At 44.4% G+C, this 72089-nt stretch overlaps 2 protein-coding genes across 3 annotated transcripts; one reads left to right on the top strand and one right to left on the bottom strand.

Annotated features, from left to right (window-relative positions):
• The first annotated feature begins 22246 nt into the window (after positions 1-22246).
• LOC101018374 (group IIE secretory phospholipase A2) lies at positions 22247-26153 on the top strand. The gene is made up of 4 exons (XM_003891245.3): positions 22247-22498; positions 23339-23477; positions 23680-23786; positions 25637-26153. The coding sequence occupies exons 1-4, from the start codon at positions 22459-22461 to the stop codon at positions 25777-25779; spliced, it is 429 nt and encodes a 142-aa protein (XP_003891294.1). The 5' UTR covers positions 22247-22458; the 3' UTR covers positions 25780-26153.
• An 11862-nt stretch (positions 26154-38015) lies between these two features.
• LOC116272922 (OTU domain-containing protein 3) lies at positions 38016-63870 on the bottom strand. 2 transcript variants are annotated; one of them, XM_031661829.1, is made up of 8 exons: positions 63511-63870; positions 55415-55563; positions 51482-51594; positions 48304-48426; positions 41733-41840; positions 41032-41128; positions 39414-39598; positions 38016-38464 (listed from the first exon to the last, which is right to left on the bottom strand). In XM_031661829.1, the coding sequence occupies exons 1-8, from the start codon at positions 63726-63728 to the stop codon at positions 38288-38290; spliced, it is 1170 nt and encodes a 389-aa protein (XP_031517689.1). In that variant the 5' UTR covers positions 63729-63870; the 3' UTR covers positions 38016-38287. The 2 variants fall into 2 exon arrangements, with proteins under 2 accessions (XP_031517689.1, XP_031517688.1); XM_031661828.1 differs by having other exon boundaries at positions 41709-41840; positions 63511-63869.
• Positions 63871-72089: the final 8219 nt, after the last annotated feature.

Here is a 72089-nt window from a genome sequence, read left to right as displayed (position 1 = left end):
GTCAGGAGATCGAGACCATCCTGGCTAACACGGTGAAGCTCCGTTTCTACTAAAAATACAAAAATAAAAAAAAAAAAATTAGCTGGGTGTGGTGGCGGGAACCTGTAGTCCCAGCTACTCAGGAGGCTGAGGTTGGAGAATCGCTTGAACCCGGGAAGCAGAGCTTGCAGTGAGCTGAGATTGGGCCGCTGCACTCCAGCCTGGGAGACAGGGTGAGAGTCCATCTCAAAAAAAAAAAAAAAAAAAAAAGACTCTGGGGCCTACAGCAAATATCTCCAGAATTGCCCAAATCCAGTTGAGGTTCTTCTGAATTTTTCTCTGAGAGTAGTTTCAGCTCCACAGTTTTATTAAATTGGTTTGGATTTGTTTTTTCTCCTGAACCTCAAAACAGTGAGCCTTTCTCCTCAACCCACTTCCAAGGTAATAGGCATTTCTGGATTTACTATAAATGGTTCTAGAAATGCCCTTGTTTCTAGAAACACAGTAGTGGGAGGGACATGCTCTGATTATTTCAGCAGCATCCATTTGCCTCTTAACACCTTCCTTCCAGAACCTGTATTTTTATTTGGGGAGCTGCTCCTTTGCAATTGTGCAGTTGGGTGAACTATTTCCCCACCCTCAGATCCAACGGTGGACCCCAAAGGATAAGTCCCAATCAGCTTCCATCTTATCTCCTATGCAACAAAGATCGAGCTAGGTTTAATCAGAACAAAGCTGAAGACTGTTTTTCAATGACTGCAGAAAGTTGTGCTTCCTCAGTTCTCTCCATGAGGAAGTAGGAGGTCAGTCACGGTGGCACATGCAGTCATCTTCCAGCCGTGACAGAACCAACTTAAGAACAAAGATGACACTAGGACAGAGCAAGATAGAAAGAACTGCAAGAGAAACAGAGCCAGAACCATGATCCAGCCACACCTGAAAGCTTCCAGACTTCTGGAATCCTCACTGACTTGAGTCAATAAGCCATTTTATTGTTTAACTTAGGAAAATTGGTTCTTTTGTCACTTGCAATGAAAAGCACCAATATATAAATATATAGTCATATAAAAAGTCATCTAATAAATATACATCTTCTTTTATTCATTCAGCACGCATTTGTTGATCACTTATTCTGTGCGAAGCACCGAGGATATAATGATGAATCTCTTACTCTCATGGAACTTAGCAACTGCAAATGAAGAGAGAATCAAAGAGTCATCAAATTTTTTTAAATGCTAAATAAACTATGATGAGTGCTATGACAGAAAAGTACAAATGCCTTAAAAACATGGAATAGATTTCTGTGACAGACAACAAAGATTCTGGTTCTTCTTCCTTGGTCATTGGGAGATTATTACCGGAATGAACACAACTGCTTAGACAGTGACTACATTTCCCAGTGTCCTTTGCTTCTGAGTGAGGTCATGTGATTTATTCTCACCAGTAGAATGTGAACAGAAGTGATGGCTATGGCTTCTAGGCTAAATGGTTAAGAAATGGGTGTTTTTCACATGTGTTCGTTGCAGCACTATTCACAGTAGCAAAGACATGGAATCAACTAATGCCTATCAATGGTAGACTGGATAAAGAAAATGTGGTACATATACACTATGAAATACTGCATAGCCATAAAAAAGAATGAGATCATGTCTTTTGCAGGAACATGGATGGAGCTGGAGGCCATTATCCTTAGCAAACTAACACGGGAACAGAAAACCAAATACCACATGTTCTCACTTATAAGTGAGAGCTAAATGATGAGAACACATGGACACACAGAGGGGAACAACAGACATTGGGGCCTCCCAAAGGGTGGAGAGTGGGAGAAGGGAGAGGATCAGGAAAAATAACTAATGGGTACTAGGCTTAATACCTGGGTGATGAAATAATCTGTACAACAAACTCCCAGGACATGAGTTTACCTATATAAAAAACCTGCACTTATGCCCCTGAACTTAAAAGTTAAAATAAATAAATAAGAAATGGGTGTTTTGTTCCACACCTTCTCTCTTCCCTGTCTGCTGGCTGATGTCAGTACTCAGGATGACTCTGAAAGCCACATGTCAAAGACAGAAAAGCCTTCATCAACCTGGATCCCTGAAAGGCGGCATGGGCAGAGTGCCCCACCCCGTGACCCCATTTCAACTCTCGCCAACCTGCATTCTCCTGTTACATGAAAGACAAATAAACTTGTGTTAAGTCACCGAAACTTGGGGAGTTGTTTGTCGCAGCCACTAGCATTATCTTAACTAATATGGCTTCTTTGGTGAACTGACGTCAGTGCCGAGACAGGAAGGAGTTACCTGGTTAAAGAGCAGAGTGTGAGCCACAACATTCCAGGGAACTGTTCCTGGCCAGAAAGGAACAGGGTGCAGATAAGGAATTTTTTTTTTTTTTTTTTTTTTTTTTTTTTGAGATAGAGTCCAGCTCTAGCTCTGTTGCCCAGGCTGGAGTGCAGTGGCGCCATCTTGGCTCACTGCAACCTCCGCCTCCCCAGTTCAAGCGATTCTCCTGCCTCAGCCTCCCGAGTAGTTGGTGTGACAGTCACCCAGCACCACCCCCTGCTAATTTTTTAAAATTAGCCCTGTATTTAGCCGTGTATAAAATACACGCCCTGTATTTTTAGTAGAGACAGGGTTTCGCCATGTTGGTCAGGCTGGTCTCGAACTCCTGACCTCAAGTGATCCGCCTGCCTCAGCCTCCCAAAGTGCTGGGATTACAGGCATGAGCCACCAGCAGATAAGGATTTAAAAGAAGGCTGGTGTGTACAACTATCATGTTTCATAGGCTGTGCTGGGCAACCCACTGAGCCAGTCCCCAACATCTATACTGCCATGTGGCTCTTTCTTCTCTACTTGTCTTTTGCCTGGGCAGTTATTCACTGTGAGGGGTTACTTAATGGTTTTCAGTTATGCCTCATGTATGTCCAATCTGCCAGGCCCTGGGTGTGCAAGGTTCTCAGAGGGGCTGAGTAACTTATTCAAGGTCACAGAACTTATAAGTGGCAGAACTGGGACTTTAACTCAGGTCTGTTTGTCCAAAGTCGATGCATGTTATCATGGTATGTTAATAGGCAGCCTGCTATCAGCTGTAAATGTGGAGATTCGTGAATGTCTTGAGATACATCTACTGTGAATGTACCCCCTCCCCCTGCATGGATTTGCCATAATTGGAAGCAAAGCAAATCAACATCTTTACTGAGTACCTACTAATTGCAGGGGCTTGTGCTCAATGTGAGGGAGAAGCAAAGAAACAGAACGGCAAGAGACCCAAATTTTACCTCAAATTTGGCCACTAACTCCCTGAGTGACTTTCAGCAAATCCCTACTCCTCTCTAGGTCTCAGTTTCCCCTTATATACTATGAGAGGTTTGGATGACATAATCTCTAAGGCCTCTTCAGGCCTGATACACCCAAGGCCTGTAAGTAGAAGCCAGTTCCAGCTTTGACCATTCATGTCTCACTGCCCTGCTCCTCTGACACCACCTAATAACCCCCTGTACTTCACTGCTTGTTGCTTTGACCCCTCATGCTTTGATTCCTATGGAATAACTGGAAGATAGATTGTGACTTTTGCTTAGCGATGGCTCCTATTTACTGTGATGGCCTCTCTGACATACATCCTGTCCTTCACCCATTGTTTCAGCAGGAAACGGGACTGGCCCCAGGCTTAGTCCCAGGAAGTGGGCTCTGATGAGTGTAAGCCATCAGGGGTCACTGGTCATGGTAATCCAAATCTAAGCCAACTACCACTTCCACTTTCCCAAGCACAAGAATTGAGTCCGTCAGCAAAGGACCTAAGGTGAGCCCATTAGAGCTCTTGCTGATGGTGGAGGAAGAGGTCTCTCTCTTGAATGAGAACAAGGGAAGCAGGTAGCCCCGGGAAGCCACTGGCTGGTGCTCATATCGCTACTGTTGGCAAAATAAAACTCAGAATAAAGGGGACAAATCCAATATGTGGCGGAAAGCAGAAGTAAGTGGAAAATCACAGAGAAACCGAACCTGAGTCCCGATCAAACCTAACCTGAAGGCTGATCTACCTATGGACTCTTCAGTTACTTGTGCCAAAATTCCCTGTAATGGTTAAGCCATTTTTTTCTGTTCCTTACAACCAGTGGAATGCAAGCTCTGAGAAAGCAAGTGAACTGTCTATCTTCCTTGCCGTGTGCCTAGAATAGCACCTCACATAGTAAGTGCCCAATAATATTTACGGAAAGAATGAATAAGCTGAAACATCATGGGCTCTAAGAACTTATTATGTCTAAAAGCAGGGACATGAATCTATAAAATCTCTATGAAATATTGTTCCTGCCCTCAAGATGCTCCCAGGCTAATCATCAATGTGTGTGTGTAAGTCAGGGATTGGCAAACTATGGCCCATGAGCCAAATCCAGCCTGTTTTTATTGTAAATAAAGTTTTATTGGTACATGGTCATGTCCTTTTGATTGTCTATTGCCTATGGCTGCTCTTGAGCTACAAGGACAGAGTTGAGTAGTGCAACAGACCGTATGGCCCACAAAGGCTTAGAATATATATTCTCTGGCCATTTACAGAAGAAGTTTGCCAATGCCTGGTATAAGTCATTTTGAAGCTATCCCAAAGAATGGTGCTTTTCCCATCAGTCTGTGATAAATTGTTTAACGGCCAAAAAAGCCTCCCATCCCAGCAGGTAAGCTTCTTTGTAATGTGACTTTATTACTCCCCATCTTCAGAGGTGGCATCTATTTCTCCGGCCCCTTGCATCTGGACTGGCATTGTAACTTGCTTTGATCAAATGGATATGGCAAAAGCACTACTGCAGGTGGGTCCCCGGGCCTGGGCTTCCAGAGATTAAGCAGCTTCTGCCTTTGCCCTCTTAGAAGCCCATCAAGCCACATGAAGGAGTGGCACACCCCTCATCCTAGTGGAGGAAGGGCATTGAGGTGCCCCAGCTGACAGCCAGCACCAGCTACCAAACATGGGAGTGGGGTCATCTTGGACCTTCCAGCCAAGATGGCCATCCAGCGGATGACAGCCGTCTGAGCAAGCCCAGGGGACGCCAACAAAGGAACCATACAACTGACCCCAAGAACTGTGAGAAATACAACTGACTCCAAGAATTGCTGTTGTTGGCTGGGTGTGGTGGCTCACGCCTGTAATCCCAGCACTTAGGGAGGCTGAGGCAGGCAGATCATTTGAGGTCAGGAGTTTGAGACCAGCCTGGCCAACATGGTGAAACCCCGTCTCTACTAAAAATACAAAAAAAAAAAAAAAAAAATTAGCCCGGACATGGTGGCTCACACCTGTAATCACAGCTACTTGGGAGGGTGAGGCAGGAGAATCACTTGAACCTGGGAGGCAGAGGTTGCAGTGAGCCGAGACCATGCCACTGCACTCCAGTCTGGGTGACAGAGTGAGACTCTGTCTCAAAAAAAAAAAAAAAAAAAAAAAAATGCTCTTGCTTTAAAAAGCCACTGTGTTTGGGGGTGGCTTGTCACTAGCAACAGATTACTGGAACCCAGCCTCTTTCCCATCTGTCATCCCCCACTAAAGATCCCACCAGAGCCAAGGCTATGGCACGATTTAGAACTGCATGGGCGCCTGCAGTTTCTCTCCGATGAGGAAACAGAGGCCCTGGGGGTGCCTCCCAAGACTAGGGACAGAGCCAGAAGCCTCATCTCTTGCTACCCCATATGAGATTCTTTCCTGTGTCTCAGACTCCTTAGATTCTGAAGGAGTGGTCCCCTCACTGGCGCTCCATTGTTCCCTGGACAAAGACCAACCAGGCCCAGCTGTGCCACTTAACAAAGATGTTGGTGACCTTCTAAAAGATGACAACAACCCCACGCCATGGACTCCCATTCTTTACTTTCCATCACAGACAGGGGAGCCCAGCTGTGTGATGACAGCTGTGCAAAGTTTCTTCCTACTAGAGGGACAAGCCTCCCAGGCCTTTGGGTGCCCACAGAGGCTCCCTGCTGCGGGGAGCAATACCAGGACGAAAATAGCAAAGGGTCTGTCAGAAAAGTGTCCCATTCTCCTGGGGGACTCCCTGGTCCTCGCCACTACCCGCAGGCTCTAGGCCACTTGAAACAGCTCAAACAAAAGCCTTTCTGTCGAGGGAATGGGAGGTCAAGGTCCCAGGGTCAGCTTCCCAGCAAATCATGCCCTTCCAGGCCCACCCACCACCAGCCCCAGGTCCTTAGCTTCCTTTCAGCCTTTCCTGGGTGCCATCTCCCTCGGACCACAGGGCCTTTGCACAGGCTGTTCCTCCATTTAAACTCTCTCTACTTCTTTCTCTACCCAGGGAACTTTTTGAGATCCCTGGTCAATCATTTCTTCCACAGAGAAGCCTTCACTGACTCCCTGCCCAGAAGAGACAGCCCCATAAAACACTCTCAGAGCCCCATGGAACTTTTTTTTTTTTTTTTTTTGAGATGGAGTCTCACTCTGTCACCCAGGCTGGAGTCCAGTGGTGCAATCATGGCTAACTGCAACCTCTGCCTCCTAGGTTTAAGCGATTCTTCTGCCTCAGCCTCCCAAGTAGCTGGGACTACAGGCCCGCACCACCACAGCCAGCTAATTTTTGTATTTTCAGTAGAGATGGGGTTTCACCATATTGGCCAGGCTGGTCTCCAACTCCTGACCTTGTGATCTACCCACCTCAGCCTCCCAAAGTGCTGGAATTACAGGCGTGAGGCACCACACCCGGCCCACCCCGTGGAACTTTCTATCAAGCTACTTATCTCTATTTGTAAGTGTCCATTCAGTATGTAATGAGTAATATCTATCTCCCCAGTGGACTGTAAGCTCCATGAGGGCAGGAACCACACCTAGTTTTGCTCTCTGATGGATGCCAACCACATAGTAGGTCCTCAATATAGTTTATTGACTGAAGAAGCAATTAATTCTTCCAGGAATAAGGTTATCCCATTTTGCTTAGAAATCCTTAAAGGTCTGAGGAAAGCAACACAAGTCTGTGACAAGTGATGAGATGTAGCAGATAAGGGCCCTCAGCACAGTGCTACCATGTAGGGCATTAACAAATGAGACTCATTTGTTCTGCCATTTTTATTGTTAGGATAATGATGATGATGGTGGTGATGTTAGTGGTAATGATTGTGATGGTGATGACAGTGATAATAATGGTGAGTATGATGATGGTAATTTGATGATGATTATGATGATGATAATGGTGATGGTGATAATGATGATAATGGTGATGGTGATGATCATGGTGATGTTGATAATGATGATGATGATGATGGTGATGGTGATAATGATGATGTTGATGGCGATGATGGTGATGTTGATGGTGATAATTATGGTGATGGTGACTATCATGATGGTGATGATAATGATGGTCATGAGGATAGTGATATCAATGGTGATGATGATGATGATGATGGTGATTGTATTAGTCTATTCTCACATTGTTATAAAGGAATACCTAAAACTGAGTAATTTATAAAGAAAAGAGGTTCTGTAGGCTGTACAAGAAGTATAATGGCTTCTGCTTCTCAGGAGGCCTCAGGAAACTTACAATTGTTGGTAAAAGGGCTTGTGGGGTGCCTGTATAAACTGGCCATAAAAATATAGGACAATAAGTTGTGGAAAGCCACAAGAGGCCTCTGAGGAGGAAAACCTCCTAATTTCCGTCATGTTCCCATGCTCAGAGCGAGATTTGCAACTGGCCCCCGGCTCCCATTCTTAACCTGTCTTTTTTCATTCCTTTGTCACCACCACACTTTGCATACCCTATGGGTGGTGTTGAGGCTGGTCCCCAACATTCTGGCGCCCAACGTGGGTCCTGAAAGAATCTGGTGAAGGAACACTCGAGTGTGTGGAATGGAGGAGTGAAGGACAAATGACTCTCAAGGACGAAAAAGTTTTAAGCTCTGCAGGTAAGCGGGGCACTCGGAGAAAGCTAGGGACACAAATGGGACAAACTGAAAGTAAGTACGCCATGTATTTGAGCTTGCTACAGCAGCTCTTGAAGTGTGGTAGGGTAAAAGTTGATACAGAAAATCTTATGGATTTGTTTCATGCTGTGGAACAATTTTGCCCTTGGTTCCTGGAACAGGGAACTTTGGAATTAAAAGACTGGGAAAGTTGGAAAGGACCTTAAAAGAGAACATAGAAAGGAAAAGGAAATCTTTTGCCTGTTTAGTCAGTTTGGTCACTGGTACAGGCAGCACTGGAGCCTTTTCAGACAGATGATGAGGCTGAGTCAGAGGAGATGAGAGAGGAGTTTAATGATCAGGACTCTGAACCACCTCTACGAAGTACTAACAAAAAAGAGAGTCCGGAGGTGATTTCTGCCAATCCCCCCAGTCTCCCTAAACCTACTCAGAAAATTGTTCAGCCCAAGCTCCTTCAGAGGAATGTCTGGAACGGCCACCTCCTCCTCAGCCGAGTGAGTGCAGGGGGAGGGAGCCCAAGACTCGGCTCGCTGCGCCCATTATTGCCCTACCTGCGTTCATTATGGAGAGGGGGCAATTTGGCTCATCCTGCAGTTCACTATGGAGAAAGGGCCATACAGGCTTCCATTCGTCAGGCACGAGAAAGTGGGGACTTGGAGACTTGGCAGTTTCCGGTGACTATGATACCACCTCAGCAGGCTGGGGGGCATGCTCAGGCTCACTGGAAACCTTTTCCTTTTAAAATATTAAAAGATCTAAAACAAGCAATAGGGCAGTATGGACCTAACTCACCTTATGTTCAGACTTTATTACAGACTGTGGCTTATGACAAATGTCTGTGCCCCTATGATTGGGAGACATTAGCTCAGTCTACTTTATCCCCTTCTCAATTTTTACAATTTAAGGTTTGTTGGACAGATGAGGCCACTAATCAGGTGCATAGAAATGCTAGATCTGAGCCTCCTGTTAACATTACCTCTGATCAATTGCTTAGAATAGTACAAGCCTGGGGTATAATAGAACAACAGATAATGATGAATGATGAAGCCATTGCATAAATCAGATCAGTGTGTATGAGGGCCTGGGAGAAGATTCAGGATCCCGGTGTTACATATCCCTCCTTTAATTCAGTCAGACAGGGCCCTAAGGAACCTTATCTGGACTTCATTGCCCACCTGCATGATGCAGCTCAAAAGGTTATCTTGGATGCACATGCCCAAGAGACAACTGTCCAACTATTGGCCTTTGAAAATGCTAATTCTGAGTGCCAGCCAGCCATTAGACCTGTTAAAGGAAAAGCATCAAAAGACAAGGTATTAAGTGAATATATTAAAGCCTATGATGGCATTGGAGGACATGTATATAAAGCTAATCTCCTAGCCCAGGCAATGGCAGGTTTAAAAGTTTAGAAATAACACAAAAGTTCTCAGGGTCCTGTTAAAATTGTGGACAAATGGGACATACTAAAAAACAATGTAAGAAGGGTCAAAACAACAAAAACACGTCATAACTTTTCCTCTGCCCAAAGAGCTGAATTACAGGCAGTGATTACAGTATTAAAAGATTTTAATCAGCCAGTTAATATTCTTTCAGATTCAGCTTATGTTGTGCAAGCTACTTAGCATATTGAAACTGCCTTCCTTAAATATATTATTGATGAACAGCTTTATCAATTGTTCAACTCTTTACAAACAACTGTGCATACTCAGGATTTTCCTTTCTATTTAACTCATACCTGAGCACATACCAATCTTCCAGGACGCTTGACTGAGGCTAAATGAGCAAGCTGACTTGTTGCTTTCCCCCATACTTACTGATACCCAAAGTTTCCACTCATTAACACACCTTAGTGCAGCAGGACTTAAAAACGAATATCAAATTACGTGGAAACAGGTCAAGGACATTGCACAACATTGTCCTCAGTGCCAGGTACTGCAACTACCGCATCAAGAAACTGGTGTAAACCCTTGAGGGTTGACACCTAACATGATCTGACAAATGGATATCACCCATGTTCCTGCATTTGGCAAACTTTCTATGTCCATGTGACCATAGATACATATTCTCATTTTATATGGGCTACTTGCCAAACCAGCAAGACTACGGCACATATAAAAAGACACTTGCTTTCCCGTTTTGCTGTCATAGAAATTCCACAAATATTAAAAACAAACAATGGACCAGGCTACTGTAGTAAATCTTTCCAAACATTTTTAAAACAGTAGAGCACTGAACACAGTACAGGTATCCCCTGTAATTCTCAAGGGCAAGAGATTGCTCAGCAAGCCAATCAAACTTAAAAATTCAATTACATAAACAGAAAATAGAGGGAGATGAGGAATACTCCACCCCTTATATGCAATTACAATTGGCTCTTGTTACCTTACATTTTTTGAACATCTCCTGGAATCAGGTTACTACAGCTACTGAATAACATTTAACAGGACAGAAGGTAAATGTTCATGAGGGAATACCAGTGTGGTGGAAGGACTTTAAAACAAAGACCTAGGAAAAAGGGAGAGTTATAACATGGGGAAGAGGGTTTGCTTTTATTTCCAAACCAAGAGAAAAACAGCTTCCAGTTTAGGTACCTACAAGACATCTTAAACTTTACCATGAGCAAAATTCCAACGAAGAGAAAAGGACTTTGGAACCAAGATCTCCACCTCCCAGCACACCTGATGTCTTGAATGAACATTTCAGCCGGCCAGATGAAGACCAACAAGGAGGGAGGTTCCAAGATGGCTGAACAGGAATAGCTCTAGTCTGCAGCTCCCAGTGTGAGCAATGCAGAAGATGGGTGATTTCTACATTTCCAACTGAGGTACCGGGTTCATCTCACTGGGACTTGTCAGACAGGGGGTGCAGCTCACGGAGCAGGACAGGGCATTGCCTCACCCAGAAAGTGCAAGGGGTCTGGGAATTCCCTTTCCTAGCAAAGAGAAGCCGTGACAGACTGTACCTGGAAAATCAGGATGCTCCCACCGTAATACTGTGCTTTTCCAATGGCCATAGAAAATGGCACACCAGGATATTATATCCCGTGCCTGGCTCAGAGGGTCCCACGCCCACGGAGCCTTGCTCACTGCTAGCACAGCAGTCTGAGATCGAACTGCAAGGTGGCAGAGAGGCTGGGGGAGGGGTGTCCACCATTGCTGAGGCTTGAGTAGGTAAACAAAGCGGCTGGCATCCTCGAACATTGAGTGGAGCCTACCACAGCGCAAGGAAGACTGCCTGCCTCTGTAGACTCCACCTCTGGGGGCAGGATATAGTTGAATAAAAGGCAGCAGAAACTTCTGCAGACTTAAACGTCCCTGTCTGACAGCTTTGAAGAGAATAGTGGTTCTCCCAGCATGGAGTTTAAGATCTAAGAAGGACAGACTGCATCCTCAAGTGGGTCCCTGACCCCTGAGTAGCCTAACTGGGAGACACCTCCCAGTAGGGGCCAACTGACACCTCATACAGCCGGGTGCCCCTCTGAGATGAAGCTTCCAAAGGAATGATCAGGCAGCAACATCTGCCATTCTACAATATTTCCTGTTCTGCAGCCTTTGCTGGTGATACCCAGACAAACAGGGTCTGGAGTGGACCTCTAGCAAACTCCAACAGACCTGCAGGTGAGGGTCCTGACTGTTAGAAGGAAAACTAGCAAACAGAAAGGACATCCACACCAAAACCCCATCTGTACGTCACCATCATCAAAGACAAAATGTAGATAAGACCACAAAGATGGGGAGAAACCAGAGCAGAAAAGTTGAAAATTCTAAAAATCAGAGCGCCTCTTCTCCTCCAAAGGAACACAGCTCCTCACCAGCAATGGAACAAAGCTGGACAGAGAATAACTTTGACAAGTTGAGAGAAGAAGGCTTCAGATGATCAGCAATAACAAACTTCTCTGAGCTAAAGGAGGATGTTCGAACCCATTGCAAAGAAGCTAAAAACCTTGAAAAAAGATTAGATGAATGGCTAACTAGAATAAACAGTCTAGAGAAGTCCTTAAATGACCTGATGGAGCTGAAAACCATGGCACAAGAACTACATGATGCATGCACAAGCTTCAGTAGCCAATTTGATCAAGTGGAAGAAAGGGTATCAGCGATTGAAGATCAAATGAATGAAATTAAGTGAGAAGAGAAGTTTAGAGAAAAAAAGAGTAAAAAGAAATGAACAAAGCCTCCAAGAAATATGGGACTATGTGAAAAGATGAAATCTACGTCTGTTTGGTGTACCTGAAAGTGACGGGGAGAATGGAACCAAGTTGGAAAACACTCCTTAGCATATTATCCAGGAGAACATCCCCAACCTAGCAAGGCAGGCCAACATTCAAATTCAGGAAATACAGAGAACATCACTAAGACACTCCTCAAGAAAAGCAACTCCAAGACACATAATTGTCAGATTCACCAAAGTTGAAACGAAGGAAAAAATGTTAAGGGCAGCCAGAGAGAAAAGTCAGGTTACCCACAAACAGAAGCCCATCAGACTGACAGCGGATATCTCAGCAGAAACTCTACAAGCCAGAAGAGAGTGGTGGCCAATATTCAATGTCCTTAAAGAAAAGAATTTTCAACCCAGAATTTCATATCCAGCGAAACTAAGCTTCATAAGTGAATGAGAAATAAAATCCTTTACAGACAAACAAATGCGGAGAGACTTTGTCACCACCAGGCCTGCCTTACAAGAGCTCCTGAAGGAAGCAATAAACATGGAAAGGAACAACTTGTACCAGTCACTGCAAAAACATGCCAGATTGTAAAGACCACCGATGCTAGGAAGAAACTGCATCAACTAAGAAGCAAAATAACCAGCTAACATCATAATGACAGGATCAAATTCACACATAACAATGTTAACCTTAAATGTAAATGGTCTAAATGCTCCAATTAAAAGACACATACTAGCAAATTGGATAAAGAGTCAAGACCCATCTGTGTGCTGTATTCAGGAGACCCATCTCATGTGCAGAGACACACATAGGCTCAAAATAAAGCAAGATCTACCAAGCAAATGGAAAGCAAAAAAAGCAAGGATTGCAATCCTAGTCTCTGATAAAACAGACTTTAAACCAACAAAGATCAAAAGAGACAAAGAAGGCCATTACATAATGGTAAATGGATCAATTCAACAAGAAGAGTTAACCATCCTAAATATATATGCACCCAATACAGGAGCACGCAGATTCATAAAGCAAGTCCTTAGAGACCCACAAAGAGACTTAGACTCCCACACAATAATAATGGGAGAATTTAACACCCCACTATCAACATTAGACAGATCAATGAGACAGAAAGTTAACAAGGATATCCAGGAATTGAACTCTGCTCTGTACCAAGTGGACCTAATAGACATCTACAGAACTCTCCACCACAAGTCAACAGAATATACATTCTTCTCAGCACCACATCACACTTATTCCAAAACTGACCACATAGTTGGAAGTAAAGCACTCTGCAGCAAATGTAAAAGAACAGAAATTATAACAAACTGTCAGTCAGACCACAGTGCAATCAAACCAGAACTCAGGATTAAGAAACTCACTCAAAACCGCTCAACTACATGGAAACTGAACAACCTGCTCCTGAATGACTACTGGGTACATAAAGAAATGAAGGCAGAAATAAAGATGTTCTTTGAAACCAATGAGAACACAGACACAACATACCAGAATCTCCGGGACACATTTAAAGCAGTGTGTAGAAGGAAATTTATAGCACTAAATGCCCATAAGAGAAAGCAGGAAAGATCTAAAATTGACATCCTAACATCACAATTGAAAGAACTAGAGAAGCAAGAGCAAACACATTGAAAAACTAGCAGAAGGCAAGAAATAACTAAGATTAAAGCAGACCTGAAGGAGACAGAGACACAAAAAACCCTTCAAAAAATCAATGAATCCAGGAGCTGGTTTTTTGAAAAGATCAACAAAACTGATAGACCACTAGCAGTACTAATAAAGAAGAAAAGAGAGAAGAATCAGATAGATGCAATAAAAAATGGTAAAGGGGATATCACCATCAATCCCACAGAAATACAAACTACCATCAGAGAATACTATAAACACCTCTATGCAAATAAACTAGAAAATCTAGAAGAAACGGATAAATTCCTGGACACATACACCCCCCAAGACTAAACCAGGAGGAAGTTGAATCCCTGAATAGACCAATAACAGGTTCTGAAATTGAGGCAATAATTAACAGCCTACCAACCAAAAAAACTCCAGGACCAGACGGATTCACAGCCGAATTCTACCAGAGGTACAAAGAGGAGCTGGTACCATTCCTTCTGAAACTATTCCAATCAATAGAAAAAAAGGGAATCCTCCCTCATTCATTTTATGAGGCCAACATCATCCTGATACCAAAGCCTGGCAGAGACACAACAAAAAAAAGATAATTTTAGACCAATATCCCTGATGAACATTGATGCAAAAATCCTCAATAAAATATTGGCAAACCAAATCCAGCAGCACATCAAAAAGCTTATCCACCATGATCAAGTGGGCTTCATCCCTGGGATGCAAGGCTGGTTCAACATATGCAAATCAATAAACGTAATCCAGCATATAAACAGAATCAAAGGCAAAAACCACATGATTATCTCAATAGATGCAGAAAAGACCTTCAACAAAATTCAGCAGCCCTTCATGCTAAAAACTCTCAATAAACTAGGTATTGATGGAACGTATCTCAAAATAATAAGAGCTATTTATGACAAACCCACACCCAATAGCATACTGAATGGGCAAAAACTGTAAGCATTCCCTTTGAAAACTGGCACAAGACAGGGATGCCCTCTCTCACCACTCCTATTCAACACAGTGTTGGAAGTTCTGGCCAGGGCAATCAGGCAAGAGAAAGAAATAAAGCATATTCAATTAGGAAAAGAGGAAGTCAAATTGTCCTAGTTTGCAGATGACATGATTGTATATTTAGAAAACCCCATCGTCTCAGCCCAAAATCTCCTTAAGCTGATAAGCAACTTCAGCAAAGTCTCAGGATACAAAATCAATGCGTGAAAATCACAAGCATTCCTATACATCAATAACAGACAAACAGAGAGCCAAATCATGAGTGAACTCCCAATCACAATTACTACAAAGAGAATAAAATACCTAGGAATCCAACTTACAAGAGATGTGAAGAATCTCTTCAAGGAGAACTACAAACCACTGCTCAACAAAATAAAAGATGACACAAACAAATGGAAGAACATTCCCTGCTCAAGGATAGGAAGAATCAATATTGTGAAAATGACCATACTGCCCAAGGTAATTTATAGATTCAATGCCATCCCCATCAAACTACTAATGACTTTCTTCACAGAATTGGAAAAAACTACTTTAAAATTCATATGGAACCAAAAAAGAGCCCGCATTGCCAAGACAATCCTAAGCAAAAAGAACAAAGCTGGAAGCATCACGCTACCTGACTTCAAACTATACTACAAGTCTACAGTAATCAAAACAGCATGGTACTGGTACTAAAACAGACATATAAACCAATGGAACAGAATAGAGCCCTTGGAAATAATACCACACATCTACAACCATCTGCTCTTTGACAAACCTGATAAAAACAAGAAATGGGGAAAGGATTCCTTATTTAATAAATGGTGCTGGGAAAAGTGGCTAGCCATATGTAGAAAGCTGAAACTGGATCCCTTCCTTACACCTTATACAAAAATTAATTCAAGATGGATTAAAGACTTAAATGTTAGACCTAAAACCATAAAAACCCTAGAAGAAAACCTAGGCAATACCATTCAGGCCATAGTCATGGGCAAGGACTTCATGACTAACACACCAAAAGCAATGGCAACAAAAGCCAAAATTGACAAATAGGATCTAATTAAACTAAAGAGCTTCTGCACAGCAAAAGAAACTACCATCAGAATAAACAGGCAACCTACAAAATGGGAGAAAATTTTTACAATCTACCCATCTGTCAAAGGGCTAATATTCAGAATCTACAAAGAACTTAAACAAATTTACAAGAAAAAATGAAACAACCCCATCAAAAAGTGGACAAAGGATATGAACAGACACTTCTCAAAAGAAGACATTTATGCAGCCAACACATGAAAAAATGCTCAACATCACTGGCCATCAGAGAAATGCAAATCAAAACCACAATGAGATACCATCTCCCACCAGTTAGAATGGTGATCATTAAAAAGTCAGGAAACAACAGGTGCTGCACAGGATGTGGAGAAATAGGAAAGCTTTTACACTGTTGGTGGGACTGTAAACTAGTTCAACTATTGTGGAAGACAGTGTAGTGATTCCTCAAGGATCTAGAACTAGAAATACCATTTGACCCAGCCATCCCATTACTGGGCATATACCCAAAGGATTGTAAATCATGCTGCTATAAACACACATGCACACATATGTTTATAGAGGCACAATAAACAAAGACTTGGCAAAGACTTGGAACCAACCCAATTGTCCATCAATGACAGACTGGATTAAGAAAATGTGGCACATATACAGCATGGAATACTATACAGCCATAAAAAGAATGAGTTCATGTCCTTTGTAGAGACATGGATGAAGCTAGAAACCATCATTCTGAGCAAACTATCACAAGGACAGAACCAACACTGCATGTTCTCACTCATAGGTGAGAATTGAACAATGAGAACACTTGGACACAGGGTGGGGAACATCATACACCGGGGCCTGTCATGGGGTTGGGGGAGTGGGGAGGGATAGCATTAGGAGATATACCTAATGTAAATGACGAGTTAACGGGTGCAGCACACCAACATGGCACATGTATACATATGTAACAAACCTGCACGTTGTGCACATGTACCCTAGAACTTAAAGTATAATAATAATTTTTGTTTAAAAAGGAAAAAAAAAAAGACCAACAAAACCCATCAAGCAAGCCCACCAATTTGAGGACAGATCAAGAGGCTGACCCAGCTTGCAGAAAAAAACCTAAAGGCACAAAAAAACCACTAACCTCAAGTAACCTGATAGTGGTTATAACTGTGGTAATTACTATGGCAGTAAGTCTCCCTGTGGGTACAGCAGACCAAAATTATACCTATTAGGCATATGTCCCATTTCCACCTTTAATTAGGCCTGTCACAAAGTTGGAACCCCCAGTTAAGGTTTATGTTAATGATAGTGTTTAGATGCCTGAGTCTACAGATATTCGTGGGCCCTGTCACCCAGACGAGGAAGGAATGTTAATAAATGTGTCCACAGGTTATCACTTCCCCCCTCTTTGCATAGGGACGGCTATCGGTTGCTTAAAAGGCTACCGACAACATTGGCTAGTTAAAATTCCAGGTCATAATCAAAGATCAGTATCCTATCATTTATTTTGTGGATGGAGCCTGGATCATTCACAAAGTTCAGTTCAATTAAAATAGTTCAAGCCCAGAAAAGAGAGATGTCAACAACCACAACAATGTTCAAAGAATTTAGAAATATTGATTTGAAAAAATTGCATCTCTGATCACGCTGTGGTACTACAAAATAATTCCTATGGAATCGTCATTGATGGGTCCCCTAAGGGGACCTTTGCAGTTAATTGTACCAATCAGAATAATAGATGCAAGACAGGACTAAAACAGAAACTATACTGTCAAAAAGATGACACTATTTACACTAAAAAACGTGCCCCGTTTCCCATAATTTGGACCGATTTTGGTACGGCTGGCCCACATCCGAAAATGATTAATGCAATAATAGACCCTGAACATCCCAAATTATGGACATTAATGATGGCCCAATCTCATATTCAGGTTTAGGAAGAAAACTATTATATCCAAAAAAGTGAGAGACTTGTATCAGTTTTCTTCCAACCAAACGGTGCCCATTCAAAGTTGTGTCAAGCCTCCTTTTATGTTGATGGTCAGAAGTATTGATATTCGACCTAATTCTCAAACTATTACTTGTCAAAACTGTCGCCTTTTCACCTGTATTGATTCCATGTTTGGTGTAAAAACATCTGTGTTGCTAAAGAAGGAGTTTGGATACTGGTTTCCCTCAATAGACTTTAAGAAGCCTCTCCTTCCATTCATATCATCACAGAAATGTTAAAAGGAGTGTTTACCAGGACAAAAAAATTTATTTTTACCCTTACAGCAGTCATTATAGGCCTTACTGCAGTCACAGCTACTGCTGCAGCTGCTAGAATTGCTTTACACTCCTCTGTTCAAACTGCAAAATATGTAAATAATTGACAAAAGAATTCCTCAAAATTGTAGAATTCTCAGACCTGGATAGACCAACAATTGGCAAATCAAACAAATGATCTTAGACTATTATTTAGATAGGAGATCGTATAATGAGCTTAGAGCATCATTTGCAAATGCAATGTAATTAGAATACTTCTGATTTCTGCATAACTCCCCATTTATATAATGCTACTAAACATCATTAGAAAAAAAGTTAGACATCATCTGGAAGGAAAGAATAAAAATTTAACATTAAATATAGCCAAATTTAAGGAACAGGTTTTTAAAGCATCTCAGGCTCATTTAACTCTCCTGCCTATGACTAACACTCTCACTGGAGCTGCTGATGGACTTTCAAAGGTAAATCCTCTTAAATGAATTAAGACCATTGGAGGATCAACAATTGCAAATTGTGCTTTAATGTGTATCTGTTTACACTGTTTGCTTTTAGTCTACAGATGTGAAAGATGCCTCTGAAAAAAAAAAAGACACCACAAACAAGCCATAATAGCAATGGCGGATTTAAAAAAGAAAAAAGGGGGGTATGTTGGGAAAAGGGCTTCTGGGGTACCTGTATAAACTGGCCATAAAAATATAGGACAATAAGTTGTGGAAAGCCACAAGAGGCCTCTGAGGAGGAAAGCCTCCTAATTGCCGTCATGTTCCCATGCTCAGAGCGAGACCCACTCTCTTATTTGTAAACACTGTGTTCAAGGAGAAAGACACTCCTTTGAAGCACTGGAAAGCAGACAGACATGCAGGCTCCTAGTTAAGCCCACTCCCACTAGCTACTCTCTGATGAGTTAAAGATATACTGTTTGAGCATAAAGGAGATTCATTTAAACTACTATTGCTATAAATTACGCCTACGACGCACTGCCATCCTTTCACTGTTCCGCCCTGAACATCTGCTTCTTAGATCTAAGTGATTGTACTCAATAAATACTGTGGATACCAGAGCTCTGAGCCTTTTGCAGCCTCCGTTTTGCAACTGGCCCCCTGGCTCCCACCTTTATGAACTCTTAACCTGTCTTTTCTCATTTCTTTTTGCCACCAGACTTCAGGTACCCTACAGGTGGTGTTGAGGCTGGTTGCCAACACACAATCATGGTGGAAGGTGAAGGGGAAGCAGTCACGTCTTACCTGGCTGGAGCAGGAGGAATAGAGGGAGGGGAAAGATGCTACACACTTTTAAACAACCAGATCTCATGAGAACTCTGTCAGGAAAACAGCACTAGGGGAATGGTACTAAACCATTAGAAACCGACCCCATGATCCAATCACCTCCCATCAGGCCCCACCTCTAGCACTGGGGATTACATTTCAATGTGATATTTGGGTAGGGACACAGATAAAAACCATATTAATGATATTCATGGTGATGGTGATGATGATGGTGATGGTGATGGCGATGGTGATGATGATGGTAATATTGATGGTGATGATGGTGATGGTGACGATGATGGTAATATTGATGATGATGATATGATACTGATAGTGATTATGATGATGATGATGATGGTGACTTCTAAGCTAAAAGGGACAAGTTTATATCAAGAGAAAAAAAGATATCACTGAGAGGCTGGGCCCTGTTCCCTCCACTCACCTCTACCCTAACAACCCTCCATCGTGAAAGTTAAAACCTGTCAAGCAGGGACAGTAATCCCATCAAAGTGCTTGGAGCCCTGGCCAGGTCACATGCTATACCCCAGTGGGAGTAAGTGCCTTGAGCTCCTGGGACAGCATCTTCTTCCTCCATGGCCAGGGAAAGGAGAAAAGGAGGGACCCAATATTTATGGCTCCTGGGCAAGGCCTCCTGCAAAGGCTTTACATATTTCATTTCATTTCCTTTTCTTCTGGTCTACAACCTTGAGAGGACAGTCTATTTTATGGAAGATGAAGCTGGGCTCAGAGAAGTGATGGGACTGGCCAAGATCACACAGCCCCTAAGTGCAGGGGTCATCACTCAAGCCCTGGTCTTGCTGATGCTTTCTACCGCATTGTGCCAATGGGTGAAGACCATAAAATCAATTACCTTTCCCCAAATGTCTGAACTGCCCTCCAAGTCCAAGTCCTACCAACACTCCAGCTTCAAACCTCAACTGAGAGCACCTCCACCTGGAAGCCTGCCTGACGTTTTCTGCTTGGCTCTGGCCCTATAGTCTTTACTTTTCTGCTACAGGTATAGACCTGCACGGACTTGGAGGAGCCCTGTCCTAGCTGGGCCGGATTCAAAATGGGTCACAAAAGGGATCGTCTCCGAAACCTGGCCCTTCCTGGGAAACACGCCTTATGCCACCACAGGAATGGCTGTGGGCCAAACCTCCCAGGGAATCGACGCTAATTTTCAGTTGTTTAGAAGGTAACTCCTCAGTGATTCACTGTTTGGGCTCTCGTAACCCAGGCCAGGAGAGCCAGGGGCTGCTAGGAGATCAAAAGGAAATGGTGAACAAAGGTCTCCCTTTTCAGGAGACCATGACTCACAGCTGGTAGGTGATCCTGGGCAGGTGGACTCACCTCTCTGACCCTCTCCCCCGAAGTCTTCTCTGAAGCAGGGCAAGAGCCCAGCAGGAAAAGAGTCCCAGGAGGAGTTATTAGCAGGAAACGAATGGGAGGGGCAGGAGACAAGAGTTTCCTGGGCTTTACTCTCATTGATTGATTGATTGATTTTTCTGAGACTGAGTCTCACTCTATCACCCAGGCTGGAGTGCAGTGGCGTAATCTCAGCTCACTGCAACCTCCGCCTCACAGGTTCAAGCAATTCTCCTGCTTCAGCCTCCTAAGTAGCTGGGATTACAGGTGCCTGCCACCACACCTGGCTAATTTTTGTATTTTCAATAGAGATGGGTTTTCACCATGTTAGCCAGGCTAGTCTCGAACTCCTGACCTCAAATGGTCCACCTGCCCTGGCCTCCTAAAGTGCTGTGATAACAGGCGTGAGCCACCGTGCCCAGCCGACAAAAGGTTTTTAACACAAGAGTATTAACACTCAGCCCTCCTCTCCTTACTCCAAGGTGAAACTTCCCTGGGCCTCTATCCTCTGGCTGGTTGGGGTCAGGGAATTTGTGTCGGGATTCCTTCCAGCCTGTAGGGTGAGACCCAGACTCACTGGGTTTAGTCTCGTCTCCTGGAAGGGAGGCTGGCACCAGGCCCTAGACCAGCTCCTGAAGCCAGGAGCCTACTGGTTAGGCCCAGGGCTGCAGCACGCCGGTTGTCATGGGCCCTGGGCACACTGGCCTTTGTGGGCTCTTCCTCCATATAAAAAAATAAAATAAAATAAAATGTTATGACTGTGTTGGTTTGAAGACAAATATAATCCAGATGTGATGGTACTTATTTTTTTCCTACTTTGATAAGAAATTAACACATTCTGTTGGGGCCACTAAAAGTAGCATGGGTGCTAGGCACCGCCTCCACTTCGTGCTGGATGAATTGGCCCAGGTGAAGCCCTTTGGGTTGCCTGGGTTTAAATTCTAGCTCATCACTTACACATGTGCGTCAGTTTCCTCCTCTGTAAGATGGGGATGACTGCAGCGCCCACATGATGGGGCTGTGGTCCTGCTTGAAAGGGGCTCGGCACAGTGCCAGGTGCATAGCAAGTACTCGGTGAGGGCTGGCTGCCTGGTTGCGTGTGAGTTTTCCATCCTCCTGTGCGGGAGGCAAGAGGGACACCTTCTATCCCCATAATACAGGCAGGAAAACCGAGGTTCCAAGCAAGGGAAAGGATCTGCCCAAGGCCGCCTAGTATGCAATGGAACCAGGACTCCAAGGCCACAGACCCAGTGACTGCCAGGCCCTGAACGGTGACGGAGGTGCACAGTCAGTGATCCCAGTCACAGACCAGAGCAGGAGGGTCGGGGAGGGGAAGCGCCAGGCCAGGCCGGGGGTCTCCTGCCTCCAGTTCTGCCTGGGTGGAAACTTGGAAACAGGATGGACTTGGCCCTGGGCACCTCCAGGCTGTGAGAACTGAAGTTTTTCAGTCTCTCTGAGTCTCAGTCAAATGGGGACGAGGAAAAGATATCAAGAATGACAAGCATCCGTCACAGCCCGCACCTTGCAGCTTGGTCAATGGATGATTTATTGGAAAGGGTGGGCTACGGGAGGGGTGTGAGTATAAAGAGCCACGAGATTGCCCACCATACCCTACACTGCCTGGAAGCAGAGCCCACAGGCCCCAGCTGGCCCCTCCCCGGGGACTTGGCCAAAGTGTCAGACCTGGAAGAATCGTTGCATCACTGGGCACTCACGGGTTAATGACAGGGAGTGGACAGGACCTGGGTATTTAACTAATTAGGAGGCGCCCTGAGATCAGAGGTGCCCCCGTTGCTTTCTTCTGCTGCCTTTTGTGCTCCTTGTGCACCTCCCTTCTCCATAACCTGGGATGAAACCTCCCCACGTGCTGGTGTTCCTTTGCCTCCTGGGTAAGTGATCTTTGTGACCTTCAGCCTTCTTCTGCCCCATCTGGCAACCCCAAGCTCCCTAGATGCCCCTGAGCCTGGCCCTACCGAGGGCATGGTGGATGCCAAACAGTGGAGGCTGCCCCCTTCCTGCCACCAGGGTGACCCCGAGGCCAGTTTTGCCTGAGCCAGCAGTGGCTGGAGCAGAGGGGAGGAGAATGCAGGCTGGGAGGGGTGAGGGACATGGGCCAGGGGCTGGAGCATCCTGGACAGCACACCCTGGGCTCCTTCTCCTACCCTAGCTTGCATGTTTAGCTCCAACCTGCCGAGGTGGGCAGGATTCAGCCCCATGGCTGAGTCAGGAGCACCGGGAGGAATTCAGGGAGGTCAGCGGAGGTGGTCAGGAGACAGGTCCAGTGCCATCTGATGAGACTTGAGGGGACAGAGTGTTCCTGGGTGAGATAAGGGCTGACACCTGGGGAGGACTGGTGGCTGGTGAGGAGCCCCTGGAAGGGGTGAACGAGTGATAGTGTTGTAGATAGAAGATAATAGTGGGAGGGGACATTGGAGGGGCTGACACACTGGAGGTGAAGACCAGGGGGATAAAGGTGCAAAGGCTGTCATTGGCAATATTGTTACTTTTATTACCATGCTTGTTGTTGAGAATGGGTTGCTTTGGGGAGGTGAGCTTAACTGGACAACTGGAGAGATGCCTGTGATCAGATTTGAGGGAACATCGAGGAAGTTGGCTGCAGAGGGTGGGGCTCTCCCTCCCCCTCTCCCCCTCTCCCCCTCTCCCCCTCTCCCCCTCTGCCCCTCTCCCCCTCTCCCCCTCTGCCCCTCTCCCCCTCTCCCTCTCCACAGTGGCCCTGGTCACAGGGAACCTGGTCCAGTTCGGGGTGATGATCGAGAAGATGACAGGCAAGTCTGCCCTGCAGTACAACGACTATGGCTGTTACTGCGGCGTCGGCGGCTCCCACTGGCCGGTGGACGAGACTGACTGGTGAGGAGGCAGCCTGCAGGGGGACCTCCATGGGGATGGAAGAGCTGGGGGATCCTGGGAGGATCCTGGGAGAAGGGGGTGCGCCTGGAAAATTCAGGCTGATCTCTCCTCTGGGCCGCTTTGGGCTCTGGGCCCCCGAGCAGCCCCTGGTCCAACCCAGCCTGGCTCACAGGTCCCCCCAGGTTGACCATGACCCTTACAGGTGCTGCCACGCCCACGACTGCTGCTATGGACGTCTGGAGAAGCTGGGCTGTGAGCCCAAACTGGAAAAGTATCTTTTCTCTGTCAGCAAACGTGGCATTTTCTGCGGTAGGTGGACAGCCCTGAAGTGACACAGACACCCTGTGGTGAGGTGGGTGGAGGCAGCTTAAGACAGGAAGCCCCTCCTGATGGTGACCTTGGGCCTTATCAGAACCAGACCCCGGGCTGGAGGCATGGGGTTTCCCATCACCATGTAACAGTGAGACCCAGATGTTCACCGGGTACCCAGGCTAGAGAAGCCCATACCCCATCAGTGCAGCCCTCAGCCCCAGGTATCTCCCCACCCACAGACACCTCCCAGCTCCAGCCTCTGGAAAGAGGAGCGGAGGGGGCTGAGCTGAGCCAGGGCCCAAAGGAGCTGGACTCAGGCACCCTCCCAGGGCCTCAGCAGGAGCTAAAGGTGAAGTCCCTAAGACAGAACGAGCTGGGGCTTTGGGGACAGCAGACGTGGTTTCCAAGGGCTGACTCCTCACTGGGACTGTCAGGCTGGACCCATTTGCTCAGCTTTGCCATGTCCAATGCCCACTTGGACCAATTAGCTTTCCTTTAGTCCCAGGCCCAGGCAAGCAGCCTAAACCAAGTGACAGCGTGCAGAGACCCCCACATGGGAGAGGCAAGCTTTCTCCCTGCCACAAAGCCAGGAGCAGCCTGAAAGAAGGGCAGGGCCTGGTGGGCGGATGGTTCAACGCGGAAGGATTCGGGAGGTCGTAGAAGACTCAGCTCAGTTCTCTAAATTCTGTCCTGGGGGCGGGGCAGAGCTGGCTCCATTTCCTCTGCAGTCATCAACTTGGCAGGGCAATGTGCCAGGTACTGAGTCCCTGTCGCTGGAAGTCCATGAAAGGCAGGAGCAGCCACCTGCCAGGATCAGGGCTGAGAAGAAGAGTTAGAGGAGGAGGCAGGCAGGTGGAGACACAAGCTCTGGATTCTACTCAGGGCGTCACCTTCCACCTGCCTGTGACTTTGGACAAGTGATATAATTCCTGGAAAGCCTCTGTTTCCTAATCTATAAAACGGAGAGGCTTATACCTACTTCCCCAGCTCAGTCCAGCTCCTGCAAAGAGCCCCCAAAAAGAGGCTGACCGGCTCGGTGTTAAGTCCCTTCCATCCCTGAGTATTGCTGACATAGCAGGCGTGGGCAGAGCCCTGACGGCAGAGAAAGGCTCACCTTCAAGGGGCGAAATGAGGCACCTGGTCTGAGCTGTGAGATAGTCATGGAGAAAAAAGGGAGCTGGAGCCACTGCAGGCAGAGGTGACAGAGGCAGCTGCAGTGGAGACAGGAGGAGCCTTCTGGGCCCCTACAGAGCTGATGCCAGCTGGCTCTTGGGAGGGCAGGTCATGGCAGAAGTCTGACTCCCAGGCTGGGCATGGGCAGAAAACGGCTCTATCCACTCTGATGAGGACAGGCAGAGGGCCCTAAGCAGACCCCAGCTTTGGTCCCGGTGGCTTCCAGCCTGGGCCCACGCCACTCTGGGGCACACATAGCCATCAGAGTGAGTTGCTGTCATTTTCGTAGCTGTCCTCTCTGCTTGATGGCCACAATCCGCCATCAGCAACACATCACATAGGGGCGCAGGGGTTGCCTAGAAATCCCCCTGGCTGGGGGCAGTGAGAGCGAGCCAAGTGGTGTCTCTAAGGCAGGAGAGAGCTAAAGGCAGTCAGCGTGGGCTTGAGAGCAGGGAGGGACAGCGAGGGCAAGCTTCCAGCTTCCCTGGTGTCCCGAGCCACAGTGCACCCCGCCCTTGTCTCTTGTCTCACCCATTCCTGAAACAACGCGAGAGCTTGGGCTTCCATCAGAATGGAGTTGGTCCAGGTCAAGAACGTGGACCCAGGAGCAGCCAAGAGCTGTCCCACACATATCCTGAGCTTCTGTGGTCCCTGACTCACTTTGTCCCATCCAGCCGGCAGGACCACCTGCCAGCGGCTGACCTGCGAGTGTGACAAGAGGGCCGCCCTCTGCTTTCGTCGCAACCTGGGCACCTACAACCGCAAATATGCCCATTACCCCAACAGGCTGTGTACCGGACCCACCCCGCCCTGCTGAGGCTGTGCTCGGCCTCTTCCCTGTCCCTTGAGGTCCTGCCTCAGGCTGCTGTAGTCCCAGTCCTGGGGAACATTGGCACCAAAGGCCCTCCCTCTGGAAAATTCCTTTCCTGCAAACCCATCCCTGCTTCAGAGCTCAGAGATACGTCCTGGACCATCACTAGCCTCCCAGGCTACCCCTTCTCTGTAGAAAGAACCCTGCCCCAGGAGCCATGGATCCTTCAGCACCCGGAAGACTGTCACCAACTTCGGGGATCTCAGCTCCTTCTTCTGAATAAGTGAATAATGTTTTCCATAATTCTAATATTCTCTGAGTCTCAAATTCTATCAGTCATTCTAGGGTTTAATTCACTAAAGTTTCATTCATTCATTATTTTTCTGATCACCTACCTTGTGCTGACAACGTGCTAAGCATTGGAATAATTTGGGAACAAGTCTGACATGGGTGGCCCTGCCAGCAATTCCAGCATTAAATTCTTTTAATTTTCCATGACAGTAAGTTTCTGTGACTCTTTTTTGTTTTTGAGACGGAGTTTGCTCTGTCGCCCAGGCTGGAGTGCAGTGGCGCAATCTTAGCTCACTGCAAGCTCTGCCTCCCAGGTTCACACTGTTCTCCTGCCTCAGCCTCCCAGGTAGCTGGGACTACAGGTGCCCGCCACCATGCCCGGCTAATTTTTTTGTATTTTTAGTAGAGATGGGGTTTCACCGTGTCAGCCAGGATGGTCTCGATCTCCTAACCTCATGATCCACCTGCCTCGGCCTCCCAAAGTGCTGGGATTACAGGTGTGAGCCACTGCGCCCTGCCCTATGACTCTTTTTCTAACATTCTACAATCTTATCCAAAATAATGCAATATCTGGAAGGAATATTTCTGGCCATATGGCTTAATGTGAGAAGCATGAAAAATACCAATCTAAAAATATTGTCCCCACTGTGTCATCAGGCCTCAAATCCCCCCCCCCACTGGCAAAGATTGGTTAAGAGTGAGAAGCAGCTCTAGATGGTCTTATCCACACCCCTTCTTTGATAGGCCCCTGGGGGCCAGAGAGGGGATGTTCTACCCGAGGGGGTGTCCCCACTCCCTGGCCCTTCATTTCTTCATGAAGTTGTCATCAGCCACCCACGCTCTGGTATGGCCATGTTAACCAGGCCTGCTGGTTGTCATCTTGGAAAGACCAGAGTGCCCAGGGCAGTTCAGCTGTGAGGACACAGGAAGAGGAGGAGGAAAGGGTTCAGCATCGAGGGCCGACTCCAAGCTCCCAATTCTGAAGCCATGAAGAATGTAATGCACTCAAGGATTCCCACCAGGAGGAATGCAGCCTATTCTGGAAGCAATCTATTTCAGCAGATGGTACTTCTAAAGATAGAATTATCTATTATATGCTGATGAAATCTTACAGGACCAGGAATTCACCTGCTCAATGATAGCGCACCTGCCAATGCATTGCACAGGGCAAAGCTCACAGTGGACACTCAACAATGTCCATTCCCTTCACCCTTCCCAGGGCCTGTGCACAGCATTCAAGACCTTGAGGGCAGGGAGGAGAGCAAAGAAAATCAAAGGGATGGCCGGTCACAGTGGCTCACGCCTGTAATCCCAGCACTTTGGGAGGCCAAGGTGGGCGGATCACCTGAGGTCGGGAGTTTGAGAACAGCCTGACCAACATGGAGAAACCCAGTCTTTACTAAAAATACAAAATTAGCCGGGCATGGTGGCATATGCCTGTAATCCCACCTACTCAGGAGGCTGAGGCAGGAGAATCATTGAACCTGGGAGGCGGAGGTTGCAGTGAGCCAAGATCGTGCCATTGCACTCCAGCCTGGGCAACAAGAGTGAAACTCCGTCTCAAAAAAAAAAAAAGACAATCAAAGGGATGTATTGCTGTGACCTTTAAAAGGTGAACAAGCTCTGTGCTAGCAATAGGAAGGAGAAGAAAGACATGACAGGCATGTGTACTTTGCTATTGTAACTGACTCAAATCCTCGCCAAGTATCACCCAAAGACCATGTCTTAAAGCAAAAACGGCCTGTGTGGGGGAAGAGTGCAAACCTCGTTTGTAGGAAAAGTGGTTCTGAGGCGCCCTCTGGTGTCCATTTCATTCAGGCCACTAGGGAGAAACCTGCGCCTGGCTTAAACCTCGACTTCTCTTCCTCAGGTGGGCCAAGTGTGCTTCTGAGCTAGTGAAATTGGTCCCCTCACATTTTCATAAATAAATATACTGAGAAAATGCCAAAGGCGGCCACACAACCATCTGAGGATGACGGCCACTGTGGAAACGGGAAACACAGGGAGGAGCTGATATGGGCAGATTAGAGAGGTGACACCCTGGGCATGATGGATTTAAGGCACCAGTGGGACACCTACCTGATGATCTTACAGTTGTATAACTTTCTGACGAAACAAACATTGAAACTTAGGAGCAAGACTCCAGCGCAGCCTGCTGTGACCCCTGCCCCCACCCACTCAAACCAGGCTGTGAGTCTTTTGGCCACAGACCAGCCTTTACCCTTTGCTTTCCCAGGGCTCAATAAATGTTTGATGATGGCATCAAGGGGCCTGCCTAAATCCTGTTTGCCTATGTGTGCGTATCTAGAGAACAATCACTTGATACCCAGCAGCAGACTTGCAAAAGGGACTGAAAAAAGGAAAGAACCCTGAACTTGAACTCAGAGGTTCCAGGTAGAGCGCTTTGTTCTGCTACTTAGCAGCAGTGGCTCTGCTTAGACCTTTGCTACTCAGCGTGGTCCATGGGCAGTGGCAGCTGCAAAAGCAGCAGGGATCCTGTTCAAAATGCAAAATCTTGAACCTGACCCCAGACCTGCTGAAATCAGAATCTGTAAGTTAACAAGCCCCACTGATGATTCGTGTGCACATTAAAATCTAAGTGCCGATAAATGGTCACAGCCTCGGTCTCTGCATTTGTCAAATGGAAGTATGACATCTCCCCAGCAGGCTGGTTGTGGCACAGTTTGAGTTAGCATGCATGAAAATGCACAAATAATGGCTAGCACTGAAAAATCACTCGTGTTCTATGAATGAATGAATGGATAGTCGTAACAATAGCTAACATTTGCTGAGCACTTGGCATTTGTTTTAAGTGCTTTATGTGTGCTAATTCATTGGATGAGTAAACTAAGCCAAGGGGACTGTCAAAGCTGGGGAGGGGACATTCTCACCTAAATGTTTCATAGTTTGCCTCTCCAATTTTGATGACAGGATTTGGATTGGTTTTGCTTTTATTCCTATTTAGCACCTAACCAAAGCTACGCATGAAGTGCAAAGGTAAATACCTTGCTCAGTAAGTGACCAGAAATCACAGTGGAATTCCCAAGTTCAATGAAGAGTCTGATTAGGATTTCATGGACATGCGTCTGCTTCACTGGGGTTCTTTGCAATGTCACCACCAGAGAACTGAATACTAAAGTTAATTCTTTCCTTCAATAAGTTTTGTACTTCTGGTCTTTTGTGCTTCTGGTCTTTTGCTGGATGCTGGAGATAGACACGAATCAGAGTCAACCAGCAGACAGAAAACAGCAACTATTCTACACTAGCAAGTAATGTGACACCCCTAAGAAGAGAGTATCAGGACTAATGGTTCTTTTTTTTTTTTTTTTTTTTGAGACGCAGTCTCGCTCTGTTGCCCAGGCTGGAGTGCAGTGGCTGGATCTCGGCTCACTGCAAGCTCCGCCTCCCGGGTTCACGCCATTCTCCTGCCTCAGCCTCCCGAGTAGCTGGGACTACAGGCGCCCGCACCTCGCCCAGCTAGTTTTTTGTATTTTTTTAGTAGAGACGGGGTTTCACTGTGTTAGCCAGGATGGTCTCGATCTCCTGACCTTGTGATCCGCCCGCCTCGGCCTCCCAAAGTGCTGGGATTACAGGCTTGAGCCACCGCACCCGGCCAGGACTAATGGTTCTTAAACCCTCCATCCTTCATCACGTCTCCGTCCTGTCCACCGGTGCCAGCTTCATTTTCCCAGAGCCTGATTTTCATCATGTCACTCCTCTGCTCCTGATCCATCGGTGGCTCCCCATTGTCCACCAGCCCCTGGTATCCAAGGCTTGGTATCATCTGCTTTTCCAGCCTCTTTTATGCAGCCCTATCTATTTACTAAGCTCCTCTGCTGTCCCGCCTTCATACCCTTGTGCAATAGCTTCTCTCAACCTAAAAGCCTCCCTTGCTCACAGGCTCATCACCATGCTAAAATCCATGGGCTTAAAGTGAATCCCAAATGTCACCTTTTCCTTTATTTTTAGAGACAGGGTCTCACTCTTGCCCAGGTTGGACTGCAGTGGCACGATCATAGTTCACTGCAGCCTTAACCTCCTGGGCTCAAGCAAGCCTCCCACCTTAGCCTCCCATGTAGCTGGGACAACAGGTGTGTGCCATCAATTCTGGCCAACTTATTTTTGGTAGAGACTGGGTCTCGCTATGCTGCCCAGGCTGGTCTCAAACTCCTGGCCTCAAGCGATCCTCCTGCCTCAGCCTCCCAAACTGTTGGGATTACAAGCATAAGCCACCCTGCCCAGTCCCAAATGTCACCTTTTCCATGATGCAGTTTCAACTGGAGCAGATTTCACCCTCCTTGAACTGCCAAGCTGTGTTTATACCTTTCCTAGAACTGCTTGCCCCGTTATTTGGGTCCTTGCATGGTGGCGGCAGACTGCTGTGGGTTCAAATCTTGTCTCTGCTACTAAGCTGTGACCTTGGGCCCATTATTTATTCCTGAATGGAACCATCAGCCTCACAGGGTGGTTTTCAAGTTCAAATGAGACGATGTATCCAGAGGGCCCAGGGCACACTAGCTGCTCCATCTGTGCCTGGCCACCTTCTGTATTTTTGCTCTCCAATTGCAGTTGTCACACAGTAGATGCCAAACAGGTACCTGTTCAGTTGAATTCTACGCTAATGTCCCCCAGAGGCACAGGTAGATGGTGCAGCATATTTCCAGGCAGGAGCTACCTGTAACATTCCCAGGTCAGAATGCACACGCAGGCCGGCTCCAGACACTACAAAGCAGTCAGGCAGATCTTTGTTATTTTGGGGTTTTGAGACAGGGTCTCACCCTGTCACCCAGGCTGGAATGTGGTGGTGTGATATAGCTCACTGCAGCCTGAGACTTCTGAGCTCAAGTGATCCTCCTGCCTCAGCCTCCTGAGTAGGTGGGTCTACAGAAAGGCACCCGGCACCAGACCCCAGTAATTTTGTGTGTGCATGCATAGAGATAGGATCTTGCTAGGTTGACCAGGCTGGTCTTGAACTCCTAGGTGTGAGCAAGCCTCCTGCCCCAGCCTCCCAAAGTGCAGGGATTACAGACGTGAGCCACCACACCCAGGCCTGATCTTGAGAATCCATTCAGCAAGCACAGCATTACTCTTCCAGTAGAGAAAGGCACATGACAGGTGTTTGAAGAAGTTCCCAGTCTTTCTCCAAACTCATTGTGCATCCCTAATAAGCTCTGTCCTAAACACTGGAGCATCCCACTCCTAGGTTTCGCTTGCACTGGCCATTCAGTCCAAAATGCCTTTGCTCCCATTTCTGCGTCCTGTCTCCCCTTTCGTGCCTCGTCCAAATATCACTTCCTCCATCAAGCCTTCCCGAATTCTTTGAACTCACAGCCCTCTCATCAGTACCTCCTTCACGGCATATGCTGTCTCCTGGGTCAGTGACATGTCCACTTTCACTCCTGGACTGGAGGCTTTTTGAAGGCAGGATCCATGACCGTTTCAACGCCCAGAAATAAGGACCCATACAGAGTAGAGGCTCACTCGATGGATTCTTGGATGTTTGGATGGATGAATAAATTGAATAGAAACAATCCTCTGGGGATACCCAAGTCCTTCTACCATAGGGCGGTTCGGACGAGTTTCTCCCAGAAGGTAGGAAATGTTTCCTTCTGCCAAGCCAGAATCTGTGAAGTGACAGGACTGGCCTCAAGCCTTTGCAACCAAGTTCTAAATCTCTGCATCTAAATGGTCTGAGAGTGCCCATTCCGTCAGCAAAAACCATTCTGTCTAGCCAAAACCATATTGGAGCAGGGCTTTTTATGAACTGTATCTCAAGACACACACCCTGTGTCTGTGCATTGGAGGAAGGGAAAGGCCAGAAGCCTGGGGTGGTGTCTGGTTGATGCAACTCTAAACACCCAGGTTTTCAGCCAGGCTTTCTCCAAGGTGACCATGAGCAGTTACGAAGAAGGGACAAAGGTACAGCCACGTGTCCCTACCTGGCTCAAGAACACTTCTCTGTCCTTAAAGACTCATCCTATCTCCCACACAGGATCTTACAGGTCACCTGGTCCAACGCTGCCCAAACAGGAAGCCCCTCGAATCCCTAGAAGCGGCCACCTGGCCCCAGCTGAATCCCTGGAATGGGATTAAGGAGGCCATGGAAGTTTTTCCGTGTGCGGGCAGCACCTAGATTGGGACATCACGTTGGACCATAGCAGGTTTTCTGGAAGAATCTCAGGTTAACGGGGTCTGGAATCTGGGCCTCATGGGCTCAGGAACCAGACAGTGTTTGTCTATCCAGAGATGATGGGTCTCTCAGTTGTGGAGTGAAGAACCACCACACAGGGAAGATCGCTTGAGAGACTGTAGGAGAATCTGCTTGCAGGAGCTGGAATATTCTTGCCTTTCATCCAGGAAACCATACAGTCCTTTTTGACATCAAGGCATCAGGGAGCCAATTCAGAAGGCTGCTTGTTGAATACAAAATGAAGAACGGGAGAATGGGAGTCTCAAAGTCAAAACCATGATATGGTGAGGTCTTTAGAGCCAGTCCTTGACTGGCCAGAGCGCTTGTGTGGATGGGGCCCCTGCTGGACGCACTGAAGGACTCCCCTCCCTCTAGTTTCCTGTGGACCCTTCTAGGTGAGTCATGCCCCAGATGGTGCTGTCTGTGCCTTGGCAGGGAGCCTCCTCCTGGAATGGGGTCAAACAACACTGAGAGTTCTAGAGGAGCCCAAAGTGGCCGCTGACAGACAACTGCTACACATTTAAACAGTTTCAAACTATCAAGAGGTGCTCTCAGATATCAGGCAGAAATCTTAAGTGTGTAGTCCTTAAGAATGGCCCTGCCATTGTGTGTGGTGGCTGCACTTAGCTGCACTAAAGCAAAAATCAGCTGTTCTAAGCTTAGTCAGATCCCAAAGGACTACACACCGAGAACACTCAATCCAGCACATGCACACACACAAACCTTCCACACAACGTCTCTAAAAAGGACATTTCCAGCACACTCAGTCTCCCTGCCCACTCAAACGGTGGTCAGATACTAATAAAAACAACTTAAAACTTTGTTTTTAAACTAGAATTTATTGGTATACAAAACTCCATTTCATAGATAAAGTGGCACATCTTTGCAGCTTCTATTGCACCAAGTATCGAAGATTAAAAACACACAAAAAAGAAACATTTGGTTTTGAAAACACTGCAAATAGCCAAGTACAGTACTTTGGTAAATAAAAAATAAAATGGTTCAGATGAACACAATCCGTGGAAAGAAACGATCTAGGGGGAAGGAACTATGGACATCAGACAATGGTCACAATTCTCACCATCGAGCTCCATAGATAAGGCAAGACTTGCTAAGTCTATGGATCACGACCCCATGGAGGTCTTAAGTTTCTCCAGACTGAAGCTAGAACACGTATAGTGCAATTAGAAAAAGAGAAGGCCCCTTCTCCACGGACACATCCACCCCTCTGTAAAGGGGACTGACGCACGCCAACACTTGTGCATGGGAAAGGGGAGCCCCCGGGTGTGACATCTGACTCCTGGCCCTTTTCTTCTTTTCTCTGAGCTCAGTGCTGGTGGAGACTCTGGAAGAGTCACTGGGAAGGCCAAGGGCCCTTCCTACTATGAAAAATGAACCGTTAAGAGTGGGAAAATGTGGGGAGCTTCTCACCAGTACTGCTCGAGGGAACTGCCAGGGATCAAACCGCCAGCTGAGGTCTGTGGCTGAGCTAACACGATTGTCATGGACGGCTGCCAGCCTGCTGCGGGCTGACATACCAAGGATGAGAGTCAGGCTACAGAGGCTCTGTCCAGCAATCACCGCCGGCCGCAAGGACTGGCAATGAGCAGCAGCAGCTCTGGATCATGGCTATGCCCTGCTTAGAATAAATTCCCTATGCAAAAGTTCGTAGTTTTACAGAAATAGACTCTTTACACTGGTACCAGCCCCTTCTCAAGTAATTCTGCAAGGACGCTAAACATTTTCACAGAACCACAAAACAGTCCTAACGAGGACAGTAAAGAGAGGGATGCTACAAAGCAGCTGCTTCAAAGATATAGGTCAGAATCTGAGGTTTTAAAGGAATTTCACCTCGGGACGGAAGACGGCCAGGCCAACCACAAGGCACAGCTCTTTCCGGAGGCCCCCATCAGTGGAGAACGGTAAGCTCTGCATCCTCCATACACTTGGTGACTGGTGTTCCGTGTTCTCTCCACATTCCAAAAATGACTGTCCCCTTACTAATATGCGATGGCAGACGTCTTAATTTATGCCATCTAGATCTTCAATGATGTCATTAAAAAAAAATACAATTTACTGGCCGGGCAGGGTTGCTCACGCCTGTAATCCCAGCACTTTGGGAGGCTGAGGTGGGCAGATCACGAGGTCAGGAGTTCGAGACCAGCCTGGCTAACATGGTGAAACCCCATCTCTACTAAAAATATAAAAATTAGCCAAGCATGGTGGCACGCACCTGTAATCCCAGCTACTCAGGAGGCTGAGGCAGGAGAATTGCTTGAACCCGGGAGGTGGAGGTTGCCGTGAGCCGAGATTGCACCACCACACTCCAGTTTGGGCAACAAAGCAAGATTCTGTCTCAAAAAAAAAAAAAAAAAAAAAAAAAAAAAATTTACTTTAGAGCCAGGAAAACACATCTTATAAAAAGTGCCATTATTACATCACCTCAGAACAACTGTCAAAGGCCCCAGAGTTTTAGCAACACTTGTTCTGAAAGCTGTGATGAATGAAGCTGTGAACGAGAATGGCAAAACATAAAAACTGCATCCGAGTCTGAGTCTAAAGATTTAACATGGCTAGACAGAGCCTTGAGGTAAGAAAGTGAAGAGCTACACATCTACCCAAAACGGGAGTCTGACAGGGCCACTGACATGTCACACTAAAATCAGGAAGCTCAGTTCTCTTCCCCTGGCAAAGATCCTTTTGGTCAGGGTAATTTTTAGTCACCTCTGACTAGGAATCCAAGTTTCTCTTCAACTGACTGAATATTTCACAGAGGTAAACTGATAGCATTCTATGCTGACCCAGTAAAACCCAGGCAGAGTCTACAGAGTTTCTCAGAGGTAGAGAAATTGCACATTGACTATGGGGACTCACTACGAGTACAGTTCAGCGCCGAAGTCCATCTGATGCTACCTGTGTAATATGTGAGCAACTCTCTCCCTGATGGAAGGTGGCCCTCCTCCCACCCCACCTCCCACCCCCACACCCACCCCCGAAAATCACATCATTTCACACTGAAGAAGCTCCCTGGGGCAAGCAGGGCAGGCATAATAAATTACCCATGGAAAGGCTCCCTCCCAGTCAGCTCCAGCTGCTCCACAAGGGAGACCCCACTTCCCAAGCCCTCAGAATCAAATTGGCATTGGAAGTGTTTTCAGAGCTTAATAAAGAAACTACAGACAACGTCGACTAACATTTAAAATTCTTTCTGCCACAATTTCTCAAGCATACTTTGCTCCTGAAAGTGTATGTTCATTATTATTGAAAAACTAAATATACATATACATTCTAACTTTCTAATATCTCCTAGTGGCAACTATATTATCTAGAAGTTATGGTTCTATGTTGCTTTAATACATCTACCTCTCTAGTTCAAAGTTGTTGCCACTAAAATTGTATTTATTTTGACCTCTAAAAAAAATCTTTTTAAAATCCATAAAACCTTTAATATACAGTTTTAAGAGCAGTAAGCAGCTATGTACCACTGCTCCATCCCCTTTCTCCTGACCAAACTACAAGCTACCAAGACAATCTCATGTAACATAAATCTCTACAAGATATAACACAGAGGTTAAGACACATTCAGTTCCTAATAAAGAGTTCACAGAGTACCTGTACTAGAGTAATAGCTGCTGACAACAGTCGTCCCAGGACTAAACATACTGGGCCTCCACTCGGGCTGCCAGTGAAGTAATTTTCCAGTGCCCACTGAGGCAACTAAGCATATCGATTCCAACTACCTTATGTACCCAATGAGATTGAGGCAGTGAAGTCTAAATTGAAACCATTAGCTAGAAAGTATCACTGAAGTTGGATGCATGTACCCCAGACCAACTGTAACTGAAAAGCTGTGAAACAGTAATAAAAGAAAATTACTAAAGCCATTTGATTAGTTTTTTAAATCACCGTTATTACACTCCAGAAATGCTGAAGCCTATTATCAGAATTAGGTAATTTATAAATAAATGTTACCAATATTCTTTAATAACTTTTTAGCAGCTTCTAAAACTTCTAAAACCCAACAGGGCCCAAGGCCACCTTCATTAACCATGTAAATAAAGCAATTCTACTACTTCTGACAATGAGTCTCTCTTAAACTGACTGCTAATCTGAATTTCTGGCATACAATCTTGTCTTTCTGAGAGGATCTGGCCTCTGAGCTCAAGCAGTACAAAACAGACAGGAAAGCATCTTCTTCAGAAATACTCAGCCAGTCAGGAGTCTGCCCAGTGTTGAAAACCAAGACAACCACAGATCCTAACGCACTCTCGATCCCACTCCCGTAGAGGAAGGCAACAGAGATCTTTCATTCGTTTGGAATGAGTACAGCAACACAGCCTCAAGCTCAGGGCTCTGCGATGTGCACAGAAAAAATGCTGTGCACTTTTAATCTGCTAAATTTTACAATGTACTGTACCCAAGAAGAATCCAAATCACAATGTCCTAGGAGCAATTCCAAGAGACTACTGATGCTCCAACTACAAAAAGCCACCAAAGTCAAAAACAAAATCAAAAGACAGCAGTGAAACTGAAGAAAGCAAATGGCCTGCTGATAAAGACAATCTGACGACTCCAGGAACTACCAAACTTTTTAGTTATCACTTTGCCTCCGAATTTTTCTAATTGTGAAATGTGAGGGGTGGGGAAGATAACTAATATTTAACTTTCAACTCAGCATCAATTATTTGCCCAAGTATTAGGTCCCAAAAGACAAAGATTATCCACGATAGGCCACCTCGGATGTTGTGGTTAAGTTCACATCCACCAACTCAGTTTTAGGAATGACATCTCTCCATTGCTCAAGTCTGTCTATTTCAGAACTGAAGAGTCATTCCAAGGCCTTAACCAAAGTATATTCTCTTCCCTGCTGGTCCAACCTAAGTCAACCAACTCTGCTGGTCCAACAACTCCCAGCAGATGCTGGAGTTTCCCAACTTCGAAATGCCAAACAGGGCTTAAATAAAAAGAAATACATGTGGCATTTTATAAGATTTAACTTCCACAATACTAAGTTTAGCGACCTATAAGGTCAAGTTACCATGTATCTCTCTGAAGGCAACTAAGTCTACAACAGAAGGGAAGAAAATCCTCATTTAAAATGCGAACATGAAAAACCTTATTCTTCCAGGCTTCTTCTATAAAAACATAATTATTTAGACTCCTCTTAGGCAAAACCCCAGGAGTTCTTCTCCTGTTAGAACTACAGACCCTGCTCTACATACTATCAGAATTCCAGAACTGTATCACAAGTAGTAACATGCCATCTCCCCACTGTCAGGAAACAAATACCAAAAACCCACCACCACCACTGTCAACTTCCCAACAAGGCCCAGGCCTAATTAACAGTCAGCTGCATTTATCATATGGCTTGAGTGCAAATGAACTAACAGCACCTACATCCCATCTGAAATAACATCAGAATCAGGAAGGAGAGAAATGCGGTTAATTTCCATCCTGATTGCAGGCCACAGCCCTCATGTAACTTTGGGAAAACAATTCCTGAATTATTTTCTGAGTAACTTGGATTAGAAGAAAGTAAATCAAAGCATTTTCCTGAGTTGGAGATCATTTATAAGCTACCCTATGTTAGTATCTGTTTGAAAATGAAAGAGAAACTAAGGAAACTTGTCATTCTCAAGTTCTAACAATTATTCTAAACTACTCATGAACAATTACAGCAAAACTCACCCCAAATGTTAAGGAAAGATCCTAGGGTCACTGAAGTCTGATTTTCGGGCAAATAAAGCCACCACTTAACAGGTTTTTTCTGACCTATCTGCCCCTAAAACTCAGTATTTTAATTTTGTATTACAGAATATGAAGGGCCTCACTGCATTTTCATAAAACAAAACATATCACTAATAAAACTTTGAACAAAAAAAGAGGCAGCTCGAAGGACACTAACTCAGTGTGGGAGCTCATGTGTGGGCTTTGTTGGTTGTGTTTCGTTTCATAAAAGGACGGCCTCGCTGGAAAGTCTGGCACACAGCAATCCTTTTCCAGCCGCTTCTTACAACTCCCAAGAGGCCAGAGTCAGATGTTGAGAGCAGCAAAGGTCTTCACCAAGGTGACCTGTGTGTTCGCCTCTGCTTCGCTTCTGTTGTTGTCCCTGTGGCTACCTCTGCTCTCCAGGGCTTTGTGGCGGTGCCTCTCCTCCTGCCGCTTCTTCTTCTCCAGCCGTTGCTGTTCTCGCCTCTGTTTGTTTGTGACCTGAGAGAGAAGGCCGCGGTGGTGAGTAGGCAGCAGGGAGGCTCAAGCTGCCACCTGCTAGAAGGGAGATGGTGGCAAAGGGCACAGATTGCTTTTCAGCAGCAACAGGGAAAAACAATCTAAGATGCCAAAGATGATTTACTGTCCACTGCTGCTCAAATTTACATTTAAATTCATATTTCCTTGCTGAACTAGCAAACAAAATCAATTCCATTCTTCCCTTAAAGAAATCAGCCCTCATCCAGCAAGAGGTAACACACACACGTGTCAGAGGACACTTTTCCCCACATAATTTAATGCCCCAGGTAATTCTGACAAAATCCTCAGAAGCTTATTGCATCTTTGCCTCTGCTGTGGCTTTGTACACTGTGGCATTTTGAGCTCAGAACTTCTTGGTGAAAATCTTTAAAATGATTCCAAATTCAGTGAAATGGAAGATGTCACATACTACCTGTGGAAGTGAAGGGCAGGGAGGGAGATGTACCTTTCCGGAAAGCACTTGACAATTTACCAAAAGCCTTTAAAAGATTCATGTATTCATGACCTTTAACCTGTTCATTCCTCTTCTAGGATTTTATCCAAGATAATTATGCAAAACCCCAAAGATTTATACACAAAGGTGTTCATTGTAGATCATGGCATTTATAAAAAACATGGATAAACATGGGAAAAGCCCACACGTACAGTAATGTTAGGTGGGAAAAGGAGGCTTTTCATTTGTACACTGAGGACAATTTCAGAGTATATTTCCTTCCAATTGTCACTGCATACACCAAACAGGGTAAGTGAGGTCATTCTGCTTCTTGACGTATCTTTATGCATTCCCCAGATTTTCCACACTACTCTTATAAATTAGAAGGAAAATACAAATAAGATTATCTCAAGCTCCCACCACTGCCACAGAATTACACCTGCCCACCACCTACCCTTTCAACCCCATCTTACATACCTTTGCGAGCTGGTTTTTATTTGCTTTGTTTTCTTCACTTGGGCTGGCCCGTGCCTTATTGTTTTCGGTGCTGCCTTCATTTAAGCCCTGATTTCCAAAGATTCTGGCACCACTGCCACCCTCCTCCCATAAAGGGCCACACTGCTTCAGCACTCGACCAGTGGGCTCAAGATTCTCTTCTGCATCTTCCAAAGAAAGATATTTCATTAAAACTGAGAACCTGAGAGAGTTACACAGGTGATTACTGTATTAATGATTCCAAAATTACCTGGGTCCCTACTTTGGCCACAGGGGAAGTAAGTTTCCTTGAGACAAATTCTAATGTCAAGACAGTGGGAAACATAGGAAGAAAAAGTTGGTAAAAGTGGGAAGATAAATGTTAAAATAACCCACTGACCAGCCTTTTGATCAGCTTCCCAACAGCAGAGTGCTTTTTAGATAAATTATGTTTTAACATGAATTTTTACGGGAAAGTCTTCCATTTGCACCCAAAACCGAGAACACAAACAGGCTGTAAAGCGGTGCTGTCCAATGTATTAGCCACTAGCTATATGTGGCCATTTACATTTAAATTAAAACTAAACATTTAAAATGTAGCTCCCCAGTCTCATTGCACAAGTGGCAGGTACACACTATACTGAACAGCACAGATCACTGGAGGGTGCTGTTTAAAGTCTCAAAGACCAAGTTACTTACAGATTTCTAAAAGTACAGCCAATACATAGTGGATAGTAAAATACCTCATCACATGGAGAACTATGATGCCAGAAACAGTATCTGACATGTAACATCTGGCAATCAGTATTTATTGATACCATTTTAAATAAATGACTTGAGAAGGTAATAAGATGTTACATCTCTTTTCTTTTTTTTTTTTTTTTGAGACAGAGTCTCGCTCTGTTGCCCAGGCTGGAGTGCAGTGGTGTGACCTCAGCTCACTGCAACCGCCACCTCCCAGGTTCAAGCGATTCTCCTGCCTCAGTCTCCTGAGTAGCTGGGATTACAGGCACCCACCACCACACCCAGCTAATTTTTGTATTTTCAGTAGAGACGGGGTTTCACCATGTTCGTCAGACTGGTCTCGAACTCCTGACCTTGTGATCTGCCCGCCTCGGCCTCCCGAAGTGCTGGGATTACAGGTGTGAGCCACCACACCAGGCCTTTACATCTCGTTTCTTTCCTCTGAGTCACAAAATTAAACTCGGTTCATGTTTTAAAAAAAAAAAAAAAAATCAAAATTATCACAAGTTAATAGAAATCTAAATATTTCCACCAGGAAAGCAATTCTGGTTATCATTTTGGTCTTCTAAGGGCATCTTATTTCTAAACAGGGTAATTCTTCCCTGATGTGTCCCCCAGCACCCTGTACTCCCACCCCATTATGTACTATCACACCAGTTTACCTGTCTCCACCATCCACCCTCCACGCCTGAACTACACTCCCCCTGAAGCAGGGCCAGGACCTAGTAAAAAATGTCTGCATACAGAACATGCTCAATAAACAACTCCTAAATGAATGACAGAACAGTTACCACCTGTGACTTGGTTAAAAATAAATATTTGGAAAATTACCAACAAAACCATTTTGAAGGCCTATAAATATCAGTCATGGACTTACTATTTATCTTCCCTTGGTTCATCTGAAGCATGGCAATTATTGCAGATTCAATATTATAATTTTCAGCTTCCAGATTCTGGACTATTAAATTAAAATCCTATCCAAGAAACAAACAAACAAAAAAATCACTTCAAAACTCTCAGTATATTTTTCTGCCTAGCTCTACTTCAATAATCATAAACATAAAGATGTAAGAGTGAGAATAATCATAAACATAAAGACGTAATAGTGAGAATTAATAATCATAAACATAAAGATGTGATAGTGAGAATTAAGACAAGGTTTCAGGACCTTTTCCATTTAGAAAATGTCAATTTTCAATAAGGTTGGTCCCTTGAAATAACCATCTAATGTACATTTATAAATGAACGCCCTGTATAAAACTGCATTTGTACTACTGTAAACACTAGTCAGGAAAAATTAAATCCACATACTCCCTGAGAACTTTGAGCAGTACTGGGTGAAGTCTAGCAAACAACAGGGAAATGAATAAACAGCTCTCATTAAGCCACATATGCTAATCGAACTATAAATCTCATGGGCCTATTTTGCCCCACAAGGTGCTGATATGCTGGAGAGGTCCTACGAAACTAAGATGTAAGCTAGGCACAGCAACACGTAAGCTAGGCACAGCAACACTTGCTTCTAAATCATTCCTGCATGACAGAAATACTAACTGAACATCCAGTTGCATTACAAACTTTCTGGACAGCATCCTCTACTTCGTCTCTCAGGTCGTCTTCAGAGTCCATTCCCTTTGTCTTGATCTTTTCTCTTTTATTTGATTCATCTTGATGAAGCATCTGAAACTAAAGGAAACAAATAATAATCAGGGAACTGTGTTGAGAATCAAACTATGTTCACAATCTTCAACACAAGACACTCTAATCTCGAAAAGCACCCAGGGAAACTTGTCAATCCAAATCCTAAAGCCACAAAGAACAGTTCACTTGGGATCCATGAGACCTTTACACCCTGGGCCTTACATCAGAAAAGCTAAAATCATCCCTCTGTAGATGCTCAACCACCTTCTTCTGCTTCCCATTAATGCAGGGAGATAGGTAAATGGGCAAAGACAGCTCTATTTTTTGAACGTAAAAGTATAGTGGACTCCAGCAACGTGCAGTATATTCCTCGGAATGTTAATACAAAGCATTCTATTATAAAATTAAACGCTAAGAATTTGACAAAGAGTTACAGGAGTCTTTGACCCAGTAGTTTCAGTTTTGAAATTTAGCCAAAGGAAATAATATCAAATAGAGAAAAGATTTATGGTCCTGGTGCAGTGGCTCACACCTGTAATTCCAGCACTTTGGAGGGCTGATGGGGTGGGTCACTTCACCTCAGGAGTTCAAAACCAGCCTGGGCAACAAAGTGACATCCCATCTCTACAAAAAAACACAAAGAATTCTTTGGGCATGGTGGCATGCACTTGTAGTCCCAGCTACTCAGGAGGCTGAGGTGGGAGGACGGCTTGAGCCCAGGAGGTAGAGGCTGCAGTGAGCCGAGATCACGCCACTGCATTCCAGCCTGGGCAACAGAGCTAGACCTTGTCTCGAAAAAGAAAAGAAAAGATTTAGGTAAAAGGGCTAACAGTGTTACTTATACTAGTGAGTAACAAAACCACCGAAAGGCTTTATAGTATGGGTATGGTTAAATAACCACTGTAAATCCACAGAATGATGTCTTCATTCCCACCAAAGGAAGAAACACAATCATCACTCCCACCGTTATTACTTAACACTATTTTGGAGGTAACAGCCAAAGCCATTAGCTAAAATAAATTATAAGTATAAAATTAAAAAGAAAAAAGTAATCTGTCCTTGTAAATGATATAATTCTGTAACTGAAACAAGAGAATCAACAAAAAAAACTACCGCAAACCAAAAAAATTACAGAAAATCATACACCTGATAAGACTCTAGCATCTAGCATATATTAAAAACTCTTACAACTCAAAAACAACAAGGCAGAACCAATTAAAAAATAGGCAAAAGACTTGAATAGACATTTCTCCAAAGATATACAGATGGCTGAAAAGCACATGAGAAGACGTTCAATGTCATTAGCTATTAAGAAAATGCAATTCCAAACTTTAAGATACTGGCCAGGCGCGGTGGCTCACACCTGTAATCCCAGCACTTTGGGAGGCCGAGGTGGGCAGATCACGAGGTAAGGAGATAGAGACCATCCTGGCTAACACGATGAAATCCCAGCTAACACGATGAAACCCCATCTCCCACGATGAAACCCCATCTCCACTAAAAATACAAAAAATTAGCTGGGCGTGGTGGCAGGTGCCTGTAGTACCAGCTACTCGGGAGGCGGAGGCAGGAGAATGGCGTAAACCTAGGAGGCAGAGCTTGCAGTGAGCCGAGATCACGCCACTGCACTCCAGGCTGGGCGACAGAGCAAGACTCCGTATCAAAAAACAAAAACTTTAAGATACTAAGTAGGATGACCATTTAAGAAAAAAACTAAAATGTTAGGATGAAGAGAAAACAAAGCCTGGCAAGAAAAACAGTGCAGCTGCTGTGGAAAACAGTTTGGCAGTTCCTCAAAAAGTTCAATTTAGGTTTACCATATGACCCAGCAATTCCACTCCGAGGTATATACAAAAAGACTGAAAATAGGTATTTGTAAAAATACTGTACACAAATACTCACAGCAGCACTATAGCCAAAAGGTGGGAACAACCTAAACGCTCATTAACAGATGAATAGATGTACAAAAAATCATCTCTCCATATAATGGAATATTATTCAGCCATAAAAAAAGAATGAAGTACTGATACATGCTACACCATGAATGACTCTCAAAAACATCATACTGAGGAAAGAAGCCACAAAGAAAAAGTCACATATAATTCCATTTACATAAAATGTCCAGAATAGGCAAATTCACAGAGAAGAAAGGCAAACTGGTGGTTGCTAGGGGACAGGGGGAATTGGGAGTCACTGCTTAATGGGCATGAGGTTTTCTTTTTGGGGTGATGAAAATATTTTGGGACTAGACCGAGAACATGGTTGTACAACAAACACTGGGGATGTACTGAGTACCACTGGACTGTATGTTTTTAAATGATTAATTTTATGTTATGGGAATTTTGCTTTAATTTTTAAAAAGAGAGGGGTTCTGTGGAATACCTAAGTATGTAATTAACATTTTATTAACAGCTCTCATAGACAAATGATAACCCACTAGAAAATATAAAAGATCTCTTTATAATACACAAAAAGCACAAAACACCTCCTTAGAATAAACTCAACAAAAAATGGGCAAGATCTATATGAAGAAAATGTTCCGATGGATCATAAAGTCAATTAAATAATAAAAGACTCAACATCAGAAAGATGTCAGCTTTTCCTTAAATTACTCTATTAACTTAATGAGATTCCAATTTTAAAAAACTTAATAGGGCCGGGCACAGTGGCTCACACCTGTAACCCCAGCACTTTGGGAGACCAAGGCGAGCAGATCACTTGAGGTCAGGAGTTCAAGACCAGCCTGGCCAACGTGGTGAAACCCTATCTCTACTAAAAATATGAAAATTAGCCAAGGGTGGTGGCGAGCTACCAGCTACTTGGGAGGCTGAGGCAGGAGAATTGCTTGAAACTGGGAGGCGGAGGTTGCAGTGAGGTGAGATTGCACCACTGCACTCCAGCCTGGGCAACAGAACGAGACTGTCTCAAAAAAAAAAAAAAAATTAATAGCATTTCTTTTGAACTAGACACATTGATTCTAACATTTATTATTTATTTATTTGTTTGTTTATTTTTGAGACGGAGTCTCGTTCTGACACCTAGCCTGGAGTGCTGTGGCACCAACTCTGCTCACTGCAAGCTCCGCCTCCCAGGTTCACGCCATTCTCCTGCCTCAGCCTCCCAAGTAGCTGGGACTACGGGCGCCCGCCACCTCGCCCAGCTAATTTTTTGTATAAAATAGAGACAGGGTTTCACCATGTTAGCCAGGATGGTCTTGATCTCCTGACCTCGTGATCTGCCCGCCTCGGCCTCCCAAAGTGCTGGGATTACAGGCGTGAACCACCGCGCCTGGCCTCATTTTGTTTTTTTTAGAAAAGGCAAGAATATATAAGGAAACGCTAAAAAAGAAAATTAATTATGAGTGAAAAATTCTACCAGATTTTAAAATATACCAACTAAAACCATGAGGCATCAACATGTGAACAGGGAGATCAGTGGACCAGAACCAAATGTCTAGGAATAGACCCAAATACATATGGGAATTGAGTATATGGAAAGACAGTGGCATTTTAAATCAGTGCAGAAAAGATGTATAATTAATCAATGGTTTCGGTACAACTAGGTAATCACAAGGGAAATATAAAATTGGATCCATAGCCTCACACCCTTATATGAATATAAATTCCAAAAGAAGCCAAGATTTAATTTTTTTTTTAAGTCAGACTATAAGCTGGGTGCAGTGGCTCACACCTGCAATCTCAACACTTTGGGTGGTCGAGGCAGGAGGGTTGCTTGAGTCCAGGAGTTAGAGACCAGCCTGGGCAACAAAGTGAGACCCTGTCTCTACAAAAAATAAAAGATTAGCCAGGCATAGTGGTGCACAGCTGTGGCCCCAACTACTCAGGAGGATCACTTGAGCCTGGGAGGCTGAGGGCGCAGTGAAACATGATCATGGCACTGCACTCCAGCCTCAGCGACAGAGTGAGACCCAGTCTCAAAAAATAAATAAATAAAGTGAAACTATGAAAGTACTAGAATAAACTATGGGAGAATTATTTTTAACTTCAGAGTGGGAAAGACTTTCCTAGTTACGACCCAAAATCCAAAGGGCATATAATAAAATCATTAACAAATTTAACCATGAAAATATCTAAAATTCTTTCATAGCAAAGACCACAGGAGAAAGAAAAAGACAAATGACAGAATGAGAAAACCTATTTGCAACTCATACCACAGACAGAGGCTAATTTCCCTAATACATAAAAAGCTCCCCAAAATCATTAAGACAACATAATAGGGAAAAAATGGGGAAAGAAAATGAACACCATTTACAAAAAAGAAAATAGAAATATGTCTTAAACACAGGAAAAGATGCATAAATAAGAGAAACGCAAATTAAAACTAGGTTAAGTAAACAATTTTTCCCTTAACAATGAAAAGGATTTAAAAATGTGTTAACAGGCCGGGCGCGGTGGCTCAAGCCTGTAATCCCAGCACTTTGGGAGGCCGAGATGGGTGGATCACAAGGTCAGGAGATCGAGACCATCCTGGCTAACCCGGTGAAACCCCGTCTCTACTAAAAAAAATATAAAAAACTAGCCGGGCGAGGTGGCGGGCGCCTGCAGTCCCAGCTACTCGGGAGGCTGAGGCAGGAGAATGGCGTAAACCTGGGAGGCGGAGCTTGCAGTGAGCTGAGATCCGGCCACTGCACTCCAGCCTGGGTGACAGAGCGAGACTCCGTCTCAAAAAAAAAAAAAAATAATAAAAAAATAAAAATAAATAAAAACATAGTTAACACTATGTTGACAAAGTGCACCGTGCAGGAAAAGAGCCACATACGGCAGGTGGGAGCTTAAACTGGTGAAATCTTGTTAGAAAGTAATTTGACAATACCTATCAACATCCTCTGATGTGGCAAGGACCTTCTAGGAATATGTCCCACAGATACATGTGTGAAATGAGGTACATAAAAGGTACTGCACATTGCTTGTAATAGCAAAGGATTAGAAGCCACCTAAAAGCCCATTGGTAAGTGAGTGGTCAAAAATATTATAATGCATCTATAGAACAGGACACTACGTGGCCTTTAAAAAGGATACAGGAAGTTCCTTATGTACTACCATGAACTAAATCCCAAGACACATTGAATTTGAAAAGCACAGTGCAGGATGTATGTGTGGGACGTGTAGGATGCTACAACTAGTAGTAGGGAGAGTATAAAAATGGCAAAAGTGGAATATGTGCACATACACATATATTTGCTTGATATGTAAACCATAGGAGATTTTATGATATACTAATACCACTGACTGCATCCAGGGAGAACAATGTGGCTGAAGTACAAGGGTAGGAGAGTGACTTTCACTATATATCCCATTATATATTTTGAATTCTAATCCATGGACAAATATGACGTATTCAAGAATTAAAATTGCCAGGCACCATGGCTCACACCTGTAATCCCAACACATTAGAAGGCCAAGGTACAAGGATCACTTGAGCCCAGGAGTTGGAGGGCAGCCTGGGCAACATAGTGAAACTTCATCTCTACAGAAAATTTAAAAATTAACGAAGCATGGTGGTGCACACCTGTAGTCCTAGCTACTCAGGAGGCTGAGGTGGCAGGATCGCTGGAGTCCAGGTGGACAAGGCTGCTGCTGTGAGCTGTGATGGTGCCACTGCACTTCAGCCTGGGCAACAGAGCGAGACCTTATCTCAAAAAATAAATAAAACTGTTTAAAAAACAATGGTTTTGGATCATGTGTAAAAACAGGAGAAAAGGTTTCTGCAATAATGTTAATTTTTAAAAACAGGAAACAAAGCTATATAAATACAAAGTCAACCGTGTTTTAATGCATTAAATGACTGAAAATAAATCTACCAAAACAGTAACAAAATGTACATTCAGGTAGCTGAGTTGACTTTATGTGTTTTTTATTTTCTTCTCTACCTTTACTATAGTTTTCAGATTTCAGATAAGCAGCATGGATTAGGCCAAGCACGGTGGCTCACCCCTGTAATCCCAGCGGTTTGGGAGGCCAAGATGGGCAGATCACCTGAGGTCAGGAGTTTGAGACCGGCCTGACCAACATGGAGAAACCTCGTCTCTACTAAATATACAAAATTAGCCAGGTGTGGTGGCGCATGCCTGTAATCCCAGCTACTCGGGAGGCTGAGGCAGGAGAATCACTTGAACCGGGGAGGTGGCGGTTGTGGTGAGCCAAGATCGCACCACTGCACTCTAGCCTGGGCAACAAAAGCGAAACTCCGTCTCCAAAAAAAAAAAAGTGTAGATTAATTTTAAAACATAAAAATAATTTGAAAATTCCATGCATCTTATACACACACAATCATAACTATCAACTATCAGAAAAAGCAAAATAATAAGCAATTTTATCTATCACTCTCACCTAAACTAAGAAATAAAAAATATTTTTAAAATCAGGCCCACAGATTCTTAACGCCAACTTTCCACAAAAACATCACGGGTTTTTAGCGCCAAATATCCAGCTCTCGACCTGTTTCCTGCAGGGCTGAGAATACGAGAGAAAACCGAGGCCTCACTCACATCCGTCTGGAGATGTGCAGGTGCCTCCGAGTTGTCATTGATCCTCCGAACACTGTCGTAGTGCTCTCCATACCGATATGCGATGTGTAACTCCCTTACGCTGCTTTTATCTGTACCACGAATCTGTAGACAAAAGAAGGGGCCATGCTAGTGAGGATCTGAACACTGTCAATCTCTGGAGAGAAACACCCACCTGGCCTGCTGAGGAAGCCCAGTCAGCAGGTCTATGCAGACACTAATTGGGAACATGCCTGGGATATGTCACAAGCAATTTCCAAACTACCTCCTTCCTACGCGTGTATGCTTCTATATGCTTATTTAATATGTAACTCTATGGAAATAAATCCATGTAAGAAATTCAAAAACCAGGGACAGACTTGCAATGAAGTTAAATAAGCTTAAGCTTCAGAGGCTTGATTACCTCTTAGCCCCACTAATGCACAAGCCCCTTCCACGGGGAAAGCCTAGGGGCATATCCAGATTTGTTGAGCTTGAAGCCCTAACTATTTGAAGGCTCTCTTTGAGAAAAAAAAAAATGCAAAATTATAAATATAAAATTGGTAGAACCTCTCCCAAGACCTAGAAAGGGAGTCCTAGAAATGAGTGGCCTGACACTTCATTAGCTTCAAGGTAAATCCACCCCTTTTATTAAAATGAAAATAGCATTTTCTGTTAACCACCTAAGTGAGAAACATTATCAACAAACCCAAACCTCCCACCTACATCAACTTCAAAGCACAATTACATGAAGTAGTATGGCCTGCACTGCTCAACCCTGGAGGCGCCACCACAAGGTATTCTATGTGAACTAACCCCCTGACGCACAGCACAAGAATGGGGCTCCCTAGAGTCGTGCAGAACAGAAGCCCTAAGGTCTGGGCATACCCCAAATAAAACTCGCCACCTCCACACAAACTCTCGTTCTGACTTTGTCCCTTAGAAAGCCCAGTAACGGTTCCTTTGTTTAAACTCCAAAACATCAGCACATTCTTTTTACTGAAAATCACAGGTAGTAAGATACTACCCTTAATTTAAACAGTATCCATGGTCTAAAAACAAAGCAAAAGCCATGGAACAAACAGGAAGCACACAAGTCTAGATGTCAGTACTGTGGAAGGTTTTTCCAGTAGAATACGTAGATCTCAAATGCAAGAGAGTCTGGTTTAGACACACACAAAACAGAGAGCACCATTTGTCTCCCAGGAAGAGCAATGTGAAAGCAAACAGTTTATTAGAATCTTGGAATGACATAATCCCTAAAGCACTTACATACTTAATAATAATGATATATATACATGAATAGCATAGATGAATAGAAAACATAACTGGAAGAATATTCACCAAATTGTTAACTGTGACTTTCATGGGCAGATTACAGAGGACTTTCACATTCTATGTTACATACATCTAGACTGTTCATAGGAACACATATTCCAATTATAACCAGAAAAAAAATGTAGGTTTCAATAACTCCATGGTACGAGTGTAAGCCTACTCTTTATTAATGTAAGAGCTCATAACCATGACAGTAGCAACCAATGCAGTTTCAGTTCTTAAATTTTGCAAGATGCTTCACTGGGGTAGGAAGACATAGGGGGATCCAATGGAAATATTAGTAAATTTATTTCAAGAAGATGTACTTTCAATGTTCAGGAATTTATGAAACAGAACACTACAGAAATATATTTGAAAAAAATTTTTACCTATGCAGAATTGTCTTCCACAACTACCTAGGTAACTAAGAAACTTTGGGGAAAAAGTCATCAGTGGAGGAAAAGGCAAGCTGATTACGGAGTTGGTATTGAGTATTCTCCTTCAAGGTGAGGGTCATTCTGCTGGGTATTCAAATGGTTTTGATAACTTCTGCAAAACAGTGTAAGTTTAATGACAAAAAATAGAACAAAGGAGTAACCAGTATTCTTGCTCAAACATCACCCTTAGAAAAGAGAGCCCCATGGAAAATATGATACCTCTATCTGGTATCCTGATGTCAGGACATCCGCAACACTGCCCCAAAGAACACAAGCAGATACTGTTTCACTCCTGCTCATTCTATCCCCATAAGGTAAAATTTCTCACCTTCCCTGGAGTATCTTATTTTGTTGTAGCATAATTTTGTTAAAAGGACACTGTGCCAGGGACAAAAGGCTGCATTCTTTAATACGACATTCTGGAAAAGCAAAGCTGTAAGGACAAATCAGAGAATGGGCTACAAGAGGCTGGGTATTGGGGGAGGGGGCCAGTGACTACAAAGTACAAAGAGCGTGGAAGTGACTTTTTCCACAGTAGTCTGTGTGTTGATAGTAGTGGTGGTTACATGACTGTTTGTCAAAACACACAGAACTGTACACTTGGAAGAGGATGAAGTTTGCTACGTGTAAATTATATCCCTATAAACCTATTTTTAATCAGCAAAGACTGACGGAGCAATTTACAAAGGAATATATGCAGGTATCATATGAAAAAAAGGGCACCGTTACCTTTATGCTAATAACACAGAAGTGTCCATATGTGTGTGGATATGGATACATGTGTGTGTGTTTTAAAAGTGTGTAAAAACATTGTGGTATGTTCCTTTCATGTATCAATGTTTTTATAGCTAAGTGCGTGTGAATGACAGGAATACTCACTAAAACATTAACAGCAATCTCTCTCTGGGTGATTCAATAAAATTTTAAATGTAATTTTTAATAAAATTTTTTCCCTTTATGAGCTTTTTCAATTTTCTAACTTTTCTACAAGTACTGTATTTTAACTTTTTAATTAGTAAAAGTGAGAAATCGGGGAGTGGTGGAGCAGGGCAGGGTGGGTGGGGAATTAACAGAAACCACATGCTCAGTCTTTAGGAGCTGAGGTACAAAGCAATAAGCAGCACTGATTTTAGGGGGTGGTGGCCTGTGTTTCCACACTAGGTTCTCTGTCCCCAACCTGCCCAATTAGCTGACTGTTGAATATGTATAGCATTTTAAAAGATTTCTAAATTATACTCTGGACTCCATTTGTACATAGCACAGGGATTACTTCTGAGCCACCACAACAATATTGTCTTTGGTTAGGCTCACAGTCCAGTCACTCTGCATAATTCCATGTTCACAGGTCAAGCCCCATCATCTTCAGATATTCCCAAAACTGATTTAGAAACAAGAGCTTAAGATAAATGTTTAAACAGGTGACCTACCTGCCACAAAGGGGCATTAAGTTGATGAATCACTACATTCAACTGATGATTTCTTGCAAAGGCTACAATTGCATCATTGCCAGCAAAAGTACCAGGCTTTGCCAAACTGGCCACTGCATGGAAATAGGAGAGAAAAATGATGTCTTTATAGTGGAAAAATCCAAATGCAAACATGCTTTGGTATTTACTGAGTTCCAAATAATGAGAAACAAGGATATAGATCTGGAAAAGTCCATTAACTTTGTCAGAATCTAGGAATTCAGCTAGTTGAACAATACAAAGACTGCTACTGAGAAGAACACTAGTCATTCATAAAGTAAAGATCCATTTATTTCTTCCTTCGATAAATGTTTACTGATTACTTCCAATATGCTAACTCAATAAAAGGCACTGGGAACATACCAATCAACACAGCAATCTTAGCAGCTTGCATTACTGAATGGTTATTATGTGTCAAGCACTGGTCTAATCACGTCTCATAGACAACTACTATTATACACACCATTTTATACATGATGAAACTCAGATGCAAAATAGCTGAAAACTGTGCCAAGGTCAAAGAGCTGGTACACAGTGGAGCTGAGGTTTCACCTAGGCAGCCCAATGCCAAGGTCCTGGCTCTCAGCCACTCCATCAATTTGCCCTCGCAGAGTTCACAACCAGTGAGGGGCAAACAAGACAGGCACTAACGATGCACAAGTGCTTCGGGAAGGGCATGTACAGTAAGAATTTGGCCTTGCCCAAAGAGAGGTCTGGCCTTTATGCTGGGCTCCTGGGAGGTCACTTCTAAACCTCTGGAATTCCCAAAGGTGATGAGAGTATCTGTCATTCATGATGGGCCCCTCCACCACATCCGGCATCAGACCTTTGTGGTGGTGATAGGGTGAGAGGGGAGACTGAGTTCAACCACTTAGACAATAAATCAATAAGCAAAAGCCTCTGAATACCAAAGTTGGGGTAAGCTTCCCCAGGTGACAATATTCTGTGTGTACTGTCACACACAGATGCCATGAGAATATGCCCTGAGGACAACAGAAGCTTCGTGTCTGGAACCCTTCCAGATTGCCCTATGCATCCCTTCCTTTGGCTAGTAGTATTGATCTGTATCCTTTCCCTGTAACAAACCGTAACTGTTAGCATGATAGCTTTCAGTGAGTTCTGTGAGTCCTACTACCATATTATGGAATCTAAGGGAGGTTCTGGGAGACCCCAACTTGTAGATGGTACCAAAAGTTGAGGGAAGTCATGCAAGGACTGTGCTCTCAAACCCTACAGTTTGGCTAACTCCACGTGATACAAGAATTGAGGAATTGAGGAGGGGGAGGTAAGGTGTATCAGAGGAGCTTCTCAACTGAGACAACTAAGCTAATACCCAAAGCACAAGGAGGAGTTAAGACAGGAGAAATGGATGATGTTCTAAGTAGAGGAGAGACAGATGTGAGAGAGAGAGAGAGAGAGAGAGAAAACTCTAGTATGGCAGGAACTGAGAATGCTGAGATGGAGAGGTGGAGGAAGTGAGAAAACGCTGGGGGGAATGGCAAGAGATGAGGACATAGAAATAAGAAAATCCCAGATCATGAAGAACTAAAAAGTCTGGGCTCTATCCTGAGGTCAACAGGGGAGTCACCAACAGGTTTTAGACACAGGAAAAACACACTTAGATCTCACTCTGGCTGTTATGTAGAAAACAGAGTGAGGGAATCAAGAGACAACGATACCAAACAGTATTCAGGAAATCTAAGCAAATGGCCACAGAGGTCTGATTTTATGGTGCAGTAGCAGTGAAAGAAAAACTACTGAAGTAGAGTGATAAGATGTAATGAAGGGGTATGAGGAGGGAGGAAGATAAACATTAAGATACTCAGGTTCTGATCTGGATATCTGTACAGTTGGGGGAAACACGTTGCTGATTCTCTGAAGCCACAGTCTAAAAGAAAAGAATAAGCCTAAAGATACAGCCAGATGCAAGGGTGATGAGGTCCTCAATAGACTAGTGAACCATTCATTTATTCACTCAACAAATACTTTATGAATGCCTACTAGATGCCGGGCACTGCCACACCGCAAAACAAAGACACACAGTCCCTGCTCGAGAATCTCACAGTACAACAAGGTAGGCATACTGACATTAAAAACAGGTAACGCTGACTCAAGACTGATCAATGTAATAAGCCAAGCCTTCAACTGACACACAACGACAATGTGCAGACTTCCACATTTCTTTTCATTTCTGCTCTGGCCGTCAAAGTGACGTCTTACTTCTGTGATGCTCAAATTCTTAAGCAGCTCCGAGCAACAGGTATGCATAGTGCCATTGCAAGAAAACACCTTTCCACTGTTCATCTACAGTGACTATCACATTGGCAACTGAAGATCTGAGTTCCCTATCCTGTAACACTCCCAAATCCACCATGTGATCTTCACTGACAGTGTTCAAAGTGGAGTTTCACATCACAAACTAAAAACTCATTTCATCCAAAATGATGTTTTCACAGGATTTAATGACACAATTCATTTCATACAGCACTAAACTACAAAATTTGTCCCATATACATACATTTAATTTGTAAACTGCTGACTATCCAGTAAACTATGTCTATCTGATAACCAAAAAGTAATTCCAGGAAGAGAGACCATCTGAACTCAGTGACTGGTACAAACCACCCACTGGAAGTTTGGTTGCTCCGTGTCTGGTGCCTACTGAGTAAGTTCTTTCCTAGTGAGGAATGGGAAAGGTTTTGGGATCACTGATAGCTTTTCTCCCAAATGTTCCCCTCCTGCTGCCCTCTCTCTTGCTAACGGTACAGTCATCTACCCATTCCCTAAGCAGGAACTTCAGAATCACTCGTCTCCTCCCTCTATCCTCCTCACCTCCAATGTGTCCTGTCAATTACACTGCCAAAGTGTGGCTTGGTTTGGGCCTTACTCACTATCCTCAGTAGCTGCCGTGATGGAGACCTCCTCTACTCTCATCTGGCCAGTGTGGAGACCTTCTAACTAGTTTCCCTGCTCAGTCTCCCTCCCCATCAATTCTCAGCATGGCCTCCAGAGTTAGCTCGCTAAAATAAAAGGATCAATCCCCTTTCCTGACAACAGACAGAAAAGACTATGAGCCCTGTGATGAAAATGCCATTTGTAAAACATATCAGCAGCGAGCACAGTAGATTCTCAGTAAATATTTGTTGAAATTAAAGTTTACAAGTTCATATGCATTTTCTGTAAGATCTATGCCTATTAAACAGGAACCAACTAAAATCACTAACTGATTTGCCTCAAAGAAAACAGATTGTGTTTGGGGTTTTGGTGAGAAATTAACATGATTTTATTGGTTTTTTCTAATTTTAAAAGTAATACATGATCATCTAAAAGTCAGAAAAAGTCTAGAGAAGACAATTTAAAATACCATAGTCCCACGATCCCCAGATGGCTAACGCTTACTAAGGGCTTATTTTAATTTTGTTATCTAATTTAATCTTCACCAAAAACCCTATGAGATAGATGCTATTATTATCTCCCTTCTATAGAAGTTTAAAGAGAATGAGTAATTTCTGAAAAATAAGTGAAGCTAAGAATTAACAAACAGTATCTTTCCAGACTTTTCCTGCTGTGTCTGTATACCTTTTAAAAATAGGATCAATCTATACAAGCTATGTCATAGCCTGCTGTTCCCACCCCACTGAGGAAGAAGTCATGAATCGCTTTTCAGGTCAATTAACATCATCATGTTTATTAAGGGCATATACCGCTAAACCTACTGATCTCCAGCTACCTAGCATGCTGCCGCCGACCAAGTAGGCAAACAATTATTTGCTGAATAAATAAATGTCGTGATTTATATAACCAAACCCTTGGCTGGGAGGGTGGAGGATGCCAGGGGACTTAATTACCCAATGCATTACTCCTGAAGGACCCAATGTTCCACAGTGAACCTACCATGCTTCTCAAAAGGAATGTCATCTTCTACAAAGGGTTCAAAATCTTCCCGTTGCTTTATCATGTAGTCCACTGTCTCCTGTCTGTGCTTGAGATGATTTCGTGAGTGTCCCTCCAATTGATCACCAAGAGCTCTGAACAAGCAATTGCTGTCAAAACAACAACATGAGTCAAGACCTTTCAAAAATGAACTCAGTTCATCTAAAACAATGACGCTTCATGCCAGATCATCCATGGAAATATTTTGGGCACACAGAAGTGAAGACTCAACTCTAACAGTCCAGGATTCTTCCAAGACCACGGGGGACAGCACCAGGGAATATTCAACCACATTACCTTATTGAGAGGCAGCAAACAAGGATTCTATTCCCCATGTACCAGCTAGCTGACTCAGGAGAGTCATTAAACTTCCCTGGGCCTCAGCTGCTTCAACAAGTGGAGCCGGTGATACACTAACCACCTGACTACAAGGTCCAGACCTTACAGGTCATTCCATGCCTAAGGGCTATGATTTGCAGATCCTCTTCCAAAATGATGTCCTATCTAGAGCCTCTTTTCTAAAACAAGTTCCACTACAGCTGCCCAGCTAAGTAATCATTCATTTAACAAACAGTACCCAAAAAATAGCAATTTGTGAAGCTCCCGATACTAACAACTGAACAATACTCTGTTTGAGTCCTAAGAACACAGTGGAGAAAGTCATGAGAAGGAAAGCACTTGGACAACAAACAGTTGTACTATGGAAAGACACTTCCTCCTCGCCTCCTCACTGATCACCCAGGGAGCAACAATGCCATTGTTATTCCTGCCAAATGAAAACTTTAAACACCATATTTTGTTTCTCTAAAATTAAAATACTGGTAATAAACTGTAAGAGTTATCTTTACTTTCAAACCCCTCAAAGGCTTCTAAATTCCAAATTATCACAAACACAGAGGCTTAGATACACAGAGACTCAAACAAGACAAACACAATCTGGTATCCTTAAAACTATGGAAATAAACAATTCTGAAGCCAAACAGTTGCCCAGTTTTACACCCAACTGTTTACTCTTCCGAATGAAAAACTATGACACTGTGATTCCAAAATATAAACTCATCACTTTCAGAAAGATTTCATGTCTAAATGTGTAGGAAAAAAGGGTTTTTTTTTTTCCAACTCAGAAAAGTGTATTTTCAACAGAAAGCTATAGAAAGGCTGGAATCTCTTCTAATGTATAAGAATATATACTTTTTGGCCGGGCGTGGTGGCTCACGCCTGTAATCCCAGCACTTTGGGAGGCCGAGGCGGGCGGATCACAAGGTCAGGAGATCGAGACCATACTGAAACCCCGTCTCTACTAAAAATACAAAAAAATTAGCCGGGCGTGGTGGCGGCACCTGTAGTCCCAGCTACTCGGGAGGTTGAGGCAGGAGAATGGCGGGAACCCTGGAGGCGGAGCTTGCAGTGAGCCGAGATTGCCTCACTGCCCTCCAGCCTGGGACCCAGAGCGAGACTCCACCTCAAAAAAAAAACAAAAAAAAAAAAAAAAAAAGAATATATTTTTTTTTTTTTTTTTTTTTTTTTTTTTTTTTTGCAGGGGAAGGGAGAATTAAGACAGATTCTATAAATTAAAAACCAAGAAGCTTTCCAACAATCTAAGACGACATTCCAGAAGGAATGGAATATAGAGTTCTATAGGCTAGACTGAGGTGTCTTGCTAAAATCTGACAATGGTAGTCTTTTTTTAACCATGGGGAAAAGTAAGCTAATCGATAAAACAATTTAAATGTCAAGCTTTTCTCTCCAATTTTTCTTAATCAGTATCTGCCACCACTAGTCTATTCTTGAATTTAGTTTAAGAGATGTGATTTATCACAAATTTATGTAGTTATTTTACATTTAATGTACCAAAATTCATGGTATTCTACAGTCGTATGGTAAGAACTTTTAATAACATGAGCAAATGTTCTCCAAAAAAGGTGTAAAACTGTATGTATATGCCACATGAGCTCAACCATACTCATCTGTACGCTATATACATACACAGACAGAAACACACACAAACGTATGCCAAGAAAACACACAGAAACAATCACTTAAATAGTTTTTACAATGTGCCAGGGACTGTTCTAAACACAATGTATGTATCAAACATGTTTAGTCCTCACAACTCTGAGAAAGGTCCTATTACCGTTCCTCACGGGAAACCTGCCCAAGGTCACAAAACTAGTAAGTGGTAGGCCCAGGATCCAAGTCCAAATAACGTGGCTCTCACTCCAATGTCAACACCAAAATAATAGCCATAGTTACCCCTAGGTAGTACAATTAAAGGTAATATTTAAGAGTAATTGTTACATTTTTTAATATGCTTTTCTATACTTACCAAACTTTCTTTGAGCTCACCAAAAACAAGTCAAAATAGACAAATCACTTCCTCTTCTGACAAGATTACAAGGTAATGAACAAACACTCCAGTGACCTGGGTTTCCCTAGGGGAGCCCAACAAGAGCTCTCAAGAAACTCATGAGAACAAAGCACCGTTGCCCAAAGGGCCTCTACGAGATCTGGGCCACTTCCTGAGTTCACAATCTCACCATTACCTACAGCAGGGCTTCTCAATCTCCACACTATTGGCATTCCAGGATCTTTTTTTTGTTGTGGGAGGCTTCCTGTGCACTGTAGGAAGTTTAGGAGAACACTTGGCCGCTGCCATTAGCTGCCAGTAGAACATCACTACCTCCCTCCCCATCAGCTGTGACAACCAAAAATGTCTGTAGACATTGTCAAATGTCCCCTGGAGGGCAAAACCACCCGTTTGAGAACCACTGTGTTATAGGGATATAAGGCAGGTCTTGCATTTGAGTTCACAAAAACAACTAATTACATAAAGAGCATGCAAATGTTTTGAGTGCGCAATAATTTAGTATTAGACGATATTGCAACACACGCACCAAAAAACCTAATGTGCTCTCTAGGCTGCAGTCATAATAGTAAATATGTGGAAAAGGAGAAGGTTTTATTATTTGAGGTCAGACCACAGTTAGGGTCCTGGGTACCATTCTAGCTACTGTATTTTGAGAGAGACGTGTTCAGATAAGATTATGTGGTTTTAAATACACTATGAAGAACGACTAGTGATGTTTGGCCTAAAGAAGGCTCAGGGGGACATGATCAATACCTCCAACTGTCATGTGAAATTAAAATTATACCTGTATAATAAAACTAAAACCTGGAAGCTCCTACAGAGACATAGATTTTGGCAAATAAAAGGTAATTTCACCTTAGCTCTATAGAGGTAGACTATATAGACTCAGGATTTTGCCAATTTCTATAACTAGCAATACACAGCAATTGTCTAGATGTGTGTTGTTTTAATAAGGGTTGCTAACCGCATGTGACTACTGAGCACCTGCCGTATACTGAGCACCTGCCGTGGCTAATCCACAGTGAGGTGTGCTATCTGTGTAAAATACTAGATTCTGAAGAGGTCATATAAAAAAATATGAGAGATCATTGGCTGGGCACAGTGGCTTACGCCTGTAATCCCAGCACTTTGGGAGGCCAAGGCGGGCAGATCACCTGAGGTCAGGAGTTTGAAACCAGCCTGACCAACATGGAAAAACCCATCTCTACTAAAAATACAAAATTAGCTGGGTGTGGTGGCGCATGCCTATAATCCCAGCTACTCGGGAGGCTGACACGCAGGAGAGTAGCTTGAACCTGGGAGGCAGAGGTTGCGGTGAGCCGAGATCATGCATTCCAGCCTGGGCAACAAGAGTGAACTCTGTCTCCAAAGAAAAAGAAAATATGAGAGATCATTAATAATTTTTTATAGAATTGTATGTCAAAATAGTAATATTTTACATATAATAGCTTAAATAAAATATACTAAAATTCATTTCACCTGTTTCTTTTTAATGTGGTTACTGGAAAAATTTTAATATCACATAGGTGGTTCACATACTGTTTTCACTAGACAGCACTGATCTAGCTCACTGATTCTCAACGTGTGTTCCCTGACTAGGAGCATCAGCATCCCCAGGGCACTTGTTAGAAATGAAAATTCTGGGGCCCACCCAGGCCTACTCAATCAGGCATTCTGGGGTTGGAGCCCAGCAATGTAGCCCTTCCAGGTGTTTTCCCTAGCAATCCAGGTGCTTATGTTGCATGCTGAAGTTTGAGAAACACTAGTCAAGAATCTAGACTCTAAATCAGTCACTCTCAATTATGGATGCATATAAGAATCATCTGTAAAATTCTTTTTTAAAAAAAACATCAATAACCAGGCCCCACTCTAAGATTCTGATGTAGTTGATCTAGGGGAGAGCCCAGGCCCTGAACTGTTTCAAAAGTTCCTCCCCAGATATTCTAGCATGGCACCCAACTGAAAACCACTGAGTGAGGCACAAAAGATGGCAGTGCCGTTCAGGTGACACAGGCACTAACTAGACGACATGATGTGTGAATGCCCTTCTACTACTGTGATCCTACAATATTAAAAACAAAACTAAAATTAAAAAATAAACTACTTGTTAGTAACAGATAAATAGCTAAAATTAGTGATTCTTCCGTGTTTCCGTTTTAGAACACTGCTAATGAGTAACGTAACTCAGAACTACATTTAGTAAGACACAACTAGATGTAGTTCAGAGGGATGTTAATACTGTGTGGCCTAATAAATAGAGTTAGACATTCTTTTCACACTACAGCCAATCATGTTTTTAAGGACAACATCAAGGTTAAACTGCTTCTTTCTTGCTTTGAAAAATGAATCCAATTTATGTGGGTCCACCTTTCAGACAACACGCCAGATATGAAGCTGGTCCAGGAAGCACTACAAAACCCTCTAAGTAGCTCCCTGATTAATCTATGCTAAGCTGACTCAACCCATGTAAAGGCTATATTACAGGATATTGGCTAATTCATCCCTAAATCCCCTTGGGTTCCAGAATGCTACAGGTACCATACTGCCAACAATGAACACGCCCACAGATACTCTATCAGGCTACTCCAGATTGTAATCACATCTGAATGAAAAAAGGGAACGCTAGAGATGTCAACTATTTTTTTAATAGTCTTTAACTTCATTGTATTTCACCCTGAGTCCTTAATAAATATTAATAAAACAATCTGTTGGCTGGGCGCGGTGGCTCACGCCTGTAATCCCAGCACTTTGGGAGACCAAGGCGGGTGGATCATGAGGTCAGGAGTTCAAGACCAGCCTGGCCAACATGGTGAAACCCCATCTCTACTAAAAATACAAACAAATTAGCCGGGTGTGGTGGAGGGTGCCTGTAACCCCAGCTACTCAGGAGGCCGAGGCAGGAGAATTACTTGAACCCAGGAGGTGGAGACTGCAATGAGCCGAGATCGTGCCACTGCACTCCAGCCTGGGTGACAGAGCAAGACTGTCTGGGGGGCGGGGAGAAGAATCTGTTGACACCTGCCAGCCCATCACATACACAGGAAACACCATCCCTTGCAGTGATAAAGTCTGTCGTCACCGCATTTGAAAGGACTATGATACTGACAAGGGCTGAACCACGGTCCAGCTAATGGAACTCATGTGAAGGACTTGTGAACACAAGGTGCTTAGCTCCATGAAGCCCACACAAGAGGAAATATGATCATTTTATCCAACACTGTCCGAAGAACAGGGACCTCGGAAGAGAGACATGAGCACTCCAGTCCAGCTGGTCTCTGGAGCTTCATTGCCTGTTACTTCTACCCTTGTGCCCTACACTACTGTCACCCTGAACAACCCGTAGATCTCCCAAAAACATCGCGTCCTTGTGCCTCTGTATACACTCCTCCTCAGATAGGAATGTTCTCTTGGTGTACTCCTATTGGTCCTTCATGACCCAGACTATGACACCCTCTGAGAGGCAGCTAGCAGTGAATTCAATGAGTATTTACCGAATGAATGAGAAGGCCTTCCTGGCCAATTCAGAGGCTACTGCCTTTTCCTTCTCAATAGTACCATTATAATCAGTCACTGTTAATAAAAATATATCAAACTATATTTTAATTATTTGTATCATCTGTTCTCAAAGTGTGGCCCAAGGGACAGGAGATGTGGGAAGGTCTCTGATATGCTTTCAGAGTATCCATGAGTTCAAAACTAAGATGTAATGTACATTTTTCATTCTCATTCTCTCGCAAGTGCACAGTGTTTTCCAGAGGCTACCTGATGCATGAAGTTATCACTCCGATCGCTAATGGAATGTGTGTGTATTCTTGTGTTTTAAAACTTTGTTTTATTTTCTAATATAGTAAATACTCATAGCTATAATCCATATAAAGAAGCTATTTGGGTTTCTCAGTAATTTTTAAGAATTCCAAGAGACCTTAACATCAAAAAAGCTGAGACCCATTGTTACATGTTTCTACCTTCGGCTATAAAGTCCTTAACTATCTCAGTCATCAACATATTCCCAGCACCTTACTTAAGGCGTGCTGAATTAACTTGAGAAGTATGCTGTGTGTGTATGGGGGTGTGGGGATAGAGAGAAGTAATACCCCCAAAGTTTCCCATAACCTTATGAAAGCCAGCTCAAGAATTTACAAGTCCTGGTGCTGATTCCTCCTCCTAAGTAACCTTCTATTGAGTACTTAAGTTTTCTGGGCACCCTGACATTGAGAATACTACATCCAGCACAGCAGACACAAACAATTCAATCATTTGCAAGGAAAAGCCCCATGTTCCACAGCAATTCCACTGTATAAAAATGGTATTTTTGTTTCTATAACAGTGTCTTGTGCTTATGCTTAGGCTAGCTGGTCTCCCTCTATTATTTTTATATTTCATTCAGCAAAAATGTACTGACTGCCTTCCATGTACCAAGCACTATGCCAGATGATGGTGAATAAATGTAATCAAGTTCCAACTGCATCTCAAGCAAAAACAGCAACGCAGCAAAGTGTGGTGAACTATTTTTGCCTGAAGCAATGAGCATATATAGGAACGGTGGGAAAGGGAAATAGGACCAGTTCGGTCTTGATCAATAAGCTGCAATGTAATGTGAAATTTTTTAAAACACCTTCTTCTGCAGTTAATATCTAAAGCAATTCCTGGCTGGCGGTGGTAGCTCATGCCTGTAATCTCCGCACTTTGGGAGGCCGAGACAGGAGGATCGCTTGAAGCCAGGAGTTCGAGACCAGCCTGGGCAACATAGCAAAATCCCCGTCTCCACAAATCAACAATAATAATGAACTAAGGCAATTCCGTATGGTCTTTAATTTCATTTTAGTCTTCCCTCTGCAGGACCTGAGCACTCAAATACTGGGAGGAAAAAAACAAAAGCCAGGCTGTTATTAACACTCCATCTTCCAAAGTGACACAGCTGACAACCAGATAACCTTTTACCTGCCCCTGCAATGGGGATGCTCACAGTTCTCTCTTCCTGACCCTTTTCCTTCTTCCATCCATGTTCCCGAAGCATATCCTCTTTCTTGAAGGTAATTTTCTTCCTCCTCCCCACTCTCTCCCTCCGCATTCCCTAAAGAAAGCTGGACCTGGATTCAGTCTAAGTCCCATGAAGGCTTGGGTAAGCACCTTTGCTTACAGAGAAACTGAGGCCCATGGAAGCAGAAATTAGAGAAGCTGCCTTCAGCTCAGTAAACAACAGGCGACCTAATTTCACAAATGTAAATGGGGGCATCACCCAACCACCAAGGACTCAAAGGAGGCAAAGCGTTCTACCAAGCGGGGCTTACTCAAACTCCTTCGATCGGTCTTATCCTCATGATGACTGTTTTTCCAATGCCTGGCTCCATCTCATTCCTTCAGAACTCAGCTTAAATGTCACCTTTCAGAGAGCCCTTCCTGGCCACAACCCAGTGACTCTGCTCCCGTATACGGTCTCAGGACCCACTTTCTATTTCGCTCGCGGCGTCTGCCATGATTAGGACCCTCTGGGATCCCCGCGAGCGTCTCGGGGCGAGAGGCTTGTCCGCCTCGCTCGCAGCTGGACGCCCTGCACTCGGAGCGTGGCTGGCTCGCGGGAGGCGCCCGGGCAGCCCGAATGAATGGATGGACGCGAGCGGGTGACGGTCGCCAGGCCGAGCCCGGCGCGTCCCCCGGCGCCGCCTCCCTCGCTCCCGGCCCGCCTCACCCGTCCCCCGGCACCTCCCGCAGCTTCAGCCCCAGGGCCTGCAGCTGGTTGGCGAAGCTGACGAACTCCTCCTCGCAGCCGCCGCCGCCGGACTCCGGCCGGTTCCGCCGCTCCTTGGCCAGGGCCCGGCGAGCCGCCCGCTCGTCCCGCTTGCGCTCGGCCTCGGCTTTCCGGCTGCCGCTGCCCGGCCGGCTCTTCGCCGCCTGCTTTCGGGACATGGCCTTAGCCTGCAGTCCCCAGCGGCAGAAGGGAAAGCCACAGGACCCCCCAGCGGCCGCCTCAAGCGTCAAGAAGGCAAAACAGCGCGGGCAACGGAGCCCAGCGACGACGACGCAGCAACCGCGCCTGCGCCGGCGCCCGGCACCCCGGTCACATGACGGAATCCCCGCCTCCTTCGCGGGGCTCGGCGAGCAGACGCCATAGAGAGCTAGAGGGACACCCATCTTGGTTTGTTCTATTCTGCCCTCTAGCGGTGGATGGTACTCAACGTGAGTGGCAGGAGCGACCCGACAGGGACCAGAGAGAACAAAGCTGAAACCAGTCAAGGAGAGAAAGTAAAGATGATAGAAGAGTGGAACACAGAGCAGCGGCAACAGTTAGGACCGGGGATGAATAAAAACGATTTAAACTCTTGTTGCGAGCCTACTACAGTTGGATAGGCACTTTCACACGGCTCATTCTTGTTTAATTATCCGCAAGTTACAGGAAACTGAATCTGAGTGGTTAAATAATTTCAAGAAGATCACACAGCTAAGAGGGAGAGCTTTGCCCTGGCTCCAAAGCCCGCACACTTGTTTGTTTAATCCTGCTCTTCATCTCTCCGCCTTCTTTCGTAGCTCAAGGGAGAGGTCGCCCTTCTGTCCAAGACCACTGGAAATCCTAACTCCATCCAAGAGTGACCACCTAGGTTTGCCTGGACTACAGGTTTTCTTGGGATGCAGGACTTTAGGTTTTAAAGCTGAGACAGGCCAAGCCGGGCGCGGTGGCTCATGCCTGTAATCCCAGCACTTTGGGAGGCCGAGGCGGGCAGATCATGAGGTAAGGAGATCGAGACCATCCTGGCTAACACGGTGAAACCCCGTCTCTACTTTATACAAAAAAATTAGCCGGGCGAGGTGGCGGGCCCCCGTAGTCCCAGCTACTCAGGAGGCTGAGGCAGGAGAATGGCGTGAACCCGGGAGGCGGAGCTTGCAGTGAGCCGAGATCACGCCACTGCACTCCAGCCTGGGCGACAGAGCGAGATTCCGTCTCAAAAAAAAAAAAAAAAACCGAGGCCAGGCTCAGTGGCTCATGCCTGTAATCCCAACACTTTGGGAGGCCGAGGCCAGGTGACTGCCTGAGGTCAGGAGTTCGAGACCAGCTTGGCCAGTTGGCCAAGATGGTGAAACCCTGTCTATATTGCATGATGCTGAGGTTTGTTTTACAAATGAATCTGTCACCCGGGTAGTGAGCAAAGTACATAACAGGTAGTTTTTTAACTCTTTCCCCCAACTGCCTCTCGACTCTTGCATTCCCCAGAATCTGTTGTTCCCATCTTTGTGTCCATGTGTATCCAATGTTTAGCTCCCACTTACAAGAACATACAGTATTTGGTTTTCTGTTTCTGCGTTAGTTCACTTAGGATAATGGGCTTCCAGCTGTTCTATGTTGCTGCAAAGGACAGGATTTTGTTCTTTTTTACGGCTGCATAGTGTTCCATGGTGTATAGGTACCACGTTTTTTTTTTTTTTTTTTTGAGACAGTGTCGCTCTGTCGCCCAGGCTGGAGTGCAGCGGCACGATCTCGGCTCACTGCAAGCTCCACCTCCTGGTTTCACGCCATTCTCCTGCCTTAGCCTGCCGAGTATCCACTGTTGATGGGTACCTAGGTTGATTCCATGTCTTTGCTATTGTGAATAGTGCTGCAATGAACATACGGGTGCATCTGCCTTTTTGACAGAATAATATATATTCCTTTGGGTATATACCCAGTAATGAGATCGCTGGATCGAGTGGTAGTTCAACTTTTAGTTCCTTGAGAAATCTCCAAACTGCTCTCCACAGTGGCTGAACTAATTTACATTCCCACCAACAGTGTAAAAATGTTCCCCTTTTCCCCATAGCCTCAGCAACATCTGCTATTTTTTCTTTTTAACAAAAGCCATTCTAACTGGCATGAGATGGTATTTCATTGTGATTTTGATTTGCATTTTTCCGATGATGATAAGAATGGAAAAGAGAGTTGTAAAGGTTAAATAAAAATGTAAAGCCCAGGCATGAAGTAAGTACCTATTTAATGAAGTTGTTTGAATCATTTCTCTGGCAATCTCATGAGCTCAGGGGCAAAGACTTCCAAACTTTAGAAACCAAAGAAGAAAAGTTTCTTACCACCAAACATGTGGAAATACAGACTGCTAACATATTGATAGAAAAGCGAACACTTGCCCTTCTTGTAAAAATCTTTTCGGCTGGGCGTGGTGGCTAATGCTTGTAATCCCAACACTTTGGGAGGCAGAGGCAGGCGGATCACCTGAGGTGAGGAGTTCGAGGCCAGCCTGTAATCCCAGCTACTGGGGAGGCTGAGACAGGAGAATTGCTTGAACCCGGGAGGCGGAGGTTGCAGTGAGCCAAGATTGTGCCATTGCACTCCAGTCTGGGCAACAAGATGAAACTCCATCTCAAAAAAAAACCAAAACATTTCTTGCATAAGCCCTTAGCCTTTAGCCCACACACAGATTTTGAATGGGCTAATTTCTCTTCTCTCAGCAGAGACCTGTGTTAGACAGTGTCTCTAAGTGCAAATCAATGCTGCCTATAAATTATATTTAAAGGCCAAAGGGAAGGAGTATAGTACTTGTAAATAAAATGAATGCTCTGCCCACTTCACTAGAGTTAATTAAAAGAATCTTTGGCCCACACAGTGGCTCATGTCTGTAATCCCAGGACTTTGGGAAGCCGAAGTGGGGCTATCGCTTGAGCCCAGGAGTTCAAAATCTGCCTGGGCAACAAAGTGAGATTCCCCATCTCTACCAAAAAAATTTTAATTAGCTAGACATGGTGATCCATGCCTATAGTCCCAGCTACTCGGGAGGCTGAAGCTGGAGGATCACTTGAGCCTGGGAGTTTGAGGCTGCAGTGAGGTGTGAGTGTGCCACTGCACTCCAACCTAGGTGACAGAGCAAGACCCTGTCTCAAAAATAATAATAATAATAATCAAACCTTATTGGATGAAAGTATAAATTAGTAAAAAGTGTGACTAACAGAATTTTAGTGAAGAAATGCAGCTTTAGCACTTTCAAGAACATGCCATCAAGGGCATGGGAAAATGAGAACTCTCGTGCACTGCTGTTGGGAGGTAAATTTATCTAACCACTTTGGAGGGCAATTTGGACTGTATCTGGTAACTTTGTTTTTGTTTGTTTGTTTTTTGTTTTGTTTTTTTGAGATGGAGTCTTGTTCTGTTGCCCAGGCTGGAGTGCAGTGGCATGATCTCGGCTTACTGCAACCTCTGCCTCCTGGGTTGAAGAGATTCTCCTCCTTCAGCCTCCAGAGCAGCTGGGAATACAGGCACATCCCACCATGCCCAGCTAATTTTTTATTTTTTTTAGTAGAGGCAAAGTTTCACCATGTTGGCCAGTCTGGTCTCGAACTCCTGACCTCAAGTGATCCGCCTGCCTCAGCCACTCACAGCGCTGGGATTACAGGCGTGAGCCACTGTGCCTGGCCTGTATCCGGTAACATTTTAAATGTCTAGTGTCTACATCTCATGATCTGTCCTCAAAATAGAAATATTACATCTCCTCCTAAACTCCTCATGTCTATCTGTGTCCTAAATTTTCCTGGTGCAAGACGATGAACCCCAGGGTATATACCCCAGACAATGTAGCTCCTTCAAAAGTACACTCTGAAACGCAAATAGTCCTAAAGCAAATTACATGCACGTGCACTAGAAGGTATGTCCAAGTGTTGTCAGTTGGCCGGTTCAGGTTCTTGACTTCGCCACGTAAAAGAATTTGAGAGTGAGTCCAAAGTACTCCAAAGAGTAGGCAAAGCAGTTTATTGCAAAGCAAAAGTGATACAGGAGTTAAGAAGAAATCACTTACGCAGATAGTAAGAGCATGGGAGTCCTCGGTAAGGCTTTTCTTTTTAGTGAAAAGCAGCCCCAAATCATTTTCTAACAAAGAGTAGCCTGTAAAGTGGAGCTGCAGACATAGACAAACAAGCTGGGAGCTTGCACGGGTAAATGCCACAGGGAACTAGGGACTAGACATGTTCAAGATGGCGGCTTCATCACCTCTTCTCTGCCAACCACGTGTACAGTGAGGAGCAGATAAGATAGCCCACCAAGGATAATTTATTTGCATAATAAGATTAGTGTGGGGCAACCAGCCTTCCCTGCTATGTAAATGTCACACCTGATTGAACCAATCTGTGAGCCCTATGTAAATCAGACACCACCTCCTCAAGCTGGACTATAAAACGCAGTGCATCACTACCAGCCAATCTTTTCCACTCAGAGACCTCTCTCTCTCCGGAGAGAGCTGTTTCTCTTTCTCTTCTCTTCTGCCCATTAAACCTCAGTTCCTAAACTCCTCGGGTGTCCGTGACCTAAATTTTCCTGGTGTGAGACGACGAACCCCAGGGTATATACCCCAGACAGTGTGACTGCTTCAAAAGTACACTCTGAGAGGCAAAGCAGGCTGCTAAAAGAGAGAGGCAGCCCCTAATACCTTAAGGGCAATTGCCTTTATGGGAGCTGTACATGCATATTCATAAAATACTGCTGCGGTCAAACATGCAAAGACAGGCCTGTAGTTGGCACATGCAGTCAGCGTCTGCATGCTATAACATGCATCACAGGTATCATTAACATATAAAACTACCTAGGGGTGTGTTTTTTACTTTTTTTTTTTTTTTTTTTTTGAGACAGAGTCTTGCTCTGTCTCCCAGGTTGGTGTGCAATGGCGCCATCACCGCCCACTGCAACCTCCACCTCCCAGGCTCAAGTCATCCTCCTGCTTCAACCTTCCTAGTAGCTGGGACTACAGGCGTGAGCCACCACGCCCCACTAATTTTCTGTTTAATTTTTATGGAGATGGGGTCTTACTATGTTGCTCAGGCTTCTCCCGCCTCAGCTTCCCAATGTGCTCAGATAGGTGTGAGGCACTGCGCCTGGCCTTTTTTTTAGCCATTAAAATGAGGAAAAGGTCACTACAAGCTAAACCTTGAGCCTAGCTGCACATGCGGGACCCCGGAGAAGTCCCTAGCTCCCTCGGGGCAGGCATTTGTAGCTAATAGCTTCTTGTGCTTTTGAAGCTGATTGGCTGGAGACTGGAGAAGCTACAAGAATAATTACGGCTTTTTGTTCGCTTTTCCAGGCTGTCTGGGACAGACAGCAGGAATTTGTAACCATCTGGTCGGCTGGTATCCTGTAGCACCCTTGCAGAAGGGTTAGGCGTTGGCCCAAGAGGGTGCAAAGGATCCGGAAGGAGCCCGTGGAGCGTCACACAAGAGGACGAGTCAACAGAAGGGTGTTTAAGGCATGATGGTATGTAAAAACAAATAACTAGAAACAACCTAAATATCCATCAATAGGAAAATGGCCTCTTAAATTATGGAACAGCTATTTATTACATGCAATGCAGCAGCTTACAAGAATGAGGTGGTGGATAGATGACGGGTTGTTAGGTGCACCAAACCACCATGGCACATGTATACCTAGGTAACAAACCTGCACGTTCTGCACATGTATCCCAGAACTTAAAGTAAAATAAAAAATTAAAAAATAAAAACAAAACAAGAATGAGGTGGTGGAGAAATGATGTCGGTCTAGATGAACTCACATGGTTAGCTCTCCTAGGGATGTGGTCAAATGAAAAGCATGGGACCGAATGATCCATTCAGTGCAGCCTTTGTGTAAAACTCAACAACATAAGACACAACAGAAGAATTACATGTTTTCTGCAAGTATATGTGTGTACTTTTTTTTTTCTTTTTTAGTGACAGGCTGTCACTATGTTACCCAGGCTGGAGTGCAGTGGGGCAACCAGGGCTCACTACAGCCTCCAATACCTCGACTCAAGCAATCTTCTTGCCTCTATCTGCATACTTAGAAATGTAGAAGTGGTCTGGAAAGATACATAGCAAATGGATCAGAGTAAGAAGAGAGGAAAGGGTGAAACCTACCTTATCCTTGTTTCATATCTATTTTTAAATGAGGGTATTGGGTTCGTGTATTGTGTGCATCATTACAATCAATAAAATTATTATTATTTTTTGAGACAGAGTTTTGCTCTTGTTGCCCAGGTTGGCATGCAATGGCATGATCTCAGCTCACTGCAACCTCTGCCTCCCGGGTGCAAGCGATTCTCCTGCCTCAGCCCCCCTAGTAGCTGGGATTACAGGCGCCCGCCATGGCGCCCAGCTAGTTTTTTGTATTTTTAGTACAGATGGGGTTTCACCATGTTGGCCAAGCTGGTCTTGAGCTCCTGACCTCAGGTGGTCTGCCTACCTTGGTCTCCCAACGTGCTAGGATTACAGGTGTGAGCCACCGCACCCTGCAAAATTAATAAAATTATTACTTTTTCTTTTTTTCTTTTTTTGAGACAAGGTCTCACTATGTTGCCCAGGCTGATCTCAAACTCCTGGACTCAAGCAATCCTCCCACCTCAGCCTCTCAAAGTGCTGGGATTATAGGCATCAGCCACCACAACTGGCTAATGAAATTATTTTTCTAGACTAACAAAATCCATTTTTTCCCTCACATTGAAGCCCTATAGTGTTATCTTGGGATCTACTTTATTAACTAAAAGGAATTTGCAGTAAGCATGTAGCTTTCCCCTAGAAACAGGCATTTCTGAAGTCTTAGAGTTCTTAGCATTTGCTCTTTTGCCCTTCTCACCATATCGCTCTCTGATCAATCTTGATTTTATTGCTAATTTGCTCTTCTTCTGAGGACAAGGTTCTCTAAGCAAAATTAAATATCAAATCAGCCATGTTCAAACTGTCACAGTTTAAGAATTACTAGAATTTGGTGAGTTTTTTTTGTTTTTATTCTTGTTTTTTCAGTTGGAGTCTCACTCTGTTGCCCAGGCTGGAGTGCAGTGGCATGATCTTGGCTCATCACAACCTCTACCTCCCAGTTCAAGCGATTCTCCTGCCTCAGCCTCCCAAGTAGCTGGGATTACAGACATCTGCCACCACGCCCGGCTGATTTTTGTATTTGTAGTAGAGACAGGATTTCACCATGTTGACCAGGTTGGTCTTGAACTCCTGACCTCAAGTGATCTGCCCAGCTCAGCCTCCCAAAGTGCTGGGATTACAGGCATGAGCCCCAGTGCCCAGCCAGGATTACTAGAATTTGAATTCATAATATTTCACTCTATTTGATGGGCACAAGGGACACATGTAGACATCAAATAATCAGGACAAAAAGCATCCCCTCAGCTCGCCACCCAAACCCACTCCACAAGTGGCCTTAGCACAGTTGGGGGTGCTCAGTACAAGTGGTTAGCTGGCAGAACCTGTAAGAAGGATGAATTCAGGTGGGCAATCTCTGGTACCAATGCCAGGTCTTTATTTTATTTATTATTAGTAGTATTATTATTATTATCATTATTATTATTGAGACAGAGTCTCGCTCTGTCTGTCACCCAGGCTGGAGTGCAGTGGCACGATCTCGGCTTACTGCAACCTCCGCTTCAGGGGTTCAAGCGATTCTCCTGCCTCAGCCTCCTGAGTAGCTCGGACTACAGGCACATGCTACCACGCCCAGCTAATTTTTTGTATTTTTAGTAGAGTTGGGGTTTCATCATGTTAGCCAGGATGGTCTCGATCTCCTGACCTCATAATCTGCCCGCCTCAGCCTCACAAAGTGCTGGGATTACAGGTGTGAGCCACCGCGCCCGGCCTTATTTTGATTTTATTTTAGGGATAGGATTTTGGTCTGTCGCCCAGACTGGAGTGCAGTGGCGTGATTACGGCTCACTGCAGCCTCCACCTCCTGAGCTCAAGCAATACTCCCACCTCAGCTTCCCGAGAGGCTGGGATTACAGGGGCACATCACCACACCTGACTGATTTTTTTATTTTTTTCATTTTTTGTAGAGATGGAGTCTCACTGTATTGCCTAGGCTGATCTCAAACTCCTGGCCTCAAGTGATCCTCCCACCATGGCCTCAAAAAGTACTGGGATTACAGGCATGAGCCACTGCGACCCCAGCCAAGGCCAGGTCTTTCATTTCCTCATTTGTTCCTAATGTTGTGAAAATGCAACATGGTTTGATTACTGTGTTAGTCCATTCTCACACTGTTATAAAGAACTGCCCAAGACTGGGTAATTTATAAAGAAAAGAGGTTTAATTGACCCACAGTTCTGCATGACTGAGGAGGCCTCAGGAAACTTACAATCATGGCAGAAGGGAAAGAGGCACGTCTTACATGATGGTAGGCGAGAGACAGCAAGTGTGCAAAGGAGGAACTATCAGACCCTTATAAAACCATTAGATCTTGTGAGAACTCACTCACTATCATGAAAACAGCATGGGAGACACAGCCCCCATGATCCAATCACCTCCCATCAGGTCCCTCTCTCGACACGTGG

This window comes from Papio anubis, unplaced genomic scaffold (assembly GCF_008728515.1).
Source record: "Papio anubis isolate 15944 unplaced genomic scaffold, Panubis1.0 scaffold261, whole genome shotgun sequence".
Taxonomy (NCBI): Eukaryota; Metazoa; Chordata; class Mammalia; order Primates; family Cercopithecidae; genus Papio; species Papio anubis.
Note: the sequence above shows the minus strand (reverse complement) of the source record. Positions and strands in the feature narration are given on the sequence as shown.

What these genes read in the sequence shown, in the direction of transcription:
- LOC116272922 (XM_031661828.1), bottom strand. Translation starts at nt 63,728, where the DNA reads ATGTCCCGAAAGCAGGCGGCGAAGAGCCGGCCGGGCAGCGGCAGCCGG. An exon ending in CATTCCTTTTGAGAAGCATG is followed by an intron (nt 51,595 to 55,414) that starts GTAGGTTCACTG and finishes ATTTCCATGCAG; the next exon opens with TGGCCAGTTTGGCAAAGCCT. An exon ending in GAACCAAGGGAAGATAAATA is followed by an intron (nt 39,599 to 41,031) that starts GTAAGTCCATGA and finishes TTTCTTTGGAAG; the next exon opens with ATGCAGAAGAGAATCTTGAG.
- LOC101018374 (XM_003891245.3), top strand. Translation starts at nt 22,459, where the DNA reads ATGAAACCTCCCCACGTGCTGGTGTTCCTTTGCCTCCTGG. An exon ending in CCGGTGGACGAGACTGACTG is followed by an intron (nt 23,478 to 23,679) that starts GTGAGGAGGCAG and finishes TGACCCTTACAG; the next exon opens with GTGCTGCCACGCCCACGACT. An exon ending in CAAACGTGGCATTTTCTGCG is followed by an intron (nt 23,787 to 25,636) that starts GTAGGTGGACAG and finishes TGTCCCATCCAG; the next exon opens with CCGGCAGGACCACCTGCCAG.